Source organism: Colius striatus, chromosome 21 (genome assembly GCF_028858725.1).
Source record: "Colius striatus isolate bColStr4 chromosome 21, bColStr4.1.hap1, whole genome shotgun sequence".
NCBI classification, from domain to species: domain Eukaryota; kingdom Metazoa; phylum Chordata; class Aves; order Coliiformes; family Coliidae; genus Colius; species Colius striatus.
In genome coordinates, this window is record NC_084779.1 from 3,733,655 (window position 1) to 3,802,642 (window position 68,988).

The window sequence follows — 68,988 nt, forward strand, 5'->3', positions numbered from 1 at the left end:
CAGGAGGTTTCTCTCTGCCTGCTTCTCCAGCTAGTCAAGATCTCACTCAATGGCAGTCCAGTCTTCTGCTAAATCAGCCATTCCTCCCCGTTTATGCCATCACCTGCTGAGTGATACACACACACATTTGCACACTTCAGCTTCTGTTCACATGGGTTTGGGATCCCACACAGCACAATGCGCAAGACACCACTGAAGCTTTTCCCCAGGCTGACCCCCTGAGAAACCAACCTGTCTTGTGGGGAGGTGGCAAAGAAATCTTGGGGCAGCAACCTGAGAGCAGCTTCACCAAAAGCTGCTTCCCACTCCTCCCCTCAGAGAAACCAACCTGTCTTGTGGGGAGGTGGCAAAGAAATCTTGGGGCAGCAACCTGAGAGCAGCTTCACCAAAAGCTGCTTCCCACTCCTCCCCTCAGAGGCCGCGGCGCCTCGCTCCGCCGATGGCGTAAGGCAGCGCCGCCGCTCCCAGCGCAGCCCGCCTGCCGTACGCACATTGCGTAGGGGCGGCGGGAAGGGCGGGCGGGACAGGGCAGGAAGGGGCGGGAGGCGGTGGGAAGGAGCGCGGCGGGTGCTGTTTGAGGCTGTGCAGACAGCAGGTCGGGCCCGGGCCGCGACGGGTGGGGATGGGGGCTGGAGACGGCTGGGAGTGCGGCTTTGCGGGCTGAGGGGGTGAGCGGGGCCCTCTCCTCAGGCTGCTCCCGGAGGACAGGGCTGTAGCGGCCTCCGCCCTGCTGCCGGGGCTGCTTTCCAATCCAGCCCTTGGCGGTTGTCAGAGGTCCTGTGTTCTGCTAAAATGATGTCAGTGTCCTAACAAACACAAAGGACGTGCCACAGAAGTGAATATCGGCAGCTGTGGAGACGTGAGTCCTCGCAGCTTTCCCGGCTGAGGTGTTTCCCCTCACGTTTTTACCCTCCCGTCCCTCAGCAGCTTTGCCCGTCTTCAGTGTCGTGACATCGCTTCTCAGCCACAGAGCATCTGGATTAACCAGATCAAATGCGCTCAGCTTTGCAACCGCTCAAGCTTTTAGCTTTTCCGTGTGACCGTCCCCGTTGGTCTCTGTCTCTGGTTCCCGTTTAGCACACGTTTCTGTGGCAGCCATCTGTACTGTGCTCGCTTGTTTTATCTGTGTCTGAATTAATGGCTCGCCGTGTTTGTACTTCGTATCTAGGGGTTAAAAGCAAGGACTGTGGCATTCCTGGTATGTCAGCACGTGTGTGCTCTGGGGCCCCATATAAACCCCCAAGAAAACTCTTCAGCCCCAGTATTCCCACAGTCAGGGTGCTGTGTCTGACAGCTAACTGCAGTTGGGCTGTGCTCTCCTCCAGCCCGCCTTGGTGAGGGGCTTTCTGGCCAGCTCCACCTGAGTAACTAGCCACAGCTACTTCTCTGAAGTTGATAAGATGCCTCATTAATTCCTGAGAGTCTCTGAGATGAACATGTCAGTGGTTTGGTCACTTTTGTGGTGGTTTCGGATGAATATGATGCCAGCATCTTTGTATTTCATCCAGCAGTAGGGAGCCTGTGTGTACCATACAGCTTTAGGTGCACAAAAGGATTACCTTTCTGCTTTCCAAACACAATTGCAGGAGCTGCTATATAAAATACACCACTTCTCAAAACAAAGGCCTTTGTGTGAAAAGTGATAAAGAATTTCTCTTTCAAGTGACAGTTCAGATTATGGCAATGCCGTCGATTGCTGAATCCTATTGTTTGAGACAAAGATGGGAATTGCAGTGCCATAAGCTGGAAATAACTTTGGGGATATATTTGTAGCCCTCAGTTGCCTCATCTCGGATTTAATGGCAAAACTTCTTGGCCCAAATTGTCTATATTAAGTCACACACTGCCATTTTTTTATGCTGCCTCCCTGAAAGGCCGAGCTTGATTTTTCTTAGGTAAAGAGATGCCTACATTGAGGGATGCATGTCAAGTATACTGATCAGAGCACCTTCAGAGCAATGCTGTTTCAAAAACTTTCTCTGGGTATTCTAGATGCTCAGCACTGTGAATTATTTGTTGCCTAACACCATGCAAGAAGCCACCGTGGTATCACTCCATAATTGGTCACATCTTTTACGTTATTGGGAAACGAGGTGAAGTGGTTGTGCTGTTTCTGTATCCTTTTTAGCAGCTTCATTTTTCACATGAGGCTGTGTTAACAAATCAATAAATCTATCACAGCAGGAAGGAGAGTTTATTTTCAGTTCTGTCTCTCCTAATAAGCTAATGAATCTGTGTCCAGAGATGAACAGACAAGTAATTGTAAAGCTATTGAAACTTGAAGCATTGCATTCTTTCTGGGCAAAGTGGTCTGGAAGTTTTAGGAAGAATGAGAGCCTAGTGGGTGATGTGAAATGGATTTGGGGAGGACTTTGGAGTTCTAGAGGGAATACAATCATCTTGGGGTTTTTTTAAGGAGGTCCTGGGGTGGATGGAAACATGTCATGTCACCATCACATCTGCAGTTCAGCAAGTGTATGTGCTGCTGCTGTTGAGGTTGGTACCAGAGTGGGCCCAGGACTGATCCAAGGCACCTGTTCTCCCTGGGGAAGGTTAATTTGGCCCTTCCTTTCTCTGGTCTGCAAGGAAGTGATGGGAGTTAGTTTATTCCTGTGGACTTTGTGCTCCCTTATTGCTGGCAAGTGACGTTTCCATGGCAACACACTGAGATGTCTTAGATCCCTGCAGTGGGTGTTGCAGGAGGGCTGAGCTCTCTCTGGAGAGAGAGGTGTGAATTATGATAACATCAGCCCTTGAGGGGTGGATTTCCCTTGCATTTAAGTGTGAGTAGTTAAATAGTGCAAGCCTTAAGAAATATGAATCGCCTCAAAAACATTTCTGAGCAGGAAGGCAAGACAGGCACCTTTCCTGGAACACCACAACTAATGAAATCTCTTTAAAAAGAGCTGCACCTGCACTGCATTTCTTTCTTCTAGAACACTAAAACTATCCCATAAATGCTGTCTGCATCCTCTGAGATTCAGCTGTAGAGTCATTGTTTCCTAATTCCCATGTAGCCACTTTCCTTTCTACAGGATTCAGAACGAAGGAAACATTTGCATAGGAGTATACAACAAAATAGGTGATTTGGGCCCCTTAGAAACTGACTGAATGAAGTCAGTAGAAATTTCAGGTGAGGTAAGTGAGCTTTGTGGCAGATTGTTGCCCACACTGAATTGTGAAAGGAGCTGTTGTCATATCTGCTTGATTTCAGTCATCTTGGTTAGCCAGGGAGCAGTTGTAAGCCATTCAGTTGGAAGTGTGTATATCTGCACTGTAAAAAAAGTCGTGTTCTGGCCCAGCTCAAAGTCCATGTGGTGTAGGGATCTTCTGTTTAGGGAGAAAGCAGCAGCAGGTTGTGTAGAGGAGAATGTTACAAGCAAAGCACAGCAATGTCCATGGGACACATTCAATGTCCTTCTCATCAGAGGCTGCAGCTGGACTCAACTTTCTTAATACTGTCAGCAAAATAAACAGAGAACCAATTTGGATTTAGGCTGAGAGAGGCAAATTATTTCGCAGGCAGCTGTACTGGTCCCTGCAGCAGGTGCAGAGCTTTTATTTTCCATGTTATTTTTGTGGACCACATGTGAGTGATACGGCTGAGTGGAGCCCAGTCTCTACATCTTGAAGGGGATTTCTCCTTTTGCTATGTGTTGTCAGCTCATTTTGTGCAAAACTTTTGAGAACTGGTGAACAGAAAGTCTCCTGTTGTGTTCTTTGCTCCCAGCACCATGTTGTGGGGGAGTTATACAAGCCAGACCTTGCCAGATTTGACTTAATAAAGTGTGACAGAGACAAGTCAAGGGCAAATTTTCTCCTTGCTTCCTGGTTTCCAACCCTCTGTTTGTTTTAGGTTTTAATTCTGCGTTTCCTCTTTCAACTTGCAGGTGAAAATGGCCACAGAAGAGAAGTGGAAAGGTTGGGCTTCAAAACAGCATAGTAGGGCCCAAGAGGCAGGTGAAAAGGAACCGTGTGTGCTGCTGGGCCAGCGGCTGGGTGAAGCGGGAAGATTCGCTTATGCAGCGCTTTGTGGGATCTCCCTGGCACAACTGTTCCCTGAGGAAGAGCAAAGGTACTACACAGGGTAGTGAGGGCTGTGCAAAGGGGGTGGCTTTTGGGTAGCAGCTCAGAGGGAGCTTGCATCAGACTCTACGTGGGGTGTTCTGAGGTTGGGGGGCGGGAGTTCCTTTGGACAGGACGTGTTTTGTTAATTGTTTTGACTTTCTCTTTTACGTCTTTATGACTTTTATACTTGAGCACAAATTGCACCCCTTAATATTGCAGACTTCAAAGCATGTTTTGGGGCAAGGTCTGGCCCCTGCTTCTTTGTTTAGCCAGCTTGTGGAGCACCTCACCTTCTGCTCACCTCTTACCACACTGAGCTTTGTGTGCAAAGTGACAGATCAACATTTGAAAGCAGAGACCACACAAAGTTGGCCAAAAAAATCCCCAATTATGGAGCCTTTACTGCTACTGTTGTCTTACAGCTCCTTCAGGACAGAATTCATTGAGGGCTTTGTGAAATGGCTGGACCTGCCTGATGCTGTCTTACCTGCCATGACAGCATTTGCTGGTGGCTTAGGAGGTGAGGGCACAGAAACTTTTGCCCAGATTGTGCTGAATGATCCCATCTTGAAAGAAAATCCAGTTGTCATTACCCAAGTAAGTTCACATGCTCCCCTCACCCTCACTTGCTTTTACAAAAGGGATTTGTCACATGTCTGTTTGCAACTGAAGGTCTGTTTGTACAGTCAAGGAAGTAAAATCAGTGTTTCAGATAGGGTTATATTTCTGAGCAGCTGCGTGGGTGACTGGCAGTGCCTCTACCCATTAACAGCTCAGGGAAGTGATGAACATGAGGCATGGTTACCATCTGTTGCATTAATGTTCTGTGTCTTTGATGCTTTTGCTTGACAGAATAGAGAACTGCCAAACTTTTTACTTTGACTGTATCACTGCATAGGTTTTGATTCATCTGTGTGTTCTACAGATTTTGCTGAAACACTGGACATGATAGACCTGATTATCCCCCCTTACCTGTCACACCAACCCCCTCCACACACATGCTCCCAGTAGCACAATTTCCAGAGTCTTTTTTTTCCCAAAGTCAGTTTTGGCCAGGAGGAAATAAGTTACTGTGGCTTTCTTTTCTTTCACTGAGAAAGTACTAGTGAGACTGGGACTGCTCCATAATGATCTGGTGTATAAGCTGATGTAAAGATACAAGAGGGCAAGCATTTTGGTGAAGTTCACCTTTGCTACAGTCTCAGCTGGGAATGACCCCTCCTGATTCAGCCTCACGTTATGCCATGCAGGGCAAAGAGCACAGTAGGCTGCTGCTGCTGCCATGAGTAACGTGACCACTGTCACCTCACATCCTCCACCCTGCACAAGGAAATAGTGAGATGTCTTGTGTGCAGACAGTGCACTGCTGTGGAGTTATCCCACACTCACCTTTAGCCTGACAGATGTGAGGATATGACTGTGTAACTAAAGATATGAGTGAACTTTCTTGGCCATCATAACCAGCTGCTGTTACCTCAGCCATCTTTGCACATACTCTGCACAAACCAGTAGCCCTGTTCAAGTGGCTGCTTACCTCTGTTGTCATGGGAAATGATAGCAACAAGGTCACAAGCTTCACCTTACTCTAGACTTCAGGCATTTTGCTTGGTCAACATTCTGCTTGGGACTCCTGGCCCTGGGCTTTGACATCTCTGTGCCAACCCTTCCTCAGAAAACTGCAGCCAGGGAGGAGGTGATGGTGCTCATGTAACTCATGCTGGGGCACTTACAGAACTGCAGGTTTGGGAAACTGGAGTTATGTTCCTCCCTCTGCTTCTGGGGACTGATGTGTCCAATTCCCACATCTCACCAACCAGAACACTAATGTGGCCAGTCCTAAAAAGAAGTCATTGTTCTTCTTGCATTGTGGTGGAGGAACACAAGAGGCCTGCTTCAGTGCCTAACTTCAATTAAAAGGGTCCTTCACACTCTGGAGATGGCAATGCAGGACCTTCCTTTTCTTGGGTGATGAAGGTGCAGTGGTGACTGCATTGTGCAGAACCCAAACCAACAGATACCTTCTGGAAATCCTTATCCCATTAGGATTTGCAGGACAGGCAGGCAAAAGAGGGCTTCTCTGTGAGGAGAAGATATTCAGCATTAGAGGTGTCTGTGAATACATTAGGCAGCAGTGGAGGGAAGATTTAGGAGCTAAACCTGCTGAAAAAGCACCCACAGGTGGGAGTTAAGCTGTTCTAATCCTTTGATTTCCACAGTCCTGTGCAAAAGCTCTCTTCTCCTTTGTAAAACAGCAGACTCTTCCCATATTAAAATGATATTCAGAGTCCAGGGCACTTAATTTTGCCTGGATAATATCTACAGTTTGCCCCTCTTCTAGCAGGAGTTGGTTGAGGATGGCTCGTTCTCCTTTCTACGCTTCTCATGCAGTAGGGAAAAGTTTAGAGACATTTTTATGATACAATTTTTGCTTAGAAGCTTAAGGGACTGATAATCATGAACTCTTTGGCAGCCTCCTACGTCTTTGGCTGCATGTTTTCTGTTCCCAAAGGGCTGAGGGCTTCCCTGTAAACTTCAGCTGTGTTTTATTTGTGTGTAGGAGAGGGAAGTGGCCCTGCTGAGCTAGTGCTTAGTGTTGGAGTTACATAAAGAGCTGAACATTTGTCCAATGACAATAAAAGAGGGGAACACAGTAGTAAAAACACTGGCCTCTCTTTTCATGGCTTTGTCCATAGAAACCATCTATTGGATTGATTTGTTTCCCCGATTTTTTACAGTGAGGAGCCAACACAGAAGTCAGCTCCCCCCATGTTGACACACGGCCATAAATTCTGAGTTTTCTATTTTTGAGCATTTAGTCCACAAGAGTTTCATGCCAGTTAGGCCTTGCTGCCTAGAGCTAGGAATTTCTGGAATGCCAAAGGAAATGGAGGCCATTGGTCCTTTCCAGTGGCTTTCAAACCTGTTACTCAGCTTGAAATTTTATGAGTATATAGGTAGCAGAAGGTGTTAGTGCCAGGAGGGTCAGAATATGAGTGTATAGGCAGCAGAAGGTGTTAGTGCCAGGAGGATCAGAATATGAGTATATAGGCAGCAGAAGGTGTTAGTGCCAGGAGGATCAGAATATGAGTGTATAGGCAGCAGAAGGTGTTAGTGCCAGGAGGATCAGAATATGAGTATATAGGCAGCAGAAGGTGTTAGTGCCAGGAGGGTCAGAATATGAGTGTATAGGCAGCAGAAGGTGTTAGTGCCAGGAGGATCAGAATATGAGTATATAGGCAGCAGAAGGTGTTAGTGCCAGGAGGATCAGAGCCCTGTTTCTCCAAACTTTGATGCCCAGAGGAATTGTGATGCTTTCAGTTGCACCAGGATCCCAGTCTGATGGGTTTTCATGCCTCCATTTTGATCCCTCCAGGCAGACATCATTAGTTTTAACCTGACTATTCTTTTTATTTGTCTTTTCAGGACCTTCTATCCTTCTCTCTTAAAGATGGTAAGTTTACCTGGCATGTGTTCTCTGCAAGAATAATATAGATGAGTTTACACTTGATGCTTTGAAATGCTCACAAAGCCCAAGGGACCATCCTATTTTATCTTCGCTTCCTTTGTAGCCAAAGCCACACACTCCTTCCCTGTGTCTACTGTAGGAAAAGGCACAATTATATTAGGAATGATTAATAATGCCTGTTAAAAATTAAACAGCTGTTCAGCTTTCACATGCCATGCAAATGTTTGTGATGGTAGAAAAGTTCTGAACTGAAGTAGCTGCAGTGGGGTAGTTTTTCTCCAGTGTTTCCAGGGGAGCAGGTGATTTCTTCCTTTAAAAAGGCAGTAAAGCTCTTATGAAAATGTCAGCCTGGCAAAATTTCTGCAGATCATTTATTGCCTGAAAAGAAAGAAAAAAGAGAAGAGATTGCAGAGTGTCCTGTGAATCCTGTTACAAATAAATGAGGTTTTACTCCTGTGTTGTGGTAGGCATAAAACAATCTTCTGCTTTACAAACCATAACGTGGCTTAGTCTGATAAAATTAGTGAAGTGAAGACTGCCTACTGAACAAAATGTTCATTTCTGAAAGAAGCCTGGTTCCTACCACCACTTGCATCTTTTAAATCCCAGTGTTTCAACACGCTCACACAGGAAAGGCCTCAGTGGTTGTTTCTCAGCCTGTTTCCCTGCAGAACAAAGGGCTTCTTTTCTTCTTGCTTTATTTTTAATGGAAAATTGACAGGGCAGTTGTTGCAAAACTGTTTCTTTTGCTAAGCTGGAGTTTAAAAGAAATTCTATTTTCAAGCCTCACTGACTTCCTGCCAAGCTGGCTGAGGGGAAAGCTAAGGTGTGTGTTAGCAGAGAGGAAGCAAGAAATCAGCTCCTTGAAACACCTGCTTGGGCTTGCAAGACCTGGCATGTAATGTGGGATGAGGTGAAGATAAACACTATCCTTATTTCTCAACCATGCACAGTTCTTAAAAGAGGCCTCATGAAAGGCTATTGAAGTAGTTTGGCATCTTGATAATGATGGTAATAAATAAATAAACCTAATAGATTGCTAAATGCTGTACTTGAGCTACGTGCCATTGGTAGCATACTTTGTAGTTGGGTTTGCTGATATCTTCACCAACCCCTAGAAGAGCAATTGCATTTTTCACCCCAGAGTGCACCAAGCACCCTTTACATAAGCCTACTGTCAGGGAGCAGCAGGTGCTACTGAGGGAAACACATTAAAAAAAGCAAGAGCTGAGACAAAGGATTGAAAATCTCTTACATTTTAAATGTCTTTTCTTAAGAACACCTGCTTATAAAGAGTAATCATTTCTCCTCTGACATGTTGTCCAAGTGCACTGTCCACTCCTGCCCCTCCAGTAGTGAAGTATAAATGCAGACAATTGTCAGTGATGCTCCTAAGTGAGCCAGGGTGTAGCTTTAAACTCCAGCATGCCTCTTGTTACCAACAAGATGAATCAAATATAAAGCTTTTGCATGGAGGTGCATTTTGACACAGTACCAGATCTTACATTGAGGTGTAATGTGTCATGTTACCCATGTACCTATTTGATCCTTCCAGTTAGGACTGGTCTTGCTGCAGCATTCCTCTGCTGAGAAGAAAGATGCAGCAGGTCTAGAGCCAGAAGGCCTCTGCTACAGAGGATGAAGACCAAAGGATTTGAGATCCTTTTTCTGCCATTGCCTGGTGTAGTGACTCTGTTGGCAGGATGAGATTTTCCATTTATCAGTCTCTTCTCTAGATAGTAGGAGTTGTGTTCAAACACATGGAAGAGGAAGAGGGCCTGAGGGCAGCAGCTATGCTTGTATGTGACGTGTTCCTGTAGCTCAGCTGGGTGTGCCACTCGCTGTTTAACCTGGTGTGATGAAGAGTTACTGATTTCCTGGGCTTCCCTCTGTTCAAGGGTACTACGATGCTCGAGCGAGGGTGTTGATCTGTCACATCACCTGGCTGCTGAGGATCCCCTTGGAGGAGCTGGAAGTGCTGGAGGAATCTCTGCTTGAGAACCTGAAGGACCAAAAAGAAGAAGAGTCAGAGTAAGAACATTTAGGTTGACTATGGGATGAAAAAAACCCACTGCTGGTGCTTGAAAGCTGAGCAGTAATTACTTGTGCCTAAGTCCAGTCTCTGATCATTCCCCCCATGGATCTTACCATTATCATTTATGGCTTGATTAGGGCTGCAGAGCCCTCACAGCACTCCAGCTGCACTGAGAGGCAGGAAAGCTCAGCAGTCTTAAAATCAGAGCTGAGACCCAACCTTACAGGCTGGTAAAGGCTACTCTGCACTGTACTCCCTTATCTCCTTGTTCCAGTTTCATCTATCCTAGACTATAGATTATGCTTAAATACATCAGAAAGACCTTGTGTACTCTTGGTCCAGTATTCCTCAGGTAGAACTGCCTCTTGCAGAATGAAGTTCCTATCAGTTTCAGGATTAGATCCTCAGCTGCTGACTTTCTATGAATCTGTCCTCTGTATCCTGTTTAAGAAACAACTGTCCAACTGTTCTTGAAAGTAGATTTCTAAGGGCAACAGTCTTCATCTCCAGATGTTTATGGACCTGGCTTCTAATTGTGTTGTTAATATAAGATTCATTCTCTTAGAGTTCTTAGCTGTGAAACAGGCAAAAAGTTGCTACCTGTCCGAAAAGCAGTGTCTGTTCCACTGATCAGGCAGGAATTGTGTGACAGTTTAGCAGTAAACACATCCATGGTGGACTTTCAAGGGACTATTTAATATTTTTATCTATGAACTCAGCAAATAGGTTGTGTGATTAACCTGAGTGCTAATAAAGGCTTTAATCATTGTCCCTGGCACGGTAGAGTTCAGACACGACCGTGGCGTCCAGCATGTGACGGGAATCGTCCTGTTACAGCTTTGAGGAAAGCTTAACTTTATAGCACACTGTAAAAAAGGAAAGTCAAAATAATCTCACAGATCGTGGGCTGCTAAAGAGGATATCAATCAGTGTGCAGGAGCAAGGGTTGCTATTAATGGGGACTGTTTTGCTGTGTCTTGTGGAAATAAACCCAGTCCTGGCTGGGCCTTTACCGCAGAAAAACAGCGATGCTGAGGGTTGGGTGGCCTTTGTAAAGAGGATGCTCCAGTGCCTAATTCTGTATCAAGTGGACTGTGGCTCCTATAGCACCATGCAGAAAGCTAAAAGTGTGTCTGATGATGTCAAGAGTGACTAGAGAATTACACTGTGTACTTACAAGCTTGGCTTAAAGCATTGGCAGCTAGCACGGTGGGTCTGTGCGTGTCTGCTGTGGCAAAAGCCATGGATTTCAGTCTTCTTTGCCAGAGTTGTAGCCATGGAAGGAAATACCTAAAAGCAAATTAGGTCTTTATAGTAAGAGCAGTCCAAGAATGCAGTGTGAACACACTCATTACTGCAGTGCTAAACCAAGGTGGAGATTTGTGGGGAATCGATGACCCTTTCTTTGTTTTAAAGATGGGAGTCAATGGGGGAAGGAAGCAGAATAGAAACCTGTCACCACTTTGCCCTCACAGACTTTTGGGGACAGGCAACACATTAGCTTAGGATGCTTCCAGCTTTGACCATTCCCTGCATGAGTCTTTGCAGCAGTGACAACCAAGTTTGGCAGCTTCTGCATAGGCGTTTCTTAGTGGTATTTGTTAACAGGAGGCTTTTCTCCTGCCTCTTCTGCTGTGGGTGAGTTGGACTGTGGCCCAGAACCTGCAAGGTTAAATGTACAATCATCTATAGAGCAACAATCCAAACACTTAAATCCATATTTCTGGCACCAAACATGTCCTGACTTGCAGGTGTGAACCTCTCTGTTGTAAGAAGCTGGAAAACATGACGTGGGTTGCTCGCTAACGTGTACTCCAGCCACTCTTCAGCACTGGCAAATGACCTGAAATTCCACCTATAAAGTCTCTCTGAACATAATTTGTGGTTCAGGCAAGAAGCTGCACGCCCAAGATCACTGAGGGCAGAGAAATACCAGAAGAGACAGTTAATTACTGTAGTGGAGAAAAAGCAGTCTGGCAATCAAGTGATAATTGTAATGCAGAAGCTATTAGGAAAGCAACTGTCAAAGCAGCAGCTAGCAGCTATGGAATGAAAGCAAAGACAGTGCAAACTTCTTATGACAGTAGTTTTACTTGCTGCATCTTCAGGCAGGATTTAGCTGCAAACTGTCTTTCTACCCATATAACTCAAGTTGCTCATTATTGCAACTAAAGCCAGGTCAGCCAAGATTTCAGCTCTCACCAGGTCAGTCTTTTCAGCCCAAGACAACACATGTTGACTATAAAAGCTGATGAACCACTTATGTAGAACAGAAACTACTGGATATTGCCAACTTAGGTGGTAACAGTCAGACTGCAGCACTTGTTTAAAGAACTCCAGGAGCAATTTTTTCCAAAGCCAAGCCTTGAGATTGGTGACTTCATGCACAAACTAGGGCATATCCAAATACTGCCTTGCCTGGGAGGTTGTAGAGAATGAATGTGGTTATGTGGAAATTGCTGAAGAGATAACCATTGCAGGCTGCACTGTTGTTCTCTGCAAACACTTACTTGTTCAGCTGCAGAAGGTAACACACAATGGGGTTGTTTTTTTGGAGGATCTCTGTGGAGACAAAGCCTCAGTGCCATGCAAGTCAGTGGGAGTTCTGCCATTGACTTTGGCGTGCAGGGATTTCACCCACTGTGCTTCATTCTCCCCCCTGCTGCGTTTTACAAAGCTGCATATTGTTTGGGACTCATCTAAAATTGTCTTTATCAAAATTACAGTGTGCTTAGGGGGTTCCAGGAAGGATTAGGCAATTATATGGATAATAAAAATCCACAATTAGGATAGGATTAAGAGGGAAAATAGCCAAGTTTGGATGCAAGATAAATCTCCTGTTTCGAGGCCCAGAGCAAGTGCTGTGTAAGCAGGAGAGAGGGAACCATCCTCTGTAAACAACTTACTCCAGTATCCTCTGTTTCTTACACTTTCCTCTGAAGTGGGAAGTATTTCTTGTAAGAGGGGAAACCAAAGAGAGTGGAAAGAAGACAAAAGTTGTGCCCAACAAGGGATATTTGCTCCTTTTAGGTATACTTACCTGTTTCAGATGAGCTTGTTAAAATATAGCTGCAATGCACACAGACATATGAACTAATGACCCTGCTTAATACCTATCACATTGTTAGATTGTGATGTGCAGTTACAAAGTGGCTCAATATAAACACTGCTGTTGGAAAATAGTTTAATTCCCTTTTGTTTCCATCACTCTTCCCTGTTTCCACTTAGCTTTCTGGTGGGTTTTTCCCAAGACACACAGGCAATATGTAGTTATTGCAATGCTTTTGACTTTCTGTTTCTTTTCTTCTCTTTTTTTTACAAGCTTCAGCCCTATTAGGAAAGGTTTTCCAAGTAAGTAACATCTGTTGGCTTTTGTCAGCAGTTAAATCGTTTCAATTTAAAGATATGGATTTATGTCCATGCTCATAAATCTGAGTGTGTTGTCACACTCCACACCTGCATGTTGCTTTTTACTGTTCCCAGTAGGGAAATTACAGTGTGGAGAATAAAAGCAGAGTCTGGTGCAGCACTGTAACCAAGCTTCTCCATCAGGGTTTTTGTTGTGCTTTTAATCCCCTCACAGAACTTCAGAGGAATCAAGAAAAAAGAAGGAAAGAAGAAAAAAGCTGAAGAGATACCTGCTGATCGGTTTGGCAACCGTTGGGGGTGGAACTGTGATCGGTGAGGCTGCCCCAGGCATCTGGGAGACTTGCTCCTGAACTGCAGACACGGCACTAGGGGCAGAGTGGGGGAGTGTGAATTACACATTGAGCAACAGAAGCCATTCTACCTGTTAGCCCAAGTTCTCATTTCAAAGCATTCACTGCTTTTCTTTGCCAGGCTGGTGGTAGTATGTTACTTCAGATACCAAAAAGCATTAAAAACAAATAAAGGAGAAAAGAAACTCCAAATCCCAGCCACACAAAAATAAAACTGACAGAATTAGCTGGAAAAGTTATTCCAGTGTAGCTTCACTGGCTGGGGGAAGTATTGAACTGAGGTTGCCACTCTTACAAGATGTTTTCTCCTCTTTTGCTCTTCTGTTATAAGAGGATCATATCTTCAACTCCAAATCCAGAACAGTGTGAGACTAGATCAGTATTTCCTAAGCAGATGTAGGGCATAGCCCACCCCAGTCTGCCACATGCTCTTCCTTTGACTTTTAACTTATTCTTTGTTTTTAGTGAAGTCAAAGAATCTGTGCAGAGATCCAGGACTTGGGGAGGGTCTAGAAAGTACCTTTGTTGGTGCTGCACAAAAAGACTATGGCTTTTCCTCTCTCGGTAGCATTAGCAGTACTCACACAGCACAGGGAAATGGCTGCCTGGTTTTTGATAAGAGGTAACAGTTTGGTGATGTTTTTGCATCCTCAGGCTTGACAGGGGGTCTTGCTGCCCCTCTAGTTGCTGCAGGAGCTGCCACTGTCATTGGAAGTGCTGGAGCAGCTGCTTTAGGTTCAACTGCTGGAATTGCTGTCATGGCATCCCTTTTTGGAGCAGCTGGAGCTGGCCTTACTGGTAAGAAAACGATCATAGAAGCATAGAATCATAGAATAGTTTCATCTGGAAGAGACCTTTAAGCCCCTGGAGCCCAGCCTCTGTCCCAGCCCTATCACCCACCAGCCCATTTCCCTCAGTGCAACACCCACCCAGCTCTGAAACCCCTCCAGGGACGGTGACTCCAGCAGCTCCCTGGGCAGCCCCTTCCAATGCCTGACAGCCCTGGCACCAAAGACATTCCTCCTCACATCCAGCCTCAACCTCCCCTGGGGCAACTTGAGGCCTTTTCCTCTTGTTCCATTGCTTATTACTGGGGAGAACAGACCCATCCCAGTAGCAACTCAAGGTCTAATCTTATAACTATGACATTTTCATTTCAGTGCTGATCAAGACACTGTTGTGGCCTCTGGTGACTAAGTAGGACGAGAGTATTTGATATGTGGCTAATGAAGGAAATGAAGCTTGTTGCTTTGGATTAGAAAGGTGCTGCCATGGGGAGCAGCAGCTGTTACTGCTGATACCTGGTCTGCAGCAAAAAAGCCTTCTGCTGGGGCTCCCTCAGACCACACCAGCTCACAGGGATCATGTTGGCTCCATACTGAGCCAACTTTAACATTATTTTTAATGCATGGACTAGCTGAGGGTTTTGGAAAGGAGAAAACCCTGTCCAAATTACCCAAGTAGTTTCCTGGGAACTTTTACTGTTAGCAGAGTCTGTCCTTGCTGTGAGATTTCTGAGACTTGTGTTTTTGTCTTGCTGTGTGTAGGATACAAGATGAAGAAGCGTGTGGGAGCCATAGAAGAGTTTGAATTCCTCCCACTTACTGAAGGAAAGCAGCTTCATATCACCATAGCAATTACTGGATGGCTGTGCACTGGCAAATATGGTAAGAACAACACAAAGGAGAGTAAGAGAAGCCTGGAGAGTTGTGCCTGTGTTCCACTCCAGGCAGTGTTTGTGCTCTTGTAGCACTGTGTCTTCCCCACACTTGCATGGCCTGGTAACTAAAACAGATCAACACTCATTGTAATTCAATCTGCAATCCCAGTCAAAACAGGGGAAAGAGAGAGGGCAGTAAATGGGTAGTGATAGGAGGGCTGGCAGTAGTCACAGCAGGATTGTTTCTGTTAATAAATGCTGTTTGGTTTTGCTAGGAAAGGTCTGTTTGGGGTGGATGATTTCCAGCACTAGTACAACATGTCTCGCCTATCTCTGAGACCTTATGTTTATCCTCCAGCAATTAACAGAAAATAGTGTCTCAGGATCTGCCAGCTAATGAGGTTTATTGGCAAGAAAGTTCTGTCAAATAAATCCTGTTAAGCACAGCACTCAGGAGGTGAATGGAGAGGCAGCAACCTTGAAGAGTCTGTGGTGTTTCAGTTCCCAGGGAAGCTTGTCATGTAACATATGTCAACGGATGTGTTCAGCAACCTGACTGAACAGCTGCCAATTTATTCAGGAGCACCATGATTAACGTTGGGTATCAGTGATGCAGGAGGATGTCTCTGGCCTGTTGCTTGTTAGGGTGCAGCTTGCTGTCAGAGTAAGGTTATTTTCACTTTGCAGTACTGTGCTTTGGCTTTTCTTCTTGTCTTTTCACCAGGGCTCCAAGTCCTTGGGGTTAGAGGGTTCCCAGGCACTGTTACAAAGACAAGGATGTCCCTCCAGGAACCTTTTGTGTCTGTTTGCCCTTAAAAGGGAGTTACAAATGACACACATTCTTCTTCCATAACTAGCAATCTGCTATCATGTTTAAATAAGCAAAACTAGAGCTGTCATCCTTTTTCCTCCTTTACAGCTGGGTCTGTCTATTTACAAACTTACATCACTCCTTAAAACACAGCACTGAGGGCAGGACTTTTAAGGGATTTGCTGCTTTGTGATTTTTGAGCTCCCAGTAGCTGCCCATCCATCCATTCACAAAGGTGACAGCACATTGTGGTGGGATCTGGCACGTGGCTCTCTCATGCCACTTTGGTCAGCAGCTGCTGAGCCTGCCCTGCATCGTTTGAGGAAGGAACAGTGTGGAAGGATTTTAGTTAATTAAGAGAACAATTCTGCTGTGCCCTTCAGAGTTGCCAGGCCACTCCTGGACAATTTATGCAAGCTGCACTGCAAGCAGGAGAGAGAATATGGCTTAAAATTTGTTATTTGAGCCCAAAATTAGCCTTGCACAGTGGAGATGATCCATTGTCTCTCAAACATCCAGGCACTGTGTTTGGAGGGAAAAAAATAATAAGGCTAGATGGCAAAGTAAAAATGATTGCAGTCTGGATCTGCAAGTGCAGGTTTCAGAGAGGACCATTACTGCTGGCCCAACTAACCCAAGTGCTGGGAAGATGCTCTGTGATAGACAGTGAGGGTGAGGGAGCCCTGGCCCAGGCTGCCCAGGGAGGGTGTGGAGGCTCCTTCTCAGGAGGTTTCCAACCCCACCTGGACACATTCCTGTGCCCCCTGAGCCAGAGGGGTTACTGGATGATCTCTAAAGGTCCCTTCCAACCCCCACCACTCTATGATTCTTTGATTCTGTGATTCTGTGAGCAGCTCTTTGGTATTTTCCATGCTTCTGGTCCCACTGAGCTCAGCCCATGCAGCCATTCAGCACTTTGTCTTTCTCAGGACAGACCCTCCTTTGGTCTGTATGAGGAAACCAGGACTTGACCTGGACCAGGACTTGGAGCTGCAGGACTTGGCCTGTTGTCTGATGTCTGATGACAGGAGGAATGTCCTTAATACCCACCATAAGCAGTGTTAATGTCCATCTGTCTTGGCAGTCTCTGAGGCAATTGAATGGGTCATGGGGTCTGAGCCTGCCCACGCTGTGTGAAGACTCTTTGCCAAGGCAGCTAAAGCTGCATGATTATTTACAGAGCCCCAGTCTATTGTAAAACAGTGGAGACAGAGAGTCTAAATCTCACAGTAAACACAATTCCTGATGGTCACAGTATATCTCAGTGTCCTGCAGGTCCTTTTCTGATTCTCTATTTGGCTCATCTTGCCAGGAGCCAGGTGTTGTGCTTTCTCTGAACATTAATTCCATCTTTGCACCCTTTCTCAGGGAGCTTCACAGCACCATGGAGCAGCATGTTGCAATCCAGGGAGCAGTACTGCCTGGCCTGGGAATCCAAGTACTTGATGGAACTGGGCAATGCCTTAGACTCCCTGCTGAATGGTTTTGTGAACATGATGGCTCAAGAAGCCCTAAAGTTCACTGTCCTGTCTGGTAAGAACCTAAATCACATTGGAGTTGCTTGAGTGGCTCTCACCATTGTAAAAGTTTACCTTGTGCAGTTTCATTGTTGGTGTGTGTTTAAAGCTTTCCTAAATGAGGAAGGTATTTGAGAAGACATGTCCCTTGGCAGTATTAGCACCCCTCTGCAGAAGTAGCCTGAGAATCTCCTCTGCCACACCTGGACTTTAGATTTACTGTCCTGGGTTGCAATGCCTCTGTGTCATTGACTCCTTCTTGAAAAATTACAGCTGGCAACACCTTCCTTCATGTGTGACTGTGTTTATTTCTCTGTGTTGTTACAGTTTTACTGCTTTACAGAAACCTTTCAAACATGCAGGTTATGTTCATGCATAGTGTCTATTTGTATCAGAACATCAGATTCCTTCTTATCTTTAGTCTAGCAAAACATTTCTCAGATCAGCTCTTGAGAAAGAAGAACTGGAACTGACAAAAGGTCTTAGGTTTAGCTTTTAACTTCAGTGAACTGTCTTGCTTTTGCTGTTTCCTAAGAGCAGCCCAGATTTGTGCCTATGCTGTGCTGGTTGCTTTGTGTGTTGCAGGTATTGTGACAGCCTTGACTTGGCCAGCTTCTCTCTTGACTGTTGCCAGTGTGATTGACAACCCCTGGGGAGTGTGTCTCCATCGCTCTGCTGAAGTAGGCAAACACCTTGCACACATCCTGCTCAGTCGACAGCAGGTAACTGACCACAAATGATCCAGGAAGAATGGCTGGAAGGGATTTGACACATGGAAGTTCAGTTTTGTTGTTAACTAGCAAGTGGTATCTTTCCAGGGAGAGAAAACAATTCATAATAAACTGAAACATGAACAAAAAAAAGGTGACCAACATGTGTGTGGTTCACAAATGGCAAGTCCCAAGTGATTCAGAGAAATCCTGCAAAGATTTGCTCCATTTAACCTAAAGCTTTTCTAAATGAAGGAGAAGAGATCCAGGTCATAGATGACAAGTGGCTTGACCACATCAGGGAACAGCCAGGCCAACTGAGCCAGTGGAAATCTGGGAACAGAAAATAAAGACAGGTGAAAAGAAAAAGAGAATACAGACTGTAAAACATTCACTGCTCTGCACAAGCAGAGCAATGTAAGAGGAAAGTGTGCAGCAGCAGATGCACTGAGCCATGTGTTTGCCTACAGAGAAGTGGCATGGGGTGAGACCTGAAAGAAGTGACAGAAGTCATTAAGCCTCCCTGAGAAGGCTTGCAAAAGATGTTTCTGTCCCCCCCTAAAGCCTGCTGTTATTTGCTGGGCTATCACTGCCATGGAGGGAGGCTGTTTTTTGCTGGCCAGGTGTTTATCTGACAGACACACTAGTCCAGGATCTGTTGCAGAGGAGCCCTATGGGAGCCATGGCCCCAGAGCTGCTTGTTACAACAACATGAAACAGCAGAGGAGAAACAAACTTGATTTCTCATAAAAATCCAGTGCTGGGAGAGGCAATAACCTTTATTCCATACAAGCCTTTTGTTTTGCCTGGGGGCATTTGTTACTGCCTTTTAAGCATTTGCTGTTGTGGAAACACACAACCCAGTGTGCTGGAGCTCTAGAACTAGTTAGTGGGATGTCTAAGGAGTCCATCCCACACCTTGTCCCTGGTTAATACAAACACCATTTCTCCCAAAGCTTAGGCTTTATCTTATAGCTTACCCCACATCATTTTTTACAGCAGCCACACAGTGCTGCTGTCCTTCAGTCTTCAATCTAGAAACAATCCATGTTTCTGTGTTAGAGCTTCTTCTGTTTATTGAAAGGCTTCCAGGAAGATTTTGCTCCTTGAATTAAGCTTTAAATTTGGACATTTCAAGACACTGACAACACCTGATTTGTTTCTGGCAGGAACATCTGGGTTTTGTCACTTCTGATCGTGAGAGTATTTCAATTGATGTTCTGAACAGCAGAAAACACAAAACACTCGGGTAGAGTCCTCAGGACTGAGCTGTGCATAACCCAGGATACACAGCCACTTTGCTCAAGTGTTTGAAGGATCATGCACAAGCAGAAGTGCTTTGTGGATCAGGGTCTCAGGGATCCTGCAGCTCTCTAGGTCTAGAACAGTGTTTGATGGCGTTTTCTCCTTTCCTTCTTGCTTAGGGCAAGAGACCTGTCACATTGATTGGCTTCAGTCTGGGTGCCAGAGTCATTTACTTCTGCCTGCAGGAAATGGCTCAAGAAAAAGGTAAAATTCACCTTTTAACCCTTTTCTCCTTTGTTTTCTTTACTGCTGGCAGAGAAGTTTTTCTTCTGAGAGGAAGAATCCTTGAACAGAACTCGGGTCTTTTAGGATAGAACAAAAAACCTGGGAGAGGGGGGAAAGCTTTGAAATACATTTGTAATCAAATTCTGCTGTCATTTCCAGCAGTTGAGTGAGTTAAATCCACTGTCTTTGCTTGAGGTGCTGCACTGTGACAGTTTGGCCTCCAGGCTGTAAACAGCAACTCGACATTTAGTGACATTCGCCTGTGAGCTGCCCACGCAGCGCTGCCAGCTTGGCAGAAGATGCTTTGCCTTCATGGGAAGCTCTCTGTAGCTATTGTATCTGATTCCCTGAGTCCTCCCTTCCATTTAAGTCACTGAAATGCCACTGGCATCTGCTATTTTTCATGGTAATTCTTCCCCAAAGTCAAGTATAAACCCATCTGTCGATTTATGACCCATTGTGGTTCTGTTTATTAATAGATTCTATTTTTAATTGGGTAAAGGAATAAAATCATTATGATCAGTTGATGTAAATTGCATCTTGGAGTTGAGTCAGTAGTGAGTGTGTGCCTGCAGCCTGCTTTCCCCTCTTCCTTAGCTTAATTCATTAACCATTTAGCCTCACAAAGAGTCCTTAGTCAAGAAGGAGCTTTAGAAAGGAAAATGCTCAGTCGAGTCTGAGAAGGTGGGAACAGAGTCACAGGAGGACAGAGGAGAACAGCACTTTGTCTGTTCACAGCTGTGCACCAGAACTTCACTTCTGGTTTAACATGGAAATGCAGGAATTCTCTTCTCAAAATAAATCTAATCAAATCCAGACTGATCCTAATGGAGTTATGCTGAAGCCAGAACCCAGATCCTAGTCTGGCCTTAGATCTACTCTCTCTGTGTCCTAAGAATGCCACGGGCTGAGATATTTTCAGGCTCTCACTGGAGTCATGTGGGACTGTCATACATGAAAGGAAACCAGTGAGGGGTCTTTAAGGTTGGCTGCCATTCCAAAGAAATCCAAGCATTGTGATTATGTATTTATGCAGCTCCCCCTCAGCACTAATTCCTCAGTCCCTTAATTGAATTATGAAATCTGAGCTGTTTGTGAGATGAAAAGCAGCATCTTTAGTACAGATTGCCAAGGCACATTCCTGCTCAAGCCACAGAAGGAATGGAGCTGGGACCTGGGACATCTGAGAGTGATCTGGGCTTGGACTTGCATGTCTCACACAAAACAAATGCAAGGTCTAGTCATGCAGGCTGTCTGTATCCAGATGGCAGTGGCCTTTCTGAGGATAAATAGCTAATCATGGATTATCCAGCCAAACACCATAGCAGAAACTCAAGTTGTGTTAAAGGAAAAGACACTTCTGCAAATCAATTCACAGAATCACAGAGTCTCAAGGGCTGGGAGGGACCTGCAAAGCTCATCCAGTGCCACCCCCCTGCCAGAGCAGCACCACCTAGAGCAGGGCACACAGGGACTCATCCAGCTGGGTTGGAATGTCTCCAGAGAAGGAGCCTCCACAGCCCATCTGGGCAGCCCCTGCCAGGGCTCCCTCAAATCAACAGGGAAGTTTTTCCTTGTGTTTCTTTGGCACCTCTTCTGTTCTAATAACCTTTGGGATATTTCATCACAACTGACTTCAGAAGCTCGAGCTTAGCAGGTTACCAGAAAATGACATTATAGCAGAAGATGTAGCAGTGACCCATCAGAGACAAGTTACTGCATTACAGATCATTGCTCTGGTTTCTCCATCATGGTTCCCAAGCACTTTAATAAATAAGAAGTGTAAACTAATGAAAACTGGTAATGGCTCTTACAAACCAGAACCTGAACCTTGACACTGAACTGTGTGCACCAGCAGTGAGGTGTCACGTGTTACATTTTTGACTGAGCAGTGTCCTACTGAATTGCTGTGGCCAGCATCATCTCTGGGTTATCATCTCTGCTGGGGCTGGGGATGAGGAACTGCTGCCAAACTCTGCTGTGAAACACTGATCATGGCTCTGCATCTGAATGCTGCCCAAAGGGAGTTAAAATCCACCCCTGCTCTCATTTCAGTCAGGACTAACACGATGAGGTGCTCTCCTCTTTGCCCAGTGAGTTGTACCCCAAAGGCCCAGCAGAGCCCTCAGTATTTTTCATCCAGGGCTGAACATTTTTGTTCTGAGCAAGAAATAAGCTGCACAAAGGACTGGAGACACAAAAGCTTCCACTACCTTGCCCAGATGCTGGGGATCCTGATGAATTACCTGTTTGTTTATTCAGTTGGCTCACACTGTGTCTGTGGAATTTAGTACCTTGGTTGGAACAAACTCCCCATTGGCAAAGCCTTGGGTTTCCTTTTCATTGCCCATGATTATGGGAACAGGGCTTTATTGCTCACAGATTACACTAACAAAATTGAATTGCTCTTGGCTGTTCTTGATTGGTGCAAAGTTTCATTTGCAATAAGAAATAATACCATGAGAGCTCTTTTGGGTTGCTGTCAGGCCCTGGGATTTCCACTGCAGAGAAAGATGCAGGCACTGCAGGTAGCCCCAAGCCATGTACTGCTATGAGGGTAAGGAAACCAATTGATTTACACTTTAAAAGTCCAGCAGGCAGCAGCTCTCCATCATGACTTGATGTGTTATGCAGTCATTCCTGTTTTTGCTGCCCTGTAACCTTCAGCATGTGATTTTACAAACTGCAGCCAGCAGCTTGAGAAGAGTTTAACTCACCTCTTGTGAAGGCTGGTCTGCCAAGGGTGGAGAGCATGGAGTTGGCAGCTTGTGCCCATGAGCATCCCAAGGTCTGTGCTGCTGGGAATGTCATTTAGCTGCTATGGCATCAGGTGTTTGATCTGCCTCTGGAAAGGAGATTTATGAACATACATGAATATATTGTTGGGGAGTTTAGGAAGCTAGCAGAGCTGCCCAGTATTTCTCATTCAATCATTATTTCTGCTGAAATTCCCCAGCTGCAGCTGTCAGGTAAGAGAAGATTTATTGTGCTTAAAAGTCAACATTCCTTTTCAGCAGATGATGCCCTGGGCATTCAGGGTAAGGTACCCTCTGAGAAAATCAGACTGGTTTGATAGATGATCACTTTGTGCTGGCAAATGCCTTTGTGTTTCCAGTTCCCAATCCATAGTAAGAATGTGGGGGAGGGTTCTGTTGCATGTACAGGTTTTGTTTTTCACCAACTCAGCTCTAAGGACTGGTTGCAGGAATATTGTGCATAGTCTATGGCCATGTTTGCTCACTGGATGGAATGTCAGGCCCTTTCACCTGTTTCAGAGCATTAATAGTTCAGCTCTGTGCAAACCCAGATCAACAGGACTGTGGAAAGATCCTTGCACAGGTTTGCTGCTTGCACTGCATCTTTCTGGACAGAGGCCAGGCCACTTCTCCCTCTTGCCACCAGCCCAGTTCCTCTCACTGTCTCAGGATCTCTAGTTTTCACATTCACTGGAATGACTCCAGCTGGAACTGCAGACACTTGGCATTTCAGCAGAGGATGTCTGAGATCCTCCTTTCCATGTCTGAACATAGCCCTCCCTCATGTGTAAAGATAAACCTTGGGACCCATCTCCTAAACCTGAGCTGTTCTGCTTCCATCTGTGTAGACTGTCAAGGGATCATTCAAGATGTGGTTTTACTGGGAGCTCCAGTGGAAGGAGAAGCCAAGTACTGGAAAGCTATCACAAAAGTGGTGTCGGGCAGGATCATAAATGGCTACTGCAGGTCTGTATGTGCTCAGTCCTCTGCTCCATCACCTGTGATGCATCACCATGGTACATTTATTGAATGCACACTTGTACATTTATCCCTTTTCAACATCCTGTAAGCAATTGTTGAGCTGCTGACTGCACTGATTCAGTGGCACCAGGCACAGCAGTGTCAGAGCCTCTTCCCTCCAGAGGTCTCTCCCTCTGATTAATTGGAGGTGACAGTCTTCAGGAGACACTTAAAGGCTGCTGTGTCTCCAGCTCTTGGCTGTTTGTGATGCACAGTTGCACTGAAAGCCTGAGGTGCTCAATATGTAGGTCCTGTTCCTACAGTGACAAGTGTTTTATCAGCCTGGCAGCTTAAAGATGGCTCAGTGTGATTCTGTGCATAATTTGACATATTCTAAGGCCCCTTTAAATCTCTGTAAAGGGCTATAAATATGGCCCTTAAGTTCACTGACAGGCAAAGAATGAGAATTCAAATCTGTAAAAGCTTTGCAGTACAATTTACTGGGGGCTTCTTACAGGGAACAAGGAGTGAAAGATTGCAATGGGAGGGAAGGAGCTCAAACAGATGGAAGAACTTTTTCCTACCTAGAGTCAGTTTCTGGTCAAGATAGTCCACATGAACAAGGTGTTTTACTTTAAAAGGAGGCGTAGCTGGAGGAGCTGTAGCAAGTTTACCAAGGATGTGAGATACAAAGGTTACCTTGAAATCAAGTATCAGCCTTTTAAAACTGTGCAGACAACTGCTCTGCAGAGTTGTGAGAGCTGCTGGGTGAGAAGAGGGAGATTCAGAGGCACCAAGCAGCTCATAAAAGCTGTTAAGAATTCAAGTGACAGTATCAAATCTGGAAGGTAATTGTGACAAGAATGCTGCTTACCAGCACAATTAGAAGAAGGGAAATGAAACTGAAGGAATGAAGCAGGCAAAAGTAAGAGCAAGGGGAAATGAAGAGAGAAATAACCAGGCAAGAAGATTAGCAAAGAGCACATAGCTCTAAGTCAAGGTGGCTGAGAAAGCCACGAGCCTTCAGGTCAAGGACAGCTGAAAATGCTACTTTCCACACACCCATGTGCATGTGTGCTCCCTACAGATGTGTAAGATGAGGGAGGAAGAAGAGAAAGCATCTGGGACTGAAACAACAAATGATTAATGCCATCTGTCACTTAGGATGAAAGTGGATGCTTTTGTCCTTGTTGGGTCACAGGAGGTATTTGGATGCTGGGTGTGCACACCAGTGACAGCATTTCTTCATGTGACCTCAGGAAGAAGCAGTTCTGCCTTCCTGGGAGTGCTGCTGTGTTCCTCCAGGAGACCACAAATGATAGCAATTGTTGCATATAATGGAATTTGCCCTGGCAAATATCCTTCCTCCCTGTGTTATACAAGAATCAATTTCACTGCAGGAAGCAAAGTGTATTCATTTACTATCATACCAAAACCCCAACAAGATCTCCTTGTCATTTCAAAGCCTGCATGTGCTGTTGGAGTAAAACAGTGTGTGTGTGTCTGTACCTCCCTGGGTGCAGTAGTCTGGTCAGCCTCTGCTTTGGCAAGCCCATGTCTTGGATGAAGGATGCTGTAGGAATTGTGGCTTGTTGCTCACAAATAGGAAAAAGCAGGTGGGGGAGGCTGTCAGGGAATACACCTCACTGCACTGGTTCTTTACTTTGGACTCAGATGCTGAATCTGAGGGTTGACCTGCAGCAGGTCTCAGCTAAGATGTCACTGTGCTTCACAGCCCTCCTGCTCTCCTCATAGTCTGGTATTGGTTTGACAACAGGATTTATTTGCCCTGCTCTGCTCCTAGGGGGGACTGGCTGCTGAGGTTTGTATATAGGACCTCTTCTGTCCAGATCAACGTTGCAGGCCTCCAGCCAGTGGATTTGGATGACAGGAGGATGGTAAACATGGACCTTTCGTTTGTAGTAAGTAATACATCTTATCTGCTCCGTTTTTGAAGTCTCTCCTTTGCCTGCAGCACTGTAACCTCACACTCATTGCTTAGGGGAAGATGGGGTACTGAAGAGCACCTCTGTGTACCTTGTCCCTCCTTCTGAGATAACTCTCACACTTCTCTATAGATTTTGTTGGCCCAGCCAGTGCTCACTATTGAGCAATATACTGAGAATTGCTGGCAAGTCTGGAGTGTTTTGGTTCTGAAATATCTCATACTGGAGGCAGAAAATGCCATCATGCTCCATGAAAGACCTTCCTGTCTTACAAGCCCTGGATCAGCAAATAGGCAGGATCAGCAGCTGGGAAACCTAGAGCTCAAACACACAACTGCAGAGCATGTACAGCTTGCAGTCTTGGTGGAGCCTTCAGCATTGTTCAGGTTCATACATGGGCAAGTCCTTAGGCCTTGCACCTTGGTCCCCTGGGCTGCATCGATGCTGTGGTGCCAGAAGTTTGTCACTACAGAAGCTCTGTGGTACCCATGGCTGGTTTGTTCAGGTCCAAACCTGAGCTGCTGCATTTTTACAGTCTCAAAGAAGCAGGAAGAGATTCATCTCTATGTCTGGTAGACAGTGTGTTACCTCAAAGCTATCTACTGTTGTACATGTCTAGCAATATGCACCCAAATACCTTAAGCAAACCAATGACCCCATTGCTTTGTCTTTACCTGGGACTCAGCTCTTCTACAGGAAATCATGCAGACCCCAGCCTGTGTATTCATATTCACAGGAGTCTTGCACATGCAGTGTTGGTTTCCCACATCTCCATGGTTAAACTCCTTTCTCACTCTCTGCAAACCAGACTGGAAGGTGCTCAGCACAAAGCTGAGGAGAGTTCCACAGTCACTGGCCCTGCCACGGCTCCTCCTGAACGTCCCCACAAGCTGGGAGGGATTTCAGTGTTTCAGAGGCACTTGTAAGTGCTTTCAGACTTTTTGGAGCATCAGCCCACTGAGCCTATAAATACCCAACTGTTACCAGCCCCTTTCCAGCTCAGTTCCTTTCATTCATTGGAACTGAGCTGTGCACAGCCCTTGCCAGGAAACACAGGGCTTAGTCCTGGAAGGATGAAACAGAGACACTGCACAACAAAAGATGTGGTGTAAGAGCCTCAAACAAGGTCCAGCACTGCACCTGTTCTTGTGACTATCCATCTTACTGGCTTGTTGGCACTCCCACATGCTCCCACACCCACTCTTTCCCCATCCCCATGCCATTAGTCTCTTGTGAGCAGTCACATCTTTTGCTGACATGGAAAGAAAAATGGCCAAGGTTGCCAAAGGGTGGCTGCCTTTTCCTGCTGGTTCAGTCTGTGTTACTCTCCTCTTTTTGACTTCAGAGATTCTCTTTCTGTTGACCTTCTGCTTCCTGAACTTTGAAACCCCCTGGAGCCCTGCAGACTTTACCCCTCCAGGCTGGCAGCAGCCTCTCCAGTTTACCCCCAGAGGAGCTGTATTTACATTTCAGCTAAATGAATAAAGGCTGCAGAGCTGCTATCTGCTAATCTGCTGATGTTGTGCATCTGTATTCCTGCTGCATGATGCCAACAGACAATCCCAGAGCTGTTCTCATTTCACAGAGACACTTTCACTTGCTTAATCCCACTGCAAAGCATTGGGAGGGGGAAAAAAAAGAGCAACCCCCCAGGGGGAAAAGCCTCCACTGAGTAGGTGTCATTGTCTTCATTCATTTTCCAGCTCATGGAGGCTTTGTGGGAAAAATAAGATACAGTGCATTCTGATGAATGCTTTAAAAGTAAAGGGAGCAAGAATGGGGAAGGAAATGTTCAGGGGCAATAAGTGGCAAGAAAGCAAAGATGGATTTTACTGCAAATACATTGCAGCAGCATCATAGAAATAGGGACCAGCTCCATCCCTGCTGATGCCCTCGCTGGCTGGAGGTCCCTGTGAGTCTCCTGCCAGGAATGAGAAAGGACAAGCTGTGACAGAAGAGTAAGGCATAGATGATGCAAAGGTGCTCAGCATGAAACTATTATGCAGGCAGCCTCAGTGCTTTAGGCACCTCCCAGTCAGTGCAGGATGAGAAGTGGACTGGATCCAAAGAGCCTGGTTCTCTGCTGTGGTAGCATCCCAATCCTCAGATGAGTGGAGGGCTAAGAGAGCTCAGTATAAGCAGGAGTTCACCTCCAAGGCATTTACTGCATGTCTCTCTTGATTAGTGTGTTTTTTATCTGACTGTCAGTAAAAAAAACCTGAGAGAAAAATGTCCTCCCACTCAGCAAATGCAGTGATAAAAGCCTTCCTGATGGTTAAATGGGACTGATTTATTCTGTTCATTTATTTGACAGCACCTGTTACAGAGACCAAGGAAGTGATGGAGCTGTAGTGTGGGACATTGGTTGCTGTTTGTTCAAGTGGGATACTGCAGATCACATTTTGCATTAACATTTAGGTATTGCAGAGCTGCAGGGAGTCAGAAGGCAGGCAGAGCATTTTCACACAGGCTCACAAGTCAAGAAGAAGTGCTTAAGCTTCTCTGGGTAGTTTCACTACAGTAGAAAGCTGGGATGACCTGGCCAGCCTGGGGACAGCAGGAATCCCTGCCTGGGAGCCCAGTGCAATGCCAATTGGACTAGGAGCTGATGACAATCATTGCAGAAGTCAGTGCTGTTCTCTCCTTAGGCCAGTGTAAAAGTTGTCTGGGAGATTTCCAAGCTCTGATTACATTTTGCATCCACTTTAAAACCTCTTCCTTTCCCATGCTTTTGATGGCAGCTAAATTCTCCTCATTCTTCATCAACATGTTGTCTGGGTGGCAGCTGCCACAGCAGTGTGCCTGTCCTGCAGGTTTATAGGAGTCATTTCCTCCACCTGGAACTCATCTGTGTGGTTTCACACTGGGTTTCCACAACATCAAGTGCATACACTGGACACCTCAGCTACCCTGGGCAAAGCTGAACCTCTGGGACTGCACCCTTCTCCTTCAGAAAAGCTGAGATTACAAAGTGCCAAGCTGAAGAAAGTTTCACAGGCACTTTCCATTGTTTCCAAGGAACTTGAACAGAAGATAATGTGTTGATGAGGTCTCCCCTCAGGCTTCTCTCCTCCAAGCTGAACAGCCCCAGGGCTCCAGCCTTTCCTCCTCACACACATGTTCCAGCCCCTCAGCATCTTGCTGGCCCTGCACTGGCCTCTCTGCAGCAGTTCCCTGTCTCTCTGCAGCTGGGGAGCCCAGCACTGGCCACAGGACTCCAGCTGAGGCCTCAGCAGGGCAGAGCAGAGGGAGAGAAGAACCTCCTTGATGTGCAGAGCAGGGCTGGTGCTGCCCAGCTCACCCCACTGCTTGCAGGCACAGGGGCAGCACTGTTTGCTTTCAAAACTCCTGTCAATTGATGGTGTGTTTATGACACCATGATCAGAGGCACTGACTGCACCACACAAAAGCTCCCACTTCACTTCCATAGACGTGGCTGATTGTGCTCAGTGACGTTTTGGACACTTTTGGGTGGATTTGAAGTTCAAACCTTTCCAAACTCACTGGGCAGATGGCTCCTCTCAGCTGATGGATGTAATACCATCACCTGTGGCCCCTTGGCCACCATCCTGCATGGTGCTGGAGTCCTGTAGTGATACAGGCAGCCAGTTTGTGCCTTCCAATGAGTCAAAGGCACCATAAAGTCAGATACAATAGGGGAGAAGTCACTGAAGCACACTGATAAAGCTACCCCACTGCTTTCATTTCCTTATAACAAGCATAAATATTATTTGCTTTGGTTACCAGAATGCTTTTCTCTTCCATTGATGCTGAAATTCCTCCTGCACTTTGTTCTGACAAGTGCTCAAACAGTTGTTTATTTCCCTTTAAAGTTTTTATGGTCATTTATGACGTTTTAGTTGTTCCCATCCCTTCTCCAGCACAGCCTGCTCAGTGCAGGAACTCAGCTTTCCAGATGGCACGTGACAACAGGCTGTGGAGAGACAGAATGGTGGAATCTTCCCACCAGGGTGGCTCCAGAGCTTTAAAGTGATGAGGCAACTTGTTCTTTAGCTGATGGCTCAACGCTTCGAGTCACAGTATGGCAGAGTCCCGCCTCCCCTTCTGCTCCTCAGGGCTTGCATTGGGCTGGCTTTAGGGAAGCCTCTCCTGGGCTGTCCTGGAAAGAGGTGTCTTTGAGGAGATGTAGTGGGAATAGCAGAGCTGCAGTAAGGGATGGAGCCTCTCAGATGCTGTTCCAGCTCAGCTCTTCAGCGCTGCTCATCTGCAGCGTCCCTCAGTGATGGTGCTGCTCAGGGACGAGAAATCGCTTCTGGTGGAAGCTGCTGGACACTGAGGAGCTCTGACAGTCTCATCCTTTGGGTGCCAGAGGAAATTTGTTCTCTCTGACTAATGATGAGGTGACATAACAGGCTGAGAAATCCCTGGGTGTGGATGATGATGAGTGTGGAGGTTTCAGAACACACCAGCAACCCCTCCCAGTGCTCCCATTGCCTCCTCCACCTCTCCTCATTCCTTTCTTTAGCACCAAGCCCCCCACTGAGTAGTAAAAGCTTCACAGTGATTTCCAGAGGACAATGTCCACATCTTAGCAGCCAGTCCATTAGCCCTTCCGTGGTTATTTGAATTAACTAGTCTGTTCAAAACATCAAGAGCCCGTTGAGCCATCTGGCCTGACGAAAGTCCCATCTTGCATTGATGTGCTCCAAGCCTGAGCTGCATCCAAACCTTACCACCCAAAAAGCTGCTTTGAGCAAACAGCTGAGAGCTTTGGATTTTGCTGGTGTAGGACAAGGGGTAATGGAAAGAAGATGGAACTTAAACCCAAGGAGAAGCTCCTTTGGTGCTGAGGTGAAGGAACCCTCAGCTGCCCAGGGAGGGTGTGGAGGCTCCTTCTCAGGAGGTTTCCAACCCCAGCTGGACACGTTCCTGTGCCCCCTGAGCCAGGGGAACCTGCTTGAGCAGGGGTTGGGCTGGAGCAGCTCTGCAAGACCCTTCCCACCCTACCATCTGGGGTTCTGTGATTCTATGAAAACTGGATAGAATCAGAAACCTGAAACACAGAAGCCACTTTCCAGCCCTTAGCATAAGACAACAGCCTACAGAAGAGGTTTTGTGTCCCTCCTGTGCCCCAGCTGCAAGAGGACATTCCAACAGCTGCCTCAGCAAGGTTTCTCTTCTCAGGGGGGTTCTGTGTGTGTTGTTGACTTTCAGTTGATTTAGGAACCCCTAACTCTCAGGTTTCCAGTGTGGGTCAGCTCAGTGCACCTTCCTAGCCAAGAACCTTGACACACTTGGTCACTGTTGTCAGATTTGATGACGAGATCCTGATTTAAATGAGATAATCTTCACTTTTACAAGGGTGCTAAGGGCCAGGGAGGACACGTAGCAGGAGCTGAACTAAGACAACGTGTCTCCTCCGTGGGTGTCTCACTGGGGCAGATCACCTCTCCTCACCTTCGTGGCACCCAGGATCTTGGGGTCTGTAAATCAGCAACGTTCAGGCATTTAAAGAGACACACCTGAGAGGGAAAGCAATCCAGCAGCAGCGTGTGCCACGAAGGGAGCAGCCACTTGGGGTTATTCAGTGGGTGACAGCATTTCTCAGCCATTCTTTCAGCCTTTCAGAGCCAAACCCAAGTCTCAGGGCAGTGGTGGTTTGGAAGATGCAGGACTTGACCGAGCTGCCTTCCCCACGGCTTCTCCACTGACAGGACTCTCGTTCCCTGCAGGTAAACGGCCACCTGGACTACATGAAGCAGATGGACACCATCCTGAAAGCTGTGGGCATTAAAACCAAGGAGTGTCAGCTGGAAGAGAAGGGCAGCAGCAGTTTTTTCTCCCCTCTAGCCAAGAAAGCAGCAGGCAGTGAGGCTGGGGAAGAGGGGAACACTGTGCAAGAGGATGCAGCTGGCGGTGAGGCCCTCCCAGCCAGCCACCCTCACTGCCAGGCTTCCCTCAGCTGCCCCTTGGGAGAAACCTGTTCAAACACAGAGGACAGCAAGAAACAGGCAGTGGGTGAAGAGGCAGATTAGAGCTCTTTGTGGTGGGCAGATGCTCAGGCAGCACTCAAACCACTGTCTGTTGCACTGGAGCTCTCAAAGGCGTCTCGGTAGCGCTGGCAGAGCTGCAGCTGCAGTTTTGTCACCCTCCTGAGAGCCTGGAGCGTGGCACTGGTGTGGCACTGCACCAAAACCTCCAGAGCAGCCACCCCCAGCATCTCCCGTTGAGGAGAAAGGGCTGGTTGCTGCCTGAATTGGCATCACTCCTCAGGAAGTGGCAGCACTCCCCTCCTTGCACAATCTGGGTTTAGTCTGGGAGGAAGCAGCTGTCAGCGTCAGGGACTGTGTCTGTGCTCTGGAACTCTTGGCAAAGCAGATGGCTCTGTGGGTATTTTGAAGCATGTCATGGAGAGGGACTTATCACTAGGGAATTAAAAGCCATCTTTCCACCAGAGGTTGATTTGGGGTTTGGTTTTGCCGTGAGCTCTGCCCGTCTCAGTGCCCACACTCCAGCTCTGCCAGCTGGGGAGGCCAGAGGCTGAGGTCACCCAGCTCCTTTCCCCAGCCTCCTGCAGCTCTGTTGGGCACTTTCCAGTCAACAAGGCTGATTCCCTGTCTGCAAGCTGAGGGTGAGGGGTGTTTAAAGCCTCATTACTTGACAACCAAGGGTTCAGGCCCAGTCAACATGGCTTTATGAAGGGCAGGTCCTGCTTGACTGAGCTGAACTGCTTCTATGACAAGGTGACCCTCTTAGTGGATGAGGAAAGGCTGTGGATGTGTTCTACATGGACTTTAGTAAGGCCTTCAACACTGTCTCCCACAGCATCCTCCTGGAGAAACTGGCTGCCCATGGTTTGGATGGATGTGCTCTGTGTTGGGTGGAAAACTGCCAGGCTGCCTGGGCCCAGAGAGTGGTGGGGAATGGGGTTAAATCCAGTTGTTGGCCAGTCACCAGTGATGTTCCCAGGGCTCAGTGCTGAGGCCTGTTCTGTTTAACATCCTTATCAATGGTCTGGGTGAGGGGAACAAGTGCAGCCTCAGTCAGTTGGCTGATGGCACCAAGCTGGGTGGGTGCATGGATCTGTGTGAGGGCAGGAAGGGGCTGCAGAGGGCTCTGGCCAGGCTGGAGCCATGGGCTGAGGGCAATGGGATGAGGCTGAACAAGGGCAAGGGCCAGATCCTGCCCTTGGGTCACCCCAAGCCCAGGCAGCTCCAGGCTGGGGCAGAGGGGCTGGAAACTGCTGCAGGGAAAGGGCCTGGGGGGGTTGGTGCCAGGGGCTGAACAGCAGCCAGCAGCGTGCCCAGGGGGGCAAGAAGGCCAAGGGCAGCCTGGCTGGGCTCAGCAGTGGGGTGGCAGCAGGAGCAGGGCAGGGATTGTCCCCTGTGCTGGGCCCTGGGCAGGCTGCAGCTCCAGGGCTGTGTCAGTGCTGGGCCCCTCACTCACTGCCACAGGGACACTGAGGGGCTGCAGCGTGGCCAGAGCCGGGCACAGAGCTGGGGAAGGGGCTGGAGCACAAGGGGCTGGGCAGGGGCTGAGGGAATGGGGGTGTTGAGCCTGGAGAAGAGGAGCCTGAGGGGACACAGCAGCACTCTCTGACACTCCCTGACTCCCAGCCCTGGAGCGATCCCAAAGCCGTGGGGCTGAGGTGCTGAGGCTGTGGGTCAGTGCTGGGCTGGGCAGGGTGAGGGCAGGGCTGGCACTGCAGCAGCTTCAAGGGCTTTTCCCACCAAAATGATTCTGATTCTACAATTCTACTCTTAGAAACAAGTCCCCAGGTGAAAGACAGCAGAAGTGTGGGCTTTTTATGATTTCTGAGTGTGTGAAACTTCCTCCCAGGCTCTGCCAGCCAGCAGCTCACAGGGCCTTTCCTTTGTGTCCCACACACATCTCCAGCCTTTACAGCCCCCTCTAGACATAATTTAATTGGCTTAGAATAAAACTAATACTTGGCATAGGATAAACATGAATTTGTTTGACTTCTACCTCCTTCCATAAAAGAGAATTGGCACCCACTCTCCTCTCCCCTGCCTCGAGCCAGAGGGAGGGACCCTGCCTCACATCCCCTGCGTGCTGAGCCCTCCAGAACTGCATGGGACTGAGCTGTGTCTTCCATAAAAGGTCCTTTTCTGCCCATGGTGCTGCTCAGCCCAAGAGCACACGTGTGGCAGGAACGTGGCAGGAGCATCAGCCCCTTTCTGAGAACACCTCTGTGTTTTGCTGTGGCACAAACCCTGTCCCACACACACAGACCTCGTTGGCTCATGAGAGGGGATTTGGTGCAGCTGCAGCTTCTGGTTTGGGTTCACATGAAGCCTTTCCTCCTCCCTCCCCAGTCCAGCAGCCACTTTAATAACCAGCAAACCTTACCTGCAGGTGGAGAAGGTGGCTGTTGCTGAGGCTGGCAGCAGAACCTGGCATCCCACTGCAGCTTTGGCTGCTGGCTGTGGCTTTCCCATGCCAGCAAGGGGCTCAGACCTGCTCAGAGCCACAGGAGACCCCTCTGACTCGGATCACAGGATTCCACAAGCTTGTTTTCCTCATCAGCATTGATGCTGTTGGCTGCAGCAGAGGGATACAGAGGCTTTGTCCACAAGGAAACCTCTTGTTACAGGGGGCTGGCTCGATGAGACAGCAATGGCTTATTGCTCTGGGACACGTGGCTTGAAGCAGCAGCTCTGTCCATCTCCTGAAGCCCCTGCCTGCTGTCGTGGTCTCCTGGAGTTCATTGTGTCTTGAACTGGACTTGTAGTCAAAGCCATGTGTGGGAATGATGTGTGTATGTATCATCATGCTTGATACCAAACCCAAGCCATCTGTCCACAGATGGGTGGCAAAAATCACTGGATGTCTGAAGCTGTGCTCAGTCTCGACCCTTTGTCACCGAGCTCTTCATTTTGTAGCAAATAAATGACAAGTTGGTCATAAAAACACTTGTTGTTCAGTTCTGGAATGTACATGGGCACTGTGGAAAGAAAACTAGTGTGACTTGCTTGGTGTGTGGCTGCTTCTTCCCCAGCTCATGTCCTCAGGATGCTTGGTACTCGTTTGTCTGTATGTCTGAGCACAATCAAACTCATTAGGGTGAGCTCAGGAACAGGCAGTGAGGCTCGTGGGGTTGGAGTCCAGGGAGGCCACAGCCACCAACCCACCTGAAGGCACTTGAGGGAAAACTTGCTGAATCTGTTGGTTTGGGTTATTAGTCACTGTTGTCTCTGCTTATGGTGGTGAAGAGGGTGGGAGGAGGCAGCATTGTCAATTAAAAGACAGCCAGTGTTCAGACTGGGGGGGGAAAGGAGTGGATTTTCTGATTGCATCCCTTTGAGGGATTGTCAGAGCCAAATATGACGGTCATATGCCACAAATAGGAAGCTGTGGGATGAAATGTAAAGGCAGGCTTCTCTTGGTACTGTCAGGATTGCTGAGGAGCCACAAACACTCCAAACACCCACTCGCTGAGGACCCAGAAAGCAGCAGCGAACATTTGGCACCTCGTTTTAATCCCCCGTAGCACAGGCTGTCAGTGGTGAAACACCATCAACCCCAGATCAGGGGAGGACACGAAACCTCGAGAAGATGTGATGATGTGTGGGCTGGGGCAGCCCCAAACCTCTCCTCTGTGAGTCAGGGGATGTGGGTTGTGTCGGTCCCGTGGTGGGAGAGCAGCAGCTGGCGAGCGAACCTTGGTTTGAGTTCAGGGAGACGCTGGCTGTCGGCAGGGTCAGGTGTCTGAGGTTGAGGTGAGGTGCTGGTGAGAAGAAGCAGCTCTCAGAGAAGGGTGAGGATTGGTGATGGTGAGCAAAGGAGAGACAGAGAAACAAGGCAGATTAATTTGGCAGTCAAACGTGGCTTTGCATTGGAACCTGCCCCCAGGGCAGCTCGGCGACCACGGCTTCTGCGAGGAGACGCACACCGTGAAGAGGTCACCGAGCAGCACGTGGGCTGGGGGATGTCCTGCAGCACATCATCCCTCTGCAGAGCCCACAGCGGGCTGGGGGATCCTCCCCAGCATGCAGAGGTCTGTACCCCACGTCAGGCCACCGGGGTGCCGAGCAGCCCAGGCCGCAGCTCCCCAGCCCGGGGCTCTGCCTCCAAGAGGTTGGTCAAGCGGGCAGCGGGGGCCAGGAGAGGCGGGAGGGGGCTGGTGCCGGCTGGCAGCTGGTTGTGTTCATTCCCCACAGCCCCAGAGTCCACCGAGTCGGTCTCAGCCTGCAAAGTCAGGACGTTCTTGAGGGACGTGGCGGCGCGGGGCCCGCTGTTGGAGTTCCTCATGGAGAGGGAGATGGCGCTGGGCCGCGGCTCCCCTGCGCGCCGGCAGCACGGCAGGTACTTGCCCATGGCCCTCTTGAAGTCCCTCATGAAGAGAGGGTAGATGATGGGGTTCATGGTGCTGTTGCAGTAGCCGAGCCAGGTGAGCACGTCGAAGAAGCCGGCTGGGACGCAGCCGCAGACTGCCTGGCAGGGGACACACGGCTTAGCAGCAGCCCACAGCCCCACGCAGAGGGGTCTCAGACAACCACAGATCACAGTGTGGTGGGGCTGGAAGGGCCCTGCAGAGCTGCTCCAGCCCCAGCCCCTGCTACAGCAGGTTCCCCTGGCTCAGGGGGCACAGGAACGTGTCCAGGTGGGGTTGGAAACCTCCTGAGAAGGAGCCTCCAGCCCCTCCCTGGGCAGCCTGGGCCAGGGCTCCCTCACCTCAGCACCAAAGGACTTGCTCCTCCTGTGCCAGTGGAACTTGTTGTGTTCCAGCTTGTGCCCACCACCCCTTGTCCTGGCACTTGAGACAACAGAAAAAAGTGCTGCCTATCCTTTTGACAGACACCTTTTGAATACTTGTAACTCTTAATGTCATCCCCCCTCATCTCCCTTCTCTTCTCCAGGCTGAACAGCCCCAGGGCCCGCAGCCTTTCCTCGTAAGGCAGATGTTCCAATCCCTGGTCATCTTGGCATACCAACATTTCCCTTTGGAAGAAGCCCTTCAAAACCCTTCTGAAGGGTTTTTCCTTGCCAGTGCTCCCTGGGTAAACAGCATCTTGGTCCCAGAGGCTTTCCAGCCAGACCTGCAGGCACCTGAGATCCAACTTTGAAGCAAAAAGCCTTTTAAAGCCCCAACACAAGAACCCTGCATGTGCTTACCTGTGTCACGTTGGTGACAAAGAAGGGCAGCCAAGCCACAAAGAACATGCCCAGGAGGATGCCCAGTGTCAGACTGGCCTTCAGTGCCTTCTTGCTGTGCTTGTTGGCAAACCTCCTGCTCTCACTGCTGGCCACGGGCTGGCTCGGGGCACGAGGAACCTGCAAGGAGGGACAAGGCAGTGAGTAAGCACCAGCACCAGCACCAGCACCAGCACCAGCACCCTGCACAAAGCAAGTGGCATTTGGTGCTGCAAATCCTGAACTCTCACCTCTCCCATTATCTCCCTTCTCCCAGGGGGCAGGGGGCTGGCACACACCACAGTCCCTGAGCCATGAGTTGGGAAGAGAAGCAACAGAGAGTGCCTCTGGTTTCCTCACTGTAAAACAAGGGCTTTCTCACTGGGCTGCTGCTTGTGCAGAACTCCAACTCAGTTGTGTTTTGGTGAGGAGAAATCACGCTCTAGTGAGGCAGCTCCAGCTGCTGATCACACCAGCAAACTAATTATCATTTTTTACAAGCAGGATGCCCAACATTTCAGCCCACAAAGAGCATCACTAGCTCAGCCCTCCATCCCTTCCTGCAATGTCCAATTAACATGATCTCGGCCGTAATTAACTGAGCTCTCGTTACCACTCAGCTTCCCCTCTGAAAAACAGAACAAAAATGTGGTTAAAAAGATGAAACTCGTGGGTTTGCTGGCTGACACCTCGCTTCCAGCTCAGCCACAGCCTGGTCAGGGCTGGGACACTTGTCTCCACTGGAACACAGTGGTGGATGCTGGTTTTACAGCTGAACATCCCCAGTGCCCTGAGCAGAGCAGCGCTGGGGCCATGGGGCTGTGGCAGGTTGTGTCTCTGAGTCCAAAATCTCAGCAGGTGGAGGGAAAATCAATGTTTTTCTGACATTGTCTTGTCTATTCTTTGATTCTCCTCTTTGCCTTTGAAAGCCTGGTACATCTCTCACCTGCAGGAGAGATGCCAGGCCAGAGTCTTGGCTCCTTTCTTAAGAGAAAACAACCAACTAAATCAAGGTATTTAAAGGCAATTAAGTTTGGTTTGCTCCCTGTGGGATATGAAGTCGATAAAGCCTGTTATGGGGAATTCAAGCTGTTGGATTTAGTGGCAATTACCTTCTCCTGGAGAAAAGCAAACAAGTGCAGCCACGCTTGGGTTACAAAACCCACACACCCTGGTTTCACCAGCAATGGAACAAGGGGGTGTTTTGCAGTTCCCATGATAGACCAGGGAACAGAAATAGCAGCCAACTGTTCCAGAGGGAAGGTGCTTCTCCAGAATTCGGTACTTGCCATTACTGAAACTCCTCTTTCTGCCCCAAATGTCTCACACCCACCACGGCCAAGATTTATGAGCGGAAAGTCAGGTAGGATTCAAACCCTCTGGGATGAGAGCAGCCAAGGAGTGGGGGAATGGCATTTACTTGGTGCTGCTGAGCATTTTGGCCTGGATCTTAATTTAGTTCTCTGCTTCTGCTGTTCCTGTGCTCCTGAGCAGCTGGGACAAGACACGGGACACCTCCAAGGACATCGGGGAGGAGGATGTTGCCTAAAATCTCCCTCCCTGTGGGCTGGTTGCCAAAGCCCTTTGCCAGCACTGGCCCTGAGGCTGTGTGGAAAGCAGCAACACCCCAAGCACCCAAAAGCACAGAGGTCTGCAAGGAGCAACATCCCTGTGGGCCACCTTACCTGCGGCGCAGCCTCGTCCGTGGTGGTGGCGGTGGCCACGTTGGAGGTGAGGGAGGCCACCTGCACCGCTTGCTTGCGGGCTGCCAGGAGGATGCGGCAGTAGGTGAAGGAGATGGCAGCAGATGGGAGGAAGAAGGTGAGACAGGAGGCCACCAAGGCGTAGGGCAAGCTGACCAGCAGCCGGCACTGCCCCTCGTCTCCCCGGGATGTGACGTTTGGGGAGCTGACCTCAAACTCCAGCTCGTGCCAACCCATCTTGATGGGCAGGAAGGAAGCGAGAGCAGCCAAAGTCCAGGTGGCCAGGATGAGCCAGAGAGCCCTGCAGGAGGTCATCCTCAGCTTGTATTTGAGGGGGGAGATGATGAGCAGGTAGCGGTCCAGGCTGATGACGCAGAGGTTGAGGATGGAAGCGCTGCAGCACATGACATCAAAGGAGTACCAGAGGGAGCAGAAGTCTCCCCGCAGCACCCAGCGGCCGTAGAGCTGGTTGAGCATGGCTGGGGGCATGACCACCAGCCCCACCATCAGGTCAGACATGAAGAGGGACACCAGGAAGTAGTTGGAGGTGTTGCGGAGGGAGCGCTGGGTGACAATGAGGAGGATGAGGAGGAAGTTGCCCGCCGTGGTCAGCAGGATGATGAAGCAGAGGAAAGCAGCCACCCAGTTGCTCCCCACCAGCAGCGAGCGCTCCCCCAGCACGCTGCTGTTGGGGGCCCCCAAATCGCCCTCCATCAGGAGCCGAGGGGCAGGGCTGGCTCTGGAGCTGGGGGGGAACCTTCTCCGTGGCTACGTGATCATCGCCGGGGCCAGCTCCAGGGGAAGAAGCACCAGCTCCATCTCTCAGCCTTCTGCTTCCTCCTCTCCTCCTCTTCTCCCTCTCTTCCCCCACTCTCTCTCTTCACTGGCAGGGTGACGTTCCCAGGAGCCGATCAGCAGCAGCAAGGTTTCCCTCCCCGTTACTCGCAGCCAGGCATTTCCTCATCCCTGCAAATCCAGAGCTGGGATGTCCCTGGACACTGCTCCTGGGATGCTGGCGAAACTCTGGATGCCAGGGAGGCTTGAGATGCTCTGCTGGGGATGCTCTGGATGCTCAGATGCTCTGGGTGTGCTGGACCAGGAAATAATCTGGACCACAGGATGCTCTAGGTGCTCTGGATACTTCAGATGCTGGGGATGCTCTGGATCTCAGGATGCTGTTAATGCTCTGGATTCCAGGATGTTTCAGATGCTGGGGATGCTCTGGACTCCCCACGCTTGGCTCTCTGCCCCCCAGCCAAGCTTGCTACCTGCAGAGCTCTGTCCCCTGGGGCAGCGAGGCCCCACTGAGCTCCTCTGTGCCTGAGCTCTGCTGCTGCTGCAGCCGGAGACAGCAGAGAGAGGCTGAGCAGCCCCGAGGCGGCTCTAGGGAGCTCGTAGTGAGGAGGAAGATGCCACATGCAGGAGCGTGGGAAGGTGTCTCTTCCCGGCAAAGGTGGGTCCGGCGTGCAGGGCTGCGTGTGTGGGGGTGTGTGAGTGTGTGTCTGCAGGTGCCAGACAAGACTTTTACCTGCTGCTCCGTGATGCACAGAAAAGGATGCAGAAACGCCGACGGGGAGGTGGGGCTGGGGAGGGGGCTGGCGGGGGGAGGAGAAGATGAACCGCTAATGAAAACAGGGATCTGGTCGAAACTCCACGAAGTGGCAGCCAGAGTTTGCTTTCCTGCCTTAAAGAGACAGCCAGCACCGGGCTCTGCCTCGCCGCCGCCAGCCAGCCCGTCCGAGGCTAAGCCGGCGCCGGGCTCCTCTGCATCAGCTGATAAACAGCGACATTTTGCAAAGCCAGATAAAAAAAGCAGCAAACCCCGCCTGCAACGGCCCGCAGCTCCTGCTGCAAAAGCAGCTCGAGGCACGGCAAGGCTGACTCGCCGGCGATCTGCAGCCAGGGATGCAGGGAGCGAGCGGAGGCTGCGTCTGAACCGGGACAGCCTCAGCGCTTGTCCCTCCGCCCTGGGGTTACCTGGGCAGCCCATCACCCTGAACCCTGGACAGACCCATGGCAAGGGGAAGGCAACATGTGCGAGAAGCCAGAGGCTCCTGCTGGCTTCTGCATCCCTCCTGGTTCAGACTCTCCAAGCGCGGGGAGGTGTCCCAGGCTCCCACCCCACGCCTCAGCGCCAGCGCTTGGCAGGGCTTCATTTCCTATTTTGTGTTCACCATCTGCCGAAAAGGGCTGCCTTTGGGTTTTTCTTCCCTTGCAGCAATTGGCTGCAGTCGCTGTTGGGGGTTGACCGGAGGCACCGGCTGCAGCAGCGACCCGAGCCGTGTCCCCCCGGCCCCAGGGTAACGCTCCTTCCCCCGGGAAGATGCTGCTGCCCATGTGCGGGTCGTGCCGGCTGTGCACGCTGCAGCCCCACCACAGCCCGTCCTGCTGCATCTCTGGCACTGAATCACAGATCACAGCATGGTGGGGTTGGAAGGGACCTGCAGAGCTCATCTAGTGCAACCTCCTGCCAAAGCAGCTCCCACCTAGATCAGGTCACACCGGAACGTGTCCAGGGGGGTCTTGAAGAGCTCCAAGGAAGGAGCCTCCACACCCTCCATGGGCAGCTTGTTCCAGGGCTCCCTCACTGAAACACTCAAAGAGTTTCCCCTTATGTTTAAATGGAACTTGTTGTGTTCCAGCTTCATCCCATCACCCCTTGTCCTGTCACTGGATACAATAGAAAAAAAAGTGCTGCCCCAGCCTCCTGACACCCACCAGTGAGAGATTTGGAACTATTACTGAGATTCCTCCTCAGTCTCCTCTTCCCCAGGCTGAACAGCCCCAGGGCTGCAGCCTTTCCTCCTCACACACATGTTCCAGCCCCTCAGCATCTCGCTGGCCCTGCACTGGCCTCTCTGCAGCAGTTCCCTGTGTCTCTGCAGCTGGGGAGCCCAGAACTGGCCACAGGACTCCAGATGAGGCCTCAGCAGGGCAGAGCAGAGGGGCAGCACAACCTCCCTGGCCCTGCTGCCCACACTGTCCTTGTGTCCTGCCCAGCCACCCTCTCCAGGACAGAAAATTGTCTCTTTACAGAGATCTGCTTTTCTCCTCACTTTTCCCACATCTTTGTCGTGTTTTGCTCCGTGGGAGATGCACAGCAGAGCCCACCACTGCACAAGACAGCCCACTGCCCCCTGGGATCCACTCCCCCTGGGGCACAGCAGCTGTCACTCAGACCAGGACAAGCTCTCCTGGGAGTCTGTGCACAGTGTCTGCCCTCCCTGTGCTGCCCCAGGACCCTCTCCTTGGATGCTCCCAGCCAAACCTCGCGGGGCCACCTCTGCGGCAGTGTCCTGGCAGGGGTCCAGGGCAGAGCACACACACGCACCAGGCTCTGATCACAGCAGGAGGGTTTGTTAGCAAAGCACTTCTGCCAGGAAACCCTCACTTCCTCGTCCCATCTGGGCCTGGGAACAAGTAAGAAAACCCAACCCAAGCCCACACTGCAGCAGCCTCCCCAGTGAGGTGACATCAATGCAGAACAGATTGACCCCAGCTGGCTCCAGGCGAGTGCTCAGTGAGGAAGTTATGCCACAGGGTAAAGCCAAGCTTCCTTCTCAGCCCTGCTGCATCCCAACCTCACTTAAGGATCTGGGAGTTCTGGGGGACAGTAAATTAAACATGAACCAGCAGCGTGGCCAAGAAAGGCCAATGGCTCCCTAGGGGTCATTAAGAAGAGTGTGGGCAGCAGGTCAAAGGAGGTTCTCCCTTCCCTCTGCTCTGCCCTGCTGAGGCCTCATCTGGAGTCCTGTGGCCAGTGCTGGGCTCCCCAGCTGCAGAGAGACAGGGAACTGCTGGAGAGAGGCCAGTGCAGGGCCAGCAAGATGCTGAGGGGCTGGAACATGTGTGTGAGGAGGAAAGGCTGCAGTCCTGGGGCTGTTCAGCCTGGGGAACAGAAGCCTGAGCTCAGGGGAACCTCAGCAACACAAGTGTTTAAAAGGTGTTTGTCAAGAGGATGGGCAGCACTTTTTTCTGCAGTGCCCAGTGACAGGACAAGGGGTGATGGACAGAAGCTGGAACACAATAAATGCCACTGGAACACAGATGAAAACTGCTTTGGTGCTGAGGTGAGGGAGCCCTGGCCCAGGCTGCCCAGGGAGGGTGTGGAGGCTCCTTCTCAGGAGGTTTCCAACCCCACCTGGACACGTTCCTGTGCCCCCTGAGCCAGGAGAACCTGCTTTAGCAGGGGCTGGGGCTGGATGAGCTCTGCAGGGCCCTTCCAGCCCCCATCATGCTGGGATTCTGTGAATTTATCTCCAGAGCTTTTGCTCCACAGAAGGAGACTGGATCAGGAGTGTGTCCTCCACAAGTACCTATGGTGGGAGGTTTGGTGCACTTGGTTTGGATGTGTTTGCTGGGGAAGTGAGTCTGAGCTGATGAAAGCAAAATGTGTTTAACCTGCCTTAAAATGAGTCCAAATCCTATTGTTGCCTCTGCAAAAGCTTCTCTGCTCTGGTAGCTCAGCTGATCTCTGGCCTCTCGCTCCCTGTGCTGCGTTTCTGGGCACATCTGCAGGGGATCATGGTTTCCACCAGCTCTGCTCTCCAATACCACTAGCTGGGAAAGCAAAATCAGGTAGTCAACAGCCACTCTTCTTGTGTCAACATGGCAAAGAAAGGGTTGCTGAGCCAGAGTGAGTAAAACTCGATGGCTGAGAGACCTCAGTGGGGACACTCAGGCTGTCGAGGGCTTAATGCAGTGGCCTCCAATAGTGCAATCTGCTCTCAGGATCAATTCCATCTTGTAAGTGGGATGGCTACTTAGGGTAGATTTTGGGCAGAGCCTGGCTAACTACCTTGAAAGATTTGTGTTTTCATCTGCCAAATAGCCCTGCCCTGCCTCCACTGATTCACTGTGGCAAGCAGATGGAGGCATCCTGCTCCCAGCAGTGTGAACTGCAGCTCCCAGAGCTTGCAGGAACAGCCTCTCTGCTAAATCCAGCTCCTGTTGTCACTGTAAGTCAATAAAAGGGCCATGTGACAGCATGGCCAGTGACAGCATGGCTTTCTCCACTTTCTCCTGGCTCTCCTGTCCTTAGTAGGACACTTCAGAGCCTAAAAGAATTACCTTACCACACAGGACACCTCCACCCCTGCCTGAGTCCTTCCTTTTCAGCCTTGCTGTCCCAACTGCAGCCTTAATGTAAACTCTCCTGCTTCACCACCTGCAGAGCTGTTCTCCAAACATGGGAGGGACTCTGGTACTTGAAAAGCAGAGCAATGATCACAGAATGACAGGATCATAGGATTGTTCTGGTTGTTAAAGCCCTGAAGCTGCTGCAGTGCCAGCCCTGCCCTCACCCTGCCCAGCCCAGCACTGACCCACAGCCTCAGCACCTCAGCTCCATGGCTTTGGGATCCCTCCAGGGCTGGGCACTGCCCCAGCTCCCTGGGCAGCCTGGCACAGGGGCTCACACCCCTCTCAGGGAAACAGTTCTGCCTCAGCTCCAGCCTCAACCTCCCCTGGGGCAGCTGCAGCCCCTTTCCCCTTGTCCTGTCATTCATGGCTGGGGAGCAGAGCCCGACCCCCAGCTCCCTGCAGCCTCCTGGCAGGGAGTGTCAGAGAGTGCTGCTGGCTGCCCTCAGCCTCCTCTTCTCCAGGCTCAACACCCCCATTCCCTCAGCCCCTCCCCAGCCCCTTGTGCTCCAGCCCCTTCCCCAGCTCTGTGCCCGGCTCTGGCCACGCTGCAGCCCCTCAGTGTCCCTGTGGCACTGAGTGAGGGGCCCAGCACTGAGCACAACGAGAGCCATCTGCTGGGCTGGTACAACCTGCTGCCCCTCCAGAAGCCGACAGAACCTCCCCTGGGGTCAGGCTTGGACAAGGCAGCATCTAAGGGCAGGGTCACGCCGAGTGGCCAGACGTGAGTGGGACTGGAGCTCTGCAAGGGCGCACTGTCCAGCCCATTGGTTTTCAGCCAAGGCTCTTGGGTCCCCTCCTCACCCACGAAGGGATGTCCATGTCCATGTCCTTGTCCAAGTTCGCTCTTCTCCCGTCCAGAGGCGCTCCTGGAGGCCGTGAACATCTGGATGCCAGGAACCACGCTGGACCGAGAGTGTCACCTAGTGGCGACAGAGCCGATGAAGGTTGCGCAATCGCTGCCAGACCCCACACGAGCGGGCTCCCGTGTCCACGTGCAGCCCATGTGCTGAGATTTTGGGGTCGTTTGTTCTTCTTTTCCCTCCTCCTCCTCCTCCCAGATGGATGCAGCAGAAAGCCAAAGGGAACCGTTGCTCATCCGTGGCCTGTTCCCTTCTACCTGCTGTCCCGTCTGGTGTCCTGGTACAGCAGCGAGGAGCCTGCTGCCAAAAACCAGGCAGGCATCAGGGCACTGAGAAATGAAGTCAGGACTAGTTTATTTAAGGAAAAAAATACCAACCAAACCAACAAACCAACCCTTGTGAAAAGGAGAGGGGGGTGTTGATTACAAGCTCTGGAAGCTCTTGTCAGGACAGCGCCGAAGGAATCAGCTTTATATAACAGAGAGGGAGGGGGAGCAGGAGGGGCACAGGGCCATCCCCCCACCCCAATCCACACAGCCCTGCCTGAGCTGTGCCCCTCAGATGTGCATCAGCATCTGTCCCCCTCCTCCCTCCACCACCAGTAAGGTGCAGCAGGGAGAGTGGGGAGAGGGGCTGCCTCCCACACTGGTCACCCCAGCACCAGCCTGCTCTGGGCTGTTCTCTGTGGGCCACAAAACGTGAAGCCCCAGAGCCTGTGTGACCCAATTCTCTCATCCCCAGAGAGCTATGTGGTGGCCCTGTGGACCAGCAAGGAAAGGGCTCTGAGCACCACAGTTCCCAGTGACCTCAGAAACAAAACACTCCCCAGGAGATGGCTGATGCGAGGGGCTTGGGGGTGAATCGAGACCCAGTGGGTGCCAGGAGGAACAGCACGTTGGGCTCACGTGTCCTGAGGCAGGCAGGGCAGGTAGGAGGGAGAAGGGATGCTGCTGGTCCCACACACCCCTGAGAGATGTGTGTCTCTGGTGGGACTGTGGAGAGGCTGCATCCCTTCTTCCTCCACCCCAAGCACAAGCCATTTACAAAAGAAAAGCCCAGAAGGACTCAGTGAGGGCTCTACAGCAGGTTCAGGAGCCTGCAGACAGCCCCAGGAAGCTCAGCTCAGCTCTTGCTCTCAGCCAAAACCCCCTCATCCGGGTTCCTGCTCCTCTCAATATATTATTACTATTATGTGCAAGTAGTTTTGCATCAGAAACTGAGCTCTCCTCTCTCACCCTGCAGCTCCAGCCCCATGGCTGCCCTTCAGCCCTCCTTGTGCCTCAAAACATTCCTCCAGCCCTGGGGTGTTTTGGAGAGCAAAGCATGAGGGCAGCTATTAGACAGGAAAGACTTCACCATCCCCCCTCCCTCCCCAAACCCCAGCTCTCCCCCTTGCACACATCCCCTGCCCATGTCACAGTCCCCAAGGGCCAGGTCACTCCTCGCCCTCCTCCTCGTGATGGTGGTGGCTGGAGGCAGGAGGTTCTTCCACCTCCTGCTGATGGTGGGCATAGTGGTGGGGTCTGGGACCTTCAGCAGGCATGTTCTCCTCTGCATTCAGGTAGACATTGAACAGGGCTCCCTCGTGGCTGGGCTCCTTCCCACAAGCCTGGCAGCTACAGTGAAGTATCTTCTCCACCAGCTTGTCAACCCTGGGGATCTCGTCATTGCCTGGACAGTCCAGTGTCACCTGGGTAGTGGGATGGGGACAGGAGTGAGTGTGCAGCCCAAGGCCCTGATGACCACCCTGCTGTGGGCACTCTGACCTGCCCCATGCCCTGCACAGTCAGGGTATTTCAAGCCTGAAGTGACAGTTCACTGCCCACACAGACAGCTCCAGAGTCAGTCTGTGGGGCAGTTCTCAGAGCTGCATACACTTGGAGAACGTGCACCAACTCCAGCAGGACCCTGCTCCCAGGCACTGCTGGCACAGCAATGAAATCATAGGGTCATGGAATCGTTCTGGTTGTTAAAGCCCTTGAAGCTGCTGCAGTGCCAGCCCTGCCCTCACCCTGCCCAGCCCAGCACTGACCCACAGCCTCAGCACCTCAGCTCCACGCCTTTGGGATCCCTCCAGGGCTGGGCACTGCCCCAGCTCCCTGGGCAGCCTGGCACAGGGGCTCACACCCCTCTCAGGGAAACAGTTCTGCCTCAGCTCCAGCCTCAACCTCCCCTGGGGCAGCTGCAGCCCATTTGCCCTTGTCCTGTCATTCATGGCTGGGGAGCAGAGCCCGACCCCCAGCTCCCTGCAGCCTCCTGTCAGGGAGTGTCAGAGAGTGCTGCTGGCTGCCCTCAGCCTCCTCTTCTCCAGGCTCAACACCCCCATTCCCTCAGCCCCTCCCCAGCCCCTTGTGCTCCAGCCCCTTCCCCAGCTCTGTGCCTGGCTCTGGACACCCTCCAGCCCCTCAGTGTCCCTCCTGTAGCTGAGAGTTAATAATAATACCAGTGCAAAGGCCACTCATAAAACATGTTGCTGAGTGTCTCAGAGAGTTTGGACTAAACCATCAGCCCAAATGTCTGAGCTGGGAGCCAAACAAAGAGCTGAACCCATTCCCTGGGTGCCCAGGCTTGCCTCAGAGGGAGGCTTCCAGGCTCTACCAGAATCAGTGGTGGCATGAACTGGGGTGACTGGCAGATGGGCTGTGGGGAACACTTCTGCACATGGAAGGAGTCAGAAATGCCCAAGTGGGAGGAGGTGACAAAGGGAGTGGTGAAGAGAACAGGCACATGGGATGAGTACAGGGATGAATAATGCAGGGACTGATGGGGGATGCTTCTGCAAACAAAGTGATAAATGCATCACTCAGTACATCAGTTGCTTCCAGCAGCCCCTTCCACCCAGACAGGGTTACAGTCACCTGAGAGACATCCTGGAAGGAAACCACAAGTGGGAAATCCTCAGGGTAGGGAAAGGAATTGCCCCAAAGGGGTGTCAGAGCAGAATTGGAAGCCCCTGAGTGAGGCTCTGCAGAAGGAACCATGGTGCAGGCAGGGATACTCACGATCTCCCACATGGACTGGGCTGGCATGCAGGAGTCACAGTGAACCAGGGACTCTGTGGACTGAGGGAAGGTGTTGGGGACACTGTAGCTGAAACACTGTCCCAGACAGGCCCTGCAAAGACAACAGGAGGGGTGAAGGCTCAGGGGAGATGCCTGCTCTTCCCACCAAATGCAGAAGGACATTTGACTACTGAGACAGACAGAAGGCAGCCAGGCAGTGGGACAGTCCCCAGAGCTGCTCTGGTGTCATCTGCAAAGGGAAATCAGCTGCATCCAGCCCTGCACTCAGGGGATCCCTACCTGTTCTGGATGGACTTGGACTCACAGCCGCTGTGCCCCACGATCTGGGTGATGTTCTTTGCCTCACACCATGCACTCTTGTCCGGGAAGAGAGCGAGTTTGTTTATGGGGGGTGGTGCAGCCAGGAGCAGCGCTGGGAAGAGGGCACCAACCACAAACCATAACATCATGGCCAGCTCTGCCAGAATCCTACAGCTGGAGACAGAGAGCAAAGTGTTAGAAGGAAAGAAAACAGGCAAGCCAGCCCATTTCTCCGCACAGGTATGTCGGCTCAGTGTGTTGGTCCTCACATGTTGCAGCATTATAGATCCACAGGATGGTGGGGGCTGGAAGGGCCCTGCAGAGCTCATCCAGCCCCAGCCCCTGCTAAAGCAGGTTCCCCTGGCTCAGGGAGCACAGGAATGTGTCCAGGTGGGGTTGGGAACCTCCTGAGAAGGAGCCTCCACACCCTCCCTGGGCAGCCTGGGCCAGGGCTCCCTCACCTCAGCACCAAAGGACTTTCTCCTCCTGTGCCAGTGGAACTTGTTGTGTTCCAGCTTCTGTCAATGCTTGTCTTGTCACTTGAGACAACAGGAAAAAAGTGCTGCCCTATCCTCTTGACAAACACCTTTTAAACACTTGTGTTAATGAGATCCCTCTTCAGTCTCCTCTAGGCTGAACAGCCCCAGGTCCTGCAGCCTTTTCCCTCCACAGTCACTGATGTGGCCAGGAAGGCTCCCCAAAACCCTGCATAAGAAGTGGGCCATGCTGTTCTGCCTCTTCCTTCTCCAAAACAAGCTCCAGGGCATGCAGGCAGAAAAAACCAACAACCCTATGCACAGCAGGCTTTGCATCATTTGCCATCCAAAGCCAGGCTGGGAGAAGTTTGTAAACCAAAGGCATCACCACCATGGGCAAAGGTGGGTTTGAGAAGCCATGGAACGCAGAAATGTTTGTATTTGAGGAAGGAGCACACTTCCTCACCTCCTTTTCTCCCACCTTCAAAGCCAAACCTGCGAGCCCTGCCAGGGAGAAGGGACTGTTACCCCTGCAAGGAACACGTCTCTCCCCCTGGAAGCGCGCAGCAGGTGTCGCTGCGAGGCAGCAGCAAAGCAGGGAGAGCAGAAACCTCCAGCCAGAGGCTGGAAACCCTCAGGAAGGACCCAAACCAGCATTTATTTGTTAAAGAGTCACTTAAATTCAGCAAATGGGGATGGGCAGTCGGTCAGCAGCCAGCATAAACCTCACTCAAAGGTGGTCGCCTCAGAGGGACTTGCTGCCCCCCAGAGCAATCCCATGCAGGGTTTCCTCGTGGGTCAGCCGTGCTCTGGAGCCAAGGTGCCTGCACTAACACTCCCAGTCACTGGGGAAAGGCAGATGGAAAAGCATCATAGAAACAGGGAGATGTTTTCCTTTGTGGGGTTTGGATGGAGTCATGGTGAAAAGCAGCCATCCAGGCTTTCTATTGGTCAGAACCCTGTTATTTGTTATTTCCTTCTATTTATTTATCCAGAGGATGATCCAAAGCCCACACTGGAAAGACTCCTGTTGATTCCCACAGCTCCTGGGCCCAGCCCTCTAATGTTTGCTGGGGAAGGAGAGGAAAAATGCCTTGTTTATCAGAGGCCAGAGGCAGCTCTGTGCTGGGGAGCGTTCCCCCAGTCACTTGGTCTTCACCAACACATCCTGGGCTGCAGGACCACCACCTTAATCTAAATGACTGAGGTGGCTCACTAAGCACCTCTCACAGTTCCACCTCTGTCATTATGGGGCAGAGGGTTTTGCCCTGTTACTCCTCCACTGAGCCCAACCTCCTGCATCTGAATTAAGAGGGAGATGAGAGACAGATGCTTCCCCACCCTCCATGCCAAAGCAGACAGAAAGAGCATCCTCATTCCCTGGCCTTAGGATGTCTGGAGGAGTCAGGTGGGGTATCTGCTAAATGTCCTTATTTCCTGGTGATACATGAACTATAAAGCCAGAACACCCTTATAGCTCTGCTTTTCTAAACCCTCCCAACACTTGTTCACGTGAATCCCACAGGTGCCCAGTGTGAATACCTGCACAAAGCAGGGTTTGCAGGTCTTGGTTTGAGGTAAGCAAAGGGTTTTAGCCCCTGAACCTGCACTGTCATTAATGAGAGCAATGTGGTTAAATACATTTGTGCTGAAGGCAGCTCTTAGGGATTCCTTCTTCTCCCTGAACCTTTTTTTTGCCATTCCAGTGGGGGAACTCTGCAATTTCTGCTAAGAACACCATGGCAAAGCTGAACACACACACACACACACACACACACACACACACACACACAGACACACACACACACATTTGATTTGCTTGGTTTTCTGAAACAAGCATCACTCATTCCTTAAATGCCAGCAGCTCTGTGCTGAGGAATCCTGCTCCCAAAGGCAAGTCCGAGATCAGAGCTGGGATGTGACCCAAACAGCCATCACAAACCCCCAGGGAACAGACGAAATTCCTCTGGAGTCAGCGCACAAGTTCACTTCCACATGCCCGATTACAGAGCAATTTCCTTCTCTCCAAAGAGAGGTGGTGGCTGTTTTCTTTTCCAGGCTTCTCTGCACCTCTGCCCAGGAGCAAAGAGGCAAATATTTCTGTCTGCACTGACAGCTCTGCTTCCCTGGGACCATTTTTTTTCTTCCCCTGGAGGGAGGTATTCAACACAGAGGTGCTTCTGCAGCACTCAGAACAGACCCATTGCCAGAAGCACAAAGGATCAACTCTGAGCATCTGGACTCCTGTCTCTCTCCTACCCCAAGAAGATGAGTGAGGTTCTGCTCTGTTAAAGCACCTGGCCTGGATTCAGGAAAGCACTTAAACACATGCTCAAGCCCTCTCCTTTCCTGAGCAAGGATGGCTTTGTAACCAGAGCCCCTGGCAGCGTGGCCACTGCCACAGTTTGCAGGAGGGCAGTCGGTGAGCAGAGGAACCAGGTGCTTCCACAGACCTCGAGCAGTTCCAGCTTGAACCCCCTTCTCCAGCACAGGCAGCTGCACCCCTGGCTCCCCTGATTTTAAGCCACATCCACATGGTGTTTTCCTTCTCCCAAGAATGCCCTGGAACCCGCAGGCACACATTTCTAGTAACTAACAAGGTTTATGCCAGTGCCTGGGAAAATATCTGATGCAGCTGAGTTTGGGAGGGAGCTGGGGCTGGAAAGAGCCCGCTCACAACCACGGCACTTGGCTGGCACAGCTCAGTCATGCAGACAGAGCTGCCACTAAAGCCATTCATCTGACAGCAGCCACAGGGTCAGAGACAAAAGCACCGTGTTCCTTCTCCCCCCACCAGCTGGGAAAGCAAGGGGGAAAAAGGAAGAGAAAGCACTCGAGCAGGTTTGCAAAGTCCCGATTAAATAAAGGCATTGAGCACATTCCTCCCTGACAAGCTAAATTACACATTGCAGCCCCTAAAGGAACAAGTGTGTGCTCCCCGGCGCTGACCCCGGCCCCAGCCTGCTAACAGGAGCAGGACTGCCCTGCACACAGGGGCTTCTTTCTCTTCCTCACACCAGGACGCTGGGGTTTTTTTTTCCCTCCTAGTCAAAGCTTTTCAAGCAGAAAGTTCAGCTCAGTTCCAGCAGAGCCATCAGCCCGTGAGCAGCTCCCCCCTCCTCCCCCCCTGCAGGGAACCCTATGGCAGTTTCCTCCACCATCCCTTCCACACGCATTTGAGCAATGAAATGACTCAGCCCTTGAGCCTGGCACATCCCAGACTCCAGAGACAAACAACATGCACAGCTGCAGCCTTGTGGTGAGTGGCCCCTGTGCCCTTTTCCAGCCTGTCCCCATGCCCAAGGAGCTGAGGGGTGAAGTGGCCAAGGCTGATGGGGCCAAGGCTGATGGGGCCGTGCATCCCTTTGAGGCGCAGAGAGCCTGGCAGGAGCTCTGCCAACAACTGAGCCTCCCATGAGATCTGGTGGTGAACACGCTCAGATGTTTAGTGTCACCTACAAGAGCCTCTTCCTCCCACCCCAGCAGCCCCTGGGACTCTGAGGAGTGCTGCAAGCAGGACAGTCCCAGCCAACGCCTGGAAGCAGCTGGGAAAATCTACATCATTACATCGGCTGGAGGACAAGCACGGGAATTACCTCGGAGGCCACGTTCCCACCATCCAGCCCACAGCTGTTCTCGGCCATTTGGAAACCAAACACTTCTGGAGGAGAATAAAAAAAGATCTAATCAGTTTTACCCTCTTTTTCCAGTGGGAAGTTTACACCATAACACAAGACAAGCCTGCAGGTGGACATGGAGAACGTTCCACCAGGAGTTTCATGTATTTATAGGTATTTTTCTACTCCAGCATCTTGCAGTTTTGCCAAACACATAAAATCACAGACATAGGTATATTGTGCTCATGGCCACACACACAGCATGACAGGTTCTGAGACAAGAGACCCCTAAGCTTTACAAACATTGCTTAGCCAAGGCTCAAAGCCTGTGAATACGGCACAGAAACAGTGTCAGCTGAGGAAGATGAGGGGGAAGCTGGGAAACCCCAGTGCCTGACTCAGTGATTCGAGTCTTTGTGTGAGATGCATGAGATCTCAGCAGAGACAGACAAAGCATCCTGATTCCTGGTCAAGACCAGAACCTTCACCTCCCTCTCCTGCCTCCCTGGACATCTGTGTCTGGATCAAGTACCCATTGATTGCAAATCTTCACAATTTGCTTTTCTACACCACGTTTGACTCTGTAACAATTCCACTGTCCCAGCATCATGCCTAGAAGCATTTTTCACACTGAGAAACCTTAGAAAGTACTTTGTTTCCTGTTCTTAAATCACTTTTTAACATCATGTCATTCCCTAACAGGCTTGATGAAGGACCTTGTCAAAAGCTTATTGGAAATCCAAGTGTACAGATGATCCTTACTCAGAAGCTCGTTGACACTTCCAAGAGGTTCTAGTAGATTGGCCTTCTACATAAACTACATTTACTATACACTCTGTTGCTGTGTCCACTTGATCTTGCTCTTTGTTACAGCTGGAATACTTTCTAAGAGTACTTTAAGAATAGAACAGGCAGGTTTTGATTTTTTAGCACTTTCACCCCAGGCAGGTTCTTAAAGCACTTTAAAAAAGAGCTGTTTTCAAGGCTGGGCATTAAAGTTGAGCTCCTAAATGACTCAGTTTTAAGATTCCAGTTTATCAGTAGAAATCATCAGCAGGAAGCTTCAAGACCTTTCCTTTTAGCATCTTCTGTTCAGTGTATATTGATACATGGGGAGAAGTGATTTCAGGCATGCATATTTGAACAGTCACCACTAATTAGCCACACACTGAAAGAAATACAGCTCCCTGCCCAGCCTGGCTCTCGTGCTACAGCACACCAAGCTGCCAAGAGCAACCCCAAGTTGGTGTTAGATGTGAATCACAGCAGTGCTGGGTCCCATCTCTGTGTTCAACCAGTTATTTGTGCCATTCTGCTGACAAAAGCTGCCACATGGTGCTGCTGGGAGAGGAAGCCCCAGAAAAGTGCTGCTGAGTTCACTGCTCTGTGCCTCCATCTCCCTGTTTGTAAGAGCAGAGGGAGGGGAGTGCTGTATGCCAAGTGAGCTGATGGGTGCAGAGAGAGTGGAAAAGCACAGGGAGGTCTTAGGAGTGCAAGACTTCCTTTGAGGGAAGAGGCTGCCTGGGGCAGGAGAGGAGGGATGGCTGCCAACAGCCTTTGCCCCACACGATGCAGCACAGGTTCCTCAACAGAAAGGTGCTCTAGGGAAAAGCCACGCTGCTGGGCATGTGGGAGTCAGGCCAGGACAGCCAAGTCATGCCAGGACACTGTGCTGCAGGGCATGGAGGGATCACTGCCTGGAGAGGAGGAAGCTCTCAGGTGGGAGTGTGTGGAGGTGGCCAGGAATAATCACAGCTGCACAGAGTCCCAGAGTGGTGGGGGTGGGAAGGGCCCTGCAGAGCTCCCCCAGCCCCAACCCCTGCTCAAGCAGCTTCCCCTGGCTCAGGGGCACAGGAATGTGTCCAGGTGGGGTTGGAAACCTCCTGAGAAGGAGCCTCCACACCCTCCCTGGGCAGCCTGGGCCAGGGCTTCCTCACCTCAGCACCAAAGGACTTTCTCCTCCTGTTCCAGTGGAACTTGTTGTGTTTCAGCTTGTGCCCATTGTCCTACCACTGAGCACCACAGTAAAAAGAGTGGACCAGGTCCTGCAGCCTTTCCTCCTTATCAGAGATGTTCCAGTCCCCTCAGCATCTTTGTAGCCCTCCCCTGGAATCTCTCCAGAAGTTCTCTGCCACTCATTGCAGCTGCAAACACTAAAAGCCAACCAATTTAGGCATCTAAAAGAAAGCAAAGCCACAGTAAGTGTCTGATTTAGTGGCAACTAGAAAGAAACATCTATCTGTCCCAGAACAATCCAGGGCATGGCTCTAATCAGACAGAAGATTTTGTCTAAACAGTAACTTCTGAATACTTCAGAGAATTGCTTCTTAAGGATCTCAACTCAAATAGTACTTGCTTACACAGAACAAAAAGCATTAGGATCCAGCACTAAAAGCAGGAAAAGTTGCCATCTGAACTGGGGTAACCTGAAAAGTCACCGTGTACTGCACAAAAGAGAATCAAAACAACTGATTTCATTCAATCCTTGTCCTTAGTGAACACCTCCCCCTGTTTGGAAATTTGCATTTAGCTAAAACTTGACATTTTTGGAAGTTGGTGGCAAAAATTACAAAGCACAACATTCTTTTGGGGACTCTGGTGTTGTGCCTGCAATAGCCCAAAGTCACCTGAGCGATGCCGTGACAGTATCGTCAGGGAACTATGAACTGAACTGAAAATGAACCATGAAATGTATGAAGCTATGAAATGCCCTGAAAACAGAGTTAATTCTTCAGGACAGCAAGACAGATGAGTGCTTAACTGAATACAGGAGTCTCTCCCAAGCTGAGAGCTTCAGGCTTGCTTTGCTGAGATGTTAGAGCTCCCCTTGCCATAACATACTCGTTTCCACTTAAGCATAGTTGTGTGATTCACAGAAATAAAGCAGGACTAGAGGAAAGCAATGTAGCATTTTTAAAGCCCTTTCCCCTCCCCACTTTGGTCAGAGTTTCAAAAGACTTTGGTACATTGGGACTTTAAATCTGGCTCCTTGACCGTGCACTGAGCACTCGAGAAACTCATTTTACATAGCTGGAAGAAAAATCCAAGCTCTTGTACCTACCAAAGGCATTGGAAAGCTACCTACAGACTGAGGCAGGTTTAGAGTGGGGTGCTAGAGAAGCTCTGCTGGAAAAGGGACACACTAATGGCCTGTGGAGGAGGCAGGAGGAATGTAAACAGTTCCTGGTTATTTATTTCAATTGCTCAATTTCTTCAGCATTAAGAACAATCACTGCCAGGAAAATGCATCAACCTGAAGCACAAGAATATAACCTGGCCCCACACTACCATTCACTCCCTGTCTTCTCCAAGCACCTACTTGAAATGCAGAGCTCTACAGCCCCTAAGAGCAGCAAGGCATGTGGCATGGGAGCAAGGATCAGCTGGGCTGGAGGCCTGGAGAACAAACCAGGCACTAACCTGATAGGGCTGGGACAAAGGTTAGACTTGGTGATCTTACAGGTCTCTTCCAGCTGAAATGAGTCTGTGATTCTGTGATTCTATGCAGCAGCCAGGAGTTTTGGGGAGCAGCAGGACTGGTGAAATGGGGAAAGGGAGAGCACACAGGCTCTGTTGGAGACGCTGTGCAGGGAAGGACGAGTCTGCCACAGGCTTCGGCTCCAGCAGTCCCCAGCGGTAGGTGGGATGAGAGTGCATTGCAGATAATATGAAAAATAGGCTCTTTCAAACACAGCTGTGAGCAGCATTTCAGCCAGAGGCCTCACTCACATGTCTGGACCTGAAGGAGACTTGACTCCCTCCTGTGCTTCCCCTGGAGCTGGTGTTTCCCACACACTGTCCCACGCGCTCGCTGCCGCAGCCACGCGGGAGGGACCAGAGGTGTCCACATGTGAAGCCATGGATCCAAAACCTTTGGGAAAACCCTGTGCCAGACCAGTGACTGCAGCCCTCCAGCCAGGCTGCTCCCTCTAAAGCTGTCCCTGACCCCTGCAAGCAGCAGGTTCCCACCTGGAGTGGAAAGGGGCTGTTTTTCCTCTACCACAGCATGGCTAACCCAGAGCCTGACACTATCATTCCCCACTCGCTCTGGAGGGCACACTCACGCCATTTCGCTTTCCAAGTGAAGCTACAGCCTCTCCCCTCCTTTTTGGGTCAAAACAGCTTTGATGTGAAATCCACAACGCCTCTGGGAAGGGTCCTAAGAGCCTTTCACTTTTACCCCTGTTTGATTTGCAGGCAGGCACCAGCCATTTCCCTGGGGAGCGCTTCTCCCAGCAAGCCCAGTTCTGCTTTCACTTAGAGTGAGGTAAAACTGGGACTGGCTCTTCCAAATGACTCCACTTGGTGCAAATGAGATCAGAATCTGGCACCGCTCGTCTTACTCAAAACAAGCCTAACTGGAACCAGATAAAACCAGTTCTAGTACGTAGTGGCCACCAGGATGATGATGTTTAGTTTAGCACACACGCCGGGTAAGGCCATCCTGCACTCAGAGATGGGAGTTGGCTCAAATGCCAACCGAGGCTGGCTCGGTCATTCATTACCAAAGTTGCACACAAAAATCAAGCCCTGTCCTACGCAGCGGGGTTTGTGCTCGCAGGATCAGGTTCCAGGCTGCTGGAGCAAGAGGTGGAAAGAGGGAAGGAGAAAGGGGTTTGTAGCTGCAGCTGTGGGTCTTTCAGCGATGGTTCGGGATCTTTCTTGATGTTTCCTTCTCTCTTTGGAGCAAATCCTGGCCACAACAGCAGGAATCCAGTCGACCTGAGTGCTGGCTTGATCTCTTTTTTAACCTCTGCTTTACCAGTCTTCTCGGTTTTAATGACATAAACCTCAACATCTGTGTTATGACCCACAGAAAACCCCTGGCTGTGCAGAGACAGAGGCTTTTTGGGGTTAACTTTACAGCTCACAGCCCAGTTGGTATTTTCAGTTGCTACCAGACGTGCTGGGGCCTGACCTCACACTTGACATTTAGACAGTATCTCCTCAAACTGCAGGATCAGGCCCAGTAACCACAATGAAATCAAACCCTGAGCCGAATGTCACGTTTTCCCCTCTCTGGACATGTCATCTGAGCTCTGTAACAGCACAAGAGGCTGAAGCCACATCTGAGACAGTGACCAAAGCCAGGGTCTGATCCTGACGCCAAAGCTCAACTCCAAAAGATTGAAATCGTGGCTGGGAGGGGGGTAGTGGCCCAATCCAGCTCCACAACCAGTAGAAAGGAGTGTTGAGTAGGTCAGTTCCCATCACCGGTGCTAATTGACACCCAGGGAAGCCCTGGCCCCCACCACCCTGCATCGCTCCCTCCCTAAACAGGGCTGTGTAAGAAACAAAAGTCTGGGGAAACAGCAAGCACAGCTCCTGCCAGTGCTAAGGGGAGGCGTGGAGGCCAGACCACCCCCCATTCCCACTCCAGTCCTCCCCTAAAAGGACCATTTTATCAGCTGCTCAGGTTTGTAAGAGTCTGATTTGAGTGAGTGCAGGGTTTCTTTGCCCTAAGAAACTGGATGCACCCGCACTCTGCTCCTTGCTTTATCTCAGAGGAACTCCAAGCCTGGATGACTACAGAGAGGAGGGGGGGTTTTTTTCCAAGAGATTTCAAAGAAAACAAAATAAAAGCAAGGCCCTAGGACTGAGTAAGATCCATGGTTGCTGCAGCTACGCTCCGGGAGCCGGCAGAGGTATGAAATGGGAACAGCGCGGGGAGGAATAACCACCCAGGAGTTTACTTCTCGAGCAGGTTTCCCACGACTACACCAGCTTAACACAAGCTTGTTGATGCCAACACATGCCACAAGCAAAGTTACTCCAATACAGGAAGGTCTTCAAGGCTACTTTAAAAGCATTTTGGCTCGGGGCTCAATCCTGCACTTCCTCAGCACCCAAAACTCCCTCCAGCTTGACTGTTTTCCTCTCTATGGAAAGACGACCGGGCACTCACAAAGACTTTACTCCTTCACCCTTTCTGTAAGACCACAAACTCCCCAAGCTGGAATTCAGCGCAGAGAGGTCAAGCCAAGAGCCCAGATTCTTCTCAGGGCAGTTTGCAAACACTCAGGGTTTTTATACTGAAGGCAGATTCCATTTCCCATGCTGCGGTTTGCAAACGTGGGGCGAGCTGCCCCTTTCGAGAGATTGCCTTCAAAAAGCAAAAGTGCCCATTGCACACAACTGATTTGTGGCTGGTTGGACACTGCAAAGAAGACTCTTAGGTTAAAAATACAAGGGAAAACCTGGGCCTCGCCCTATCACTAGGATTTTTCCCACTAGTTTCATTAGGGTACAGGTTTTTTTGCCCCAAACAAATATCATGGCAAAGTTATGGTGCCCCAAATCCACAAACACTTCACACAGGCTGCATTTTGTGTTTGGTGGGGTTAATGTTATCCATTAAAGTCAGATTACAGGACAGGGCACTCTCATAGGAGAGTTCTCCTAAGAGAAAAGTCAGTAGGCAGAAAGGGATTGTCTGCATCAACTTTAATGCAGCCTGAAAATGAGCTAAAACATATTCAGTCCCCAGATCTCTCAGAGAAGACAAATCTGTGCTGTGCATAAAACACTGAGCTTGTGCTATATAGAAAGAATAAGAATTGCCACAAATACTTCAGTCAAACCAAAACACTCTGTTAGGACTCAAGGAACAGGTAGAGCTGTGTGGGAGAGAAGCCTTTGTAACAGTCCAGTAAAACCAAACATTATTTGTAGGATATAAGGGTGTAAAAATCATCACCAGCACGGAGTTTTCAAGCAACAAAAGTTTACTTTCTTGCCATCAGGAAAACGTCCTTCCTTTATGATAGCAGCCCTAGGACACGTCCTCTGGCGTGTGGGTAATCGATAGACTGAACATTCCCCTTCTTTCCTCTGCACTTTTGTTTGAAATAGATGGGAAGGATTCTGTACCACAGATGTGCAGCTCATAGAGCGTGGCTCCCCATAGCCTTTTATTTTATTGGAGCTAAAGCGGTGGTGGAAATAGTTCAACGGTTGCCCAGCAGATCTCCCCCAAATTTGTCTCATCTGCAACTGATTTCTGCCCGTGGCAATATTCTCATCCTCCCGGCCATCAATCACCCGGGGAGGGTATAATGGAAGGGAGAGGAAAAGAGGCGGAAAATCTGGTGCTGATCAGCCGCGGAGAAAAAGCAGCAGGTCCGCTCCGTTCTGGGGCGGGGGAGGATGGGGGGAGGCGGAGGGGGACGAGACACAAAGCCGAGGGGTACTCACCACCCAGGCGACGGCGGGCACATCCCATGGGGTCCGGGTCGGCGGGCGGCTACAGCCCGGCGGTGCCCGGCGGCTGCCGCATCCTCGTCGCGGCAGCCCAGGGAGGCGCGGGCGGGCGGGAGCCTCCCGCCTCCCTCCCCCCGGTGCCGGGCTCCGGGCGGTGCCGCCGGCCCCGCCGCTCGGGATTGCACAATCGGGGCGAGAGGAGGGGGAAAGGAGGGAGGGAGGGAAGGAGGGAGGGACGGAGGGAAGGAGGGAGTGGAGCGGCGGCTGCCCGCCCCGCCGGGGCTTGGCCGGTGATGGGAGCGCTGCGGGAGTGCCGGAGCAGACCCTCGCTCCGTCCTCTGCCGCCCGGCCCCCTTCCCCGTGGCCGCCTGCAGCCGCAGACAATGGCGTGGATCCCCGGCGGAACGGCTCCCGGACACCCGCGGTCCCCGGGACGAGCGGGGAGCTCCGGCACCCGCCGCCCGTCCTGGGAGACGGAGCCCTCGCCAAGGGCTAAACCTAACGAGCCCGCTGGCAACGCACGCCCGTAAAACCGAGGTGTGTGTGAAAGAAAACCTGTGTCCCGAGGTGCTTCCCCAGCGTTTGCCCGTGCGGTGACACAAAGTCTGGATTGGCTGAACGCTATTTAAACATAATGCTTGACACAGAGTGCTTGGGGTAAAGCCCGAGCAGCAGGGAGGACTTGGAGAAAGTTCTCCTCCAACACCACAGTAAAGGGTTTTCTCATCTTTTTACTTTCTCTTTTCTCAGCCTCTTTGTCACCGTTCATTCTCTTCTTTCTCTTTCCCATTAAAAAACCCCAACAGCCAAGCCCCATCGCAGCAAAACCCCGTTCAGTGCTCTCTCAGGTGCCACGATCGTCGGGAAGCGGAAGGGCTCCGGCTCTGTAAAGGTGCAATTAATCTAACAGAGGCCTCCACATTAAACAAGGTGTTACCCAAAACAAAAGATACCTGCAAGGCTTGGATGGGCTTTGCTGGCTCCTGTGTGAGCACAGATTTGCATAGAGATCAGAGAAGGAGGAAGAGATGGTAAGAAAGCAACAGCAGTGCTGAGAGAGGTGTTGGCTTTGGGGCTGGCTGTTAGCTGAAGGAAGCTGGAGGCTGCCAGTGAAGGAACAGTTTCTCTCTGGTTCTTTCCAGCTCTAAGACAATAGGATTTTGTGAATAGGATGGCAAAAACCTGCTTCCAGCATTACTTTCTTACCCTGGCTAGATGCAACCTATCTTGTCCCAAACAGTACTGAAATGCTGAGCTCCAGAAGGGCCCACAGAAGGGAGAGGAGCAGCCTTTTGCCATGACCACATACCCCATTAGGAGCACAAACTCTATAATCTCTCCACCTTTTCACCCACTGCTGCACTTGGGCTTTTGACCACTCTCTACCTGCTTCTCGTGGCCAGCATGACCAGTGGTGAGCTCCTGCTCTTGAGGCTATCTTATTCCAAACAACATGAGTAAAAGAGGAGACATCAAAGGCTTGGAAGTAAGTTCTCAGGTCTGTGGGTAGAGGAAAACCAAGATGTAGATGTGACCAGCTACAAAGCAACAGACCACAGTATTAAGGTGACAATCACCCAAGTGTATCAGGTCCATGGTTCAGTATTTGATGGTTTTAGTGGGATTCTCAGCACTGGGGTGTGTGATTACTTGGGAGTGGAGCACCAGGCTGCATGCAGAGATGTGAGCCAGTGGGCAGTTCATTCACAGCTTCCTACTATTCATTTGTGTTCCAGCTCTGTAAATAGCCAAACAGCAGAAAAGGGAAACACAGCAATCTGTAAATCTAGGGGTAGGGAGGCACGAGGAACACAGCTGAGGTTTTCTGGTGTTGGAGGAAATAGGCAGAGGTGCTGTATGACAGGGCAGGCTGGCTGGAGGATGAAAGAAGCTGCTGAGAGGCTGTCAAAGCCCTGGGCCAATGCTTTTCCCCTTCCTCTTTGGCAAGGCTGTATGGCAGCCAGAACAAGGAGTGAAGACCTGATGCCTGCAGATGTCATTTGGACAGACACTGGCTCAGGCACGGGCCAGAGGCAGACGCTCTGCAGCTGGGAGCAGACAGGAGGGAGAGCAGAGAGGCAACACCAGCAGGAAAGGAACTGTCCTCACCAGTCAGGCCCCTTGCCCCTAGCCAGGGTCGTTGGCTTCAGGAGCATTTTTGGACTCCTGCTCCACATCACCCTCCAAGATGAAGAGGCCCCACAGGTTGTGGAGAGCTTGCTGCCTGCCCCTAAAGCACTTGTGCCAAAACACACTGTTGTTTTCATGCTGGGCAGCGAGACATGTTGTATGACACAACTCTCTGCTCTCCCCCCCGTTGTTTTCCACTGTAGATAGACACCATATGAAAACACAGGTGTACAGAGCACTGCCCAAAATGTCCACACATATGTCTTCCTTCTCAGCCCTTTATCCTGCTGCTGGATCACCAAGGCTTTTGTGCACTAAGACAGAGCAGAAACCAGCTCACTGGTCTCCAGGAGGTTCCAGCAGGCTGTTTTGGGCCTGCTGACAAACGCCCACAGTGCCAGGGGCTCCCCACTTGTCAGGACAGGACTGGGAACTGTAGGCGTGAGAATTAAAAGGGTGTATTTGTAAGTTAAAAATAAAACTATTCCTTTTATTTGTGTCTTAACACAGATTCCAAGGCTCCCTGCCCATAGCTGGATACGAGAAAACACATGTGGGGAAAGGCAGCTGGGAAAAGAGTGAATGTGTGTGTGTGTGTCTGCAAAGGGCTACAAGGAGCAACGATGGGGGAACTGCCCTCCACACAGCCCCACAGCTGGGCCCATGCTCCATCTCTCCCCCAGCAACTTGTGTTTTGTTCCTCATCCCTGAGACACCATGCACAGGGTCAAAAGAAGTGTTCTCAAAGGCTAAACTCCCCAACATGACCCACAAGGGACTTGGGAGATTGATGTCTGGGTTTCATGTCATGGATTACCCTGCCCCATCTCACATCAGTCAATTCATTTCACCTCTGCACATCTCATTCGTAAAAGGGTACAAAATCATATTGCATCTCCCTGGAATAAAGATGTCTCTTTATCAGCTCCCTGCTTTCACCAGACCATCACCTGCTGGAGCTGAACTCCTAAATAAGCCCTAAGGCCTCAGATTGCTATGTGTAAGGGCCTACATGCCCAAGGTGGAGGGAGCAGTACCTCCACCAAAAAAGCTTGGAGGCAAAGCTTTTTCTACTAAAAGAAGCTGGGGGGTGACTTCCCATCATCATCTCAGGTACATGAAGGGAGGGGACAATGGTAGCTGGTGAGGAGCACATCTTCCCATCACTGCTAGTGTGCAACTCTTACATCTGTGCAGTTCCAGCACCCATGGGAAAGGATCATAGAACCACAGAATGCTGCAGGTTGGAATAGACCTCTAGAGCTCATCCAGCCCAGCCTCCTGCTAAAGCAGGTTCCCCTTGATCAGGGTGCACAGGAACATGTCCAGGCAGGACCCACTGGGCAGCCTGGGCCAGGGCTCCCTCACCTCAACACCAAAGGAGTTTGTCCTTGTGTTCCAGCTTATGTCCATCACCCCTTGTCCTGTCACTGGGCACTACAGAAAAGGATGGAGTACTTTTTACAAATACCATTCTTGCTGTTTAAGATTCACCCAAAGCACATGGATATAACAGCACTTCACTGCTCATTCAGACCATCGGGTCAATCCCCTCTGAGCATGGCATCTGGCTTAGTAACATACACAGAGGTAAGGAGAGGCTAGAGGAAAGCCCAGCCATGGGAGGAATTTGGACCAGCTAGCTCCATCAGGCTACAGCTTTAGGATAACAGCTTTGAGCTCTGTGCTGAATCCCTTTGTGTAGGCAAAGAGTAAAGACACGAGCCCCAGTGGTGACTTGGCTTGAACTGCAAAGTCCACCTTGCCTGGCCACGGATAGAAAGAGACCCAGGGACAGACTTGGCTGGCAGAGACTGTGCTCGGTCCTAAAGGAAAAGGATTTCTCATAGAACTCATTAGAAAACATCTGGGCTCAGCAAATGACCTGGAATGTGACTCGGCAGCGGGGCGCTCCTCTCTTCCCCAGTGCCGAGAATGCGAGCTCCCGCAGGGTGAGACTCGAGCCAGCTGTTTCCTCTAATCCCATCAGCCTTTCCTTCCACAGGGGTCCGAATGCTCCCAGAGCAGGGGAGAACGAGAAAGTCCCGTTCCCTCCCCTTGGTGACTGGGATTAGTGGTTTCTCTGTAGTGCTGTGCCAATGCATTTTGGGGCCCTGGGGCAGTGGTAAAAAAAAATGTACCCCTCCCATCTCTGAGCAAGTCCAAGTGTGTTTAATCGCTTTATTTTCCACCTTGCCCAATCGCTCCCCGTTCCCAGGCACTCGAGGCCTCTTCTGCACTCCCTCCCTCGCTTCCCCAGCAACTCAGGTCATGCAAGATCCCTCTCCTATTCAGTTCATGTCTGCAGGGGCAGTTTCTATCAGGGAGGGCTGGGAAGAAAGCTGTTGGCTTTCATTTGCAGGTGCCCTCTACCTTCCAAGTTCAAACACTTTTTTTGCCTTTCGAAAATACCATTTTCCTCCACCTCCACTACAACTGGCTCAATTCCCCTCAGATAACCATCTCATTTGCTGCTGCACAACTTCCCCCTGCTGCAATCGCTCAGAACCTCTTATTACATTAATTCTTTTTACTTGCAGCACTGCCTGAAGGCCCCAGCCAAGCTCACAATAGGTGCTTGTATGTGTTTAAAAGACAGTTCTGGCACCAAAGCGCCTACAAACTGTCAACCCACGGTACAAACTTAGAACATACACATGTGTGCAGGGAACATTTTGCACATTACCGAAAGGAAACGGGGTGACTCAGCCCAGAGCAACATTGCACTGCTGTTGCATGGGAAGAGGCTCATGCACAAACTCTCTGGCCTTTAAGGCAAGCACTCAAAAGCAGAAAGTGAGGGTTTGAAGGAGAGTGTCAGCACTTTTAACAGAGAAAACAAAAGAATGTATGTGTTCACTAACAGATGAAACTCCTCTGCTCCCAGTCCTCCCACCTTACAGGAGACAAATGCAAATACAATCCTTAAGGTGATAATGTGATTTTCTTACTTCAGAGGGTGTGGCTCATAAAACCATAGAAATGTGGGACCTTGAGAAATCTGCTTTCGTTGCTTCCCTCTCCTCCTGCCCTGGAGCAAGGCTGTGATTTTTGAGTTTGTGAAGCAGATAATGCTATTGCAGCTGATGAGGAACTGAACAATACTGGCCAGGACTCTTAGCTTATCAATGCTTTCCTGAACATGCCGAAGTATCTGTGCTAACACTGGACTGATTTGTCATCCTTCTGGCTTTAATTTTGACAACAGGGACTGCTTCAGTGGCTGCTCAAATGTTTGACAAGAGTTAACATGGAAGCCTCAGTTAATTACAGGCTCATCCTGTGCACAGAGGAGTCACAATGACCTTCTCTCTGACTGCCAGCCTACCTCTATACCTAATATGGATATAAAATCCACAACTTCACAGATAGTAAACGAGAGCCTCCCACAAGCACGTCACCTACTAGGATGCTCCCAAAGATTTAAGATAATTATTTCTTAGTCCTTGAAAGAACCCAGTAAATTCCCTTGCTCTGCTCTGTCTGATGTGGCTTTCCCAGTGCACCTCCAGTCCCAGCCCACAAGTACTCCCGCAGTTCCAGCCCCACACTTGAAAAATGCACTCATTGACACATGAAATACTCCAACTCTTTCTTGACAGCTTATCAACAAAATCATTCAGTCTTCAGAGAAAATGAAAAACCAGGCCCTGTGCCTGGAAAAAAAGGAGTGGGGAGAAGTACACACCACCAGCCATCCCCTCAGACAAACCCAAAGGAAACAGTTCAAAAGGGAGGAGCTGGAAGAACAAAGCAGCAGTAATCCACGCAGAAATATGTTGTCCTGTATCTGAGAATCATGCCAGGGACATCTTCAGGGAGTGTCTAACAAACAAGGTCCTTGAGTGTCTAACAAACCTCTCCACATTTAGTTCAGAGTGGATTAAGCCATGGGACAGAGACCAGGAACAATGTGGTCAACCTTTACGGCCTTAGAAGTTTAAGAGAATTTATGGCCAGTAAGAACAGTTAGATCATCTGATATGAATCCATGTGTGTTACAGCTCATTTGATTTCACCCAGTCACTCGCAGGTGGAGCACAGCAACTTGCATTTCAGACATTAAGAAAAATCTACACATTCCTCTACTATCTTAGCCCAGTTCCTCTGCTTGTAATTCAGTGCCTCGCTCCTTGTCTGCATGGGTCAAGCTTCAGCCTCCAGCTATTGTTTCCCATTATGCCTCTCTTTGTTAGCAGCAAACCCTTCAGATCCTGGGTTTTCATAACCCTAAGTCCTCATGATCTCTAGGCATGATCAGCATTTGTTGCATCTGGATGTCAAACTTCACATTTGACTATATCAAAACCTGTTGCTCCACTTGCTTTTCCATTTATAAAACATTCCATCAAACAGCAATTATTTGTCTGACACCATTTTCCTACTTACTGCCAGATAATGAATAAAAATTACAGCTAACACAAAGCATTACACTGACTCTTGTAGGAGATGTGGCATCCACAGACCTAGAGTGACACTGTTCTGCAAATCAGACGTGGAGTCATTAGGACATGAAATGTGGCCTCAGTCAGCCTTTGAACCTAGAAAGAGGCTGCTAATGTGGGAGATTACACAACCCATGGCAGTTACCTTCATCCTAAGCCTCCTTCCCCTTACTCCATTGGTAACTACAGCCCTTTCTCCTTTATTGCTCTGTACTGTAGCACACTTGTAGAAAGAAGGCACAAGAGTTTGGTGACTGGAAGAAATGAAAGAGTGGATGAGAAAGTGTATAGAAACACGTTCCACAGCACATCGTTACCTTGTTTGAAACACTCACCTTTCATAGCACACCTTTACCTTGTTATTCCAGCATCTTCAAGGAGCAGAAGTCATAAAGTATTTTGTGAACTGTGGAGTATGATTCAACCCAGTGCACAGGGGTAGTGAGCTGTGGGGTCCCACAGCATCTGCTAGCTGACTGTACAGAGCTGAATCCTACCCGTGAATGAAGCAGGTTTAAAGCCATGACCAAGTGGAGAGAATATCACCATTTCCATTTTACACAGGAGAAAACTGAGGTGCTGTCACAACTGGGACTCCTAAATCCTCAGGGCTCATGGGATTTGCAATGAGTTTGGGTGAAGCTGTTAGTCACTACTAACAACTTGAAGTGCAGCACCAAGGGGAAGGAAGAATACCCCCTAAAACTTCTAAAAAGAAACACACTCCTCCATACAACAGGAGATTTATGAACTGAATTTGAACTGATAAGGGCATGACCTTTTCCAGGAAGGGGCATAAACTCCTAACCCAGAGCTGGAGTCTTTATAAGCACCACCAATAAAGACTATAGATGAGTGATTTATTAGTCACCAACAACTTTCTCAGCATCTTTATAAGCCACAGGAGGTGGGCATCCACCACTGCAAGGAACATCCAGCTCTAAATAGCGAGCAGTGCTGTACAGCTAAGTGCTGACAGCCAGAAGTCACAAGAGAAACAGCCATCCACAGCTGAATTTCCATAAACTGTATTCCCATTTAGTTTCAATCTCAAGTTAAGCATTTCACTGTGGGTGGGCTATAGGCTGGACTCTCAGAACAGTTAAGATGCAGTACGCATTGCACACAGCTGCCTACTGGAGCTGGTGTGCCAAAACTTGCACCAGTCCCATTTACAAAGGCAGGGGAGGGGTGGGAGATGAGGAAAAAGTTTGTTTCTTACTGTGGTAGGGAAGAAAAGCAACAAATCCCAGCCAGCTCTGAGCAAAAGGAAGGGTCAGCAATGCCTCCCTGGTTCTGAACACTGCTGAAAAATGTGGTTTTCCTAGCAGGTCACTGATCATGTGCTCCCCATCTCTGCCACGAGCCTCTCCTAGCTAAAGCAGCTGTACCTTGTTGCAAATTACTGCCACAGCAACAACCTCCTTTAATCCACTCATGCAGCCCCTGCTTGCATTTGCAAACAAGCACCTTTGTGATTTCTTTCTCACAGCTTTAAAAACTCAGAGGGAACCCAATAAAAATATCTGGAAAGCCAATTCCTTCTCCTTTGGAGAATCCTCTGTGTGAATCCTCTGGAGAGTTGAGTTACATCATCCCTGCTGTGTTTCCACTACTGGAATGATACAGTTTCCCTGATAACCTCTACCTCTGTTACCCAAATTCATATTTAAGGTACACCTACCAAGGCAGTGGCTATCTTCTGGTGTTATGCTTATGTCATATCAAACACAGCACTGTCCTGTTCCATGAGATGTGAAAACTGGTAAATATATTACAGTATTTTCTCTTCTTATCAGATTCTTATTTACAGCAAAGCCAATATTGAGGACCTCAGTGTTCTACATCTGCTAGTAATTGTATAAGCAATTCATCTGCTGAACTATAAACCACAATTCCTAACTTACCAGAGACTTGCCATTAAGTATTTGAGGCAATTTGAGGATAGCAAATGGTTGCAGAATACACCTTTCCAGAGCCTCTCAGACTATGAAGTGGGCAGCCTTCCTCTGAGACTCTATGACTTACCAAGTGAAAAAACAGTCAGAAAGGTCGGCTGATGGAGTCAGTGGCTCAAAACTCAAACTAGAGACCCACTTACATGCCACATTCCCTCCAAGACTTATCACCAACATTGCCTACAGCTTTAGGGGAATTAAAATGGGAATTACAAACCTTTCTACCTCCCATCTGTTTAGTTTGTCAATTCTCCAGGGCAGAGACTGGTTTTTATTTGCATGTACAGCACCACATACAGCAAGGTCCTGATCTTGGCTAAAGCTCCTAGGCATGACTGAAACACAAAGAAATGACGGTATCTTGATCAAACATGAAGAATTCAGATAAACAATAGAAGAGCAGCTTGATATTTTTTTGTCCCTGCAGTCTCTGCTTTTCCGTGACTTGTTTATTCATCTCAAAGCCTCAGCAGACATCTAATCAAGCTGTTAAGAGTCAGATTTGTGGCCAGTCAAGCACTTAGGGAGTTGTTAAACCTTCAAAATCAGTTCTGTTCAGCATACAGCTCCTTTTTTCTTCCTTTCTCCTAGATAGCAGTATGGTTTCTGTACTCACAGCATATTCACCATTTACCTATTAGAATTGCATTGGGGTGATACAGTAACTTCTCCACTAAAAGTTCTCATTAAGTTTTGTGTGAGGACACCTGACTTTTTCAAGCCTATCTTGTTTGCATTTTTTGGTGCTGATCCAAACACACTACAGTTAGATGAAGCAATGATTTCAGCAGGCTTCAGAAAGAAGGAAAATTGTGATAGTTTCCAGATGAGTGTATTATACTAAATTTAACATGCCTTTTGGTGCTTAGAATTTCCACTTTTCTCCCTTCCAGTTATGTAATTAGGAATCAAGCAGCAGGAAATCGTTCCTATTCCAGCCTCAGCTGGGAACAGTACAGTTTCATTCCCATAGAGGGAAACAGGAGACTTGTCCTCACAAGGAGACATTTTGCACTGCTTACATGGACAGGTTCAAAAATAGGTTTTGTATAACACAAGTTTAATTAAACCAAAACAAATACAGGCCCATTATGTGCTGGTTACATGTGCATATATATATATATATGTATATATCTCAACACAAAGAACAACAAGCAAGGCAGCTGTGAAAAACAGACAGACAAGTTCTCATCCCAGTTAAAGAGCAATGAGAAGTTTTAAATTCCCTTTTTTCAACTGTGCTGTTTTTCCACACTTGTCCCAGTGGATTCCCTATTAGCAAGCAAGAACATTCGTTGTGATTATTCTCACTCTAGCAATAAAGGACACATTGTGAGTTGGTATCTACAGTAGTACCCTCTGGGTTCCAGGGCCAGGAGAATCTTCTGATCGTGGGTCACAGTAGATTAGACAAAGAAAGAACTAACTCTGGGAAGTCATATTTGAACTAAAGCAGGGCAAGACAACTCATTACCAGGGACAATAAAAACAGAACCCATCATCATGGCCCAAATGACACAGCACTAGCCAAAGCTTTTTGAGTGTTGGACAGTTGTTATATTTGGAGTGTTGCTACTGCTTTTGGTTCTCTCATTCCTTACCCAGGCTGATGCTCGTCTCTCCAGCTGAACCTATTGGCTTACCAGACTGCTAGCATTGCAGTGCACACACATAGAGAACTCAATAAAAACACTTTCCAAACCACAGAAGAGCTATGGCTCCAAAATACATAGTTCAAATTAAAAATTGGGGCCAGATAAAATGATTCAAAATTGGGAAGAAAGAAAGATCCTGTTTCCAATAAGCTGTTTTGACCTGACTGATGAATGCAGTCCGGCAAG

General features: G+C 49.7%; 3 protein-coding genes across 4 annotated transcripts; 1 reads left to right on the forward strand and 2 right to left on the reverse strand.

Moving 5' to 3' along the window:
- Nucleotides 1–848: 848 nt before the first annotated feature.
- On the forward strand, nucleotides 849–32,380 carry TMCO4 (transmembrane and coiled-coil domains 4). The gene is made up of 14 exons (XM_010204952.2): nucleotides 849–859; nucleotides 3,891–4,075; nucleotides 4,491–4,665; nucleotides 7,492–7,519; nucleotides 9,433–9,565; nucleotides 13,153–13,250; nucleotides 13,943–14,086; nucleotides 14,836–14,955; nucleotides 17,128–17,292; nucleotides 17,862–17,998; nucleotides 19,411–19,495; nucleotides 23,121–23,238; nucleotides 25,037–25,154; nucleotides 30,872–32,380. Exons 2-14 carry the CDS (start codon nucleotides 3,897–3,899, stop codon nucleotides 31,172–31,174), a joined length of 1,803 nt encoding a protein of 600 aa, XP_010203254.2. The 5' UTR covers nucleotides 849–859; nucleotides 3,891–3,896; the 3' UTR covers nucleotides 31,175–32,380.
- On the reverse strand, nucleotides 13,207–38,723 carry HTR6 (5-hydroxytryptamine receptor 6). Its single transcript, XM_062013091.1, has 6 exons — nucleotides 37,979–38,723; nucleotides 36,276–36,434; nucleotides 33,510–35,594; nucleotides 30,662–30,920; nucleotides 22,234–22,361; nucleotides 13,207–13,303 (listed from the first exon to the last, which is right to left on the reverse strand). The coding sequence occupies exons 1-3, from the start codon at nucleotides 38,708–38,710 to the stop codon at nucleotides 35,172–35,174; spliced, it is 1,314 nt and encodes a 437-aa protein (XP_061869075.1). The 5' UTR covers nucleotides 38,711–38,723; the 3' UTR covers nucleotides 13,207–13,303; nucleotides 22,234–22,361; nucleotides 30,662–30,920; nucleotides 33,510–35,171.
- Nucleotides 38,724–44,335: 5,612 nt separating this feature from the next.
- Nucleotides 44,336–58,771, reverse strand: NBL1 (NBL1, DAN family BMP antagonist). Of its 2 annotated transcripts, XM_062012962.1 has the most exons (5): nucleotides 58,609–58,771; nucleotides 51,394–51,458; nucleotides 47,301–47,495; nucleotides 47,001–47,112; nucleotides 44,336–45,688 (listed from the first exon to the last, which is right to left on the reverse strand). In XM_062012962.1, exons 2-5 carry the CDS (start codon nucleotides 51,414–51,416, stop codon nucleotides 45,434–45,436), a joined length of 585 nt encoding a protein of 194 aa, XP_061868946.1. In that variant the 5' UTR covers nucleotides 51,417–51,458; nucleotides 58,609–58,771; the 3' UTR covers nucleotides 44,336–45,433. The 2 variants fall into 2 exon arrangements, with proteins under 2 accessions (XP_061868946.1, XP_061868944.1); XM_062012960.1 differs by lacking the exon at nucleotides 51,394–51,458 and having other exon boundaries at nucleotides 58,609–58,720.
- Between the last annotated feature and the right edge of the window lie 10,217 nt (nucleotides 58,772–68,988).

What these genes read in the sequence shown, in the direction of transcription:
- TMCO4 (XM_010204952.2), top strand. Translation starts at nt 3,897, where the DNA reads ATGGCCACAGAAGAGAAGTGGAAAGGTTGGGCTTCAAAACAGCATAGT. An exon ending in ATCCAGTTGTCATTACCCAA is followed by an intron (nt 4,666 to 7,491) that starts GTAAGTTCACAT and finishes TTGTCTTTTCAG; the next exon opens with GACCTTCTATCCTTCTCTCT. An exon ending in TCCTGCTCAGTCGACAGCAG is followed by an intron (nt 17,999 to 19,410) that starts GTAACTGACCAC and finishes CTTCTTGCTTAG; the next exon opens with GGCAAGAGACCTGTCACATT.
- NBL1 (XM_062012962.1), bottom strand. Translation starts at nt 51,416, where the DNA reads ATGGTGGGAACGTGGCCTCCGAG. An exon ending in GTGGGAACGTGGCCTCCGAG is followed by an intron (nt 47,496 to 51,393) that starts GTAATTCCCGTG and finishes CTCTGTCTCCAG; the next exon opens with CTGTAGGATTCTGGCAGAGC. An exon ending in TCCAAGTCCATCCAGAACAG is followed by an intron (nt 47,113 to 47,300) that starts GTAGGGATCCCC and finishes TTGTCTTTGCAG; the next exon opens with GGCCTGTCTGGGACAGTGTT.
- HTR6 (XM_062013091.1), bottom strand. Translation starts at nt 38,710, where the DNA reads ATGGAGGGCGATTTGGGGGCCCCCAACAGCAGCGTGCTGGGGGAGCGC. An exon ending in CGGACGAGGCTGCGCCGCAG is followed by an intron (nt 36,435 to 37,978) that starts GTAAGGTGGCCC and finishes CCCTCCTTGCAG; the next exon opens with GTTCCTCGTGCCCCGAGCCA. An exon ending in TTGTCACCAACGTGACACAG is followed by an intron (nt 35,595 to 36,275) that starts GTAAGCACATGC and finishes GTCCCCTGCCAG; the next exon opens with GCAGTCTGCGGCTGCGTCCC.